Raw genomic sequence first — 72,089 nt, 5'->3', positions numbered from 1 at the left:
ATACTGTTTCTAACCCAACATGAAATAGTTTATTAGTACAGTGAATAAATACTGTTCCTAACCCAACATGAAATAGAAGTTTATTAGTACAGTGAATAAATACTGTTCCTAACCCAACATAAGTAACAGTTTATTAGTACAGTGAATAAATACTGTTCCTAACCCAACATAAAATAACAGTTTATTAGTACAATGAATAAATGCTGTTGCAACCCAACACAAAATAACAGTTTATTAGTACAGTGAATAAATACTGTTTTTAACCCAACATGAAATAAACGTTTATTAGTACAGTGCATAAATACTGTTCCTAACCCAACATGAAATAACAGTTTATTAGTACAGTGAATAAATACTGTTCCTAACCCAACATGAAAATAACAGTTTATTAGTACAGTGAATAAATACTGTTCCTAACCCAACATAAAATAACAGTTTATTAGTACAGTGAATAAATACTGTTCCAACACAACACGAAATAACAGTTTATTAGTACAGTGAATAAATACTGTTCGTAACCCAACATAAAATAACAGTTTATTAGTACAGTGAATAAAAACTGTTCGTAACCCAACATGAAATAAGTTTATTAGTATAGTGAATAAATATTGTTCCTAACCCAACATGAAATAAGTTTATTAGTACAGTGAATAAATATTGTTCCTAACCCAACATAAAATAACAGTTTATTAGTACAGTGAATAAATACTGTTCCTAACCCAACATGAAATAACAGTTTATTAGTACAGTGAATAAATACTGTTCCTAACCCAACATAAAATAACAGTTTATTAGTACAGTGAATAAATACTGTTCCTAACCCAACATAAAATAACAGTTTATTAGTACAGTGAATAAATACTGTTCCTAACCCAACATAAAATAACAGTTTATTAGTACAGTGAATAAATACTGTTCCTAACCCAACATGAAATGACAGTTTATTAGTACAGTGAATAAATACTGTTCATAACCCAACATGAAATAACAGTTTATTAGTACAGTGAATAAATACTGTTCCTAACCCAACATGAAATAACAGTTTATTAGTACAGTGACTAAATACTGTTCCTAACCCAACATAAAATAACAGTTTATTAGTACAGTGAATAAATACTGTTCCTAACCCAACATAAAATAACAGTTTATTAGTACAGTGAATAAATACTGTTCCTAACCCAACATGAAATAACAGTTTATTAGTACAGTGAATAAATACTGTTCCTAACCCAACATAAAATAACAGTTTATTAGTACAGTGAATAAATACTGTTCCTAACCCAACATAAAATAACAGTTTATTAGTACAGTGAATAAATACTGTTCCTAACCCAACATAAAATAACAGTTTATTAGTACAGTGAATAAATACTGTTCCTAACCCAACATGAAATAACAGTTTATTAGTACAGTGAATAAATACTGTTCCTAACCCAACATGAAATAAGTTTATTAGTACAGTGAATAAATATTGTTCCTAACCCAACATGAAATAACAGTTTATTAGTACAGTGAATAAATACTGTTCCTAACCCAACATAAATAACAGTTTATTAGTACAGTGAATAAATACTGTTCCTAACCCAACATAAAATAACAGTTTATTAGTACAGTGAATAAATACTGTTCCAACCCAACATAAAATAACAGTTTATTAGTACAGTGAATAAATACTGTTCCTAACCCAACATGAAATAAACGTTTATTAGTACAGTGAATAAATACTGTTCCTAACCCAACATGAAATAACAGTTTATTAGTACAGTGAATAAATACTGTTCCTAACCCAACATGAAATAACAGTTTATTAGTACAGTGAATAAATACTGTTCCTAACCCAACATAAAATAACAGTTTATTAGTACAGTGAATAAATACTGTTCCTAACCCAACATGAAATAACAGTTTATTAGTACAGTGAATAAATACTGTTCCTAACCCAACATAAAATAACAGTTTATTAGTACAGTGAATAAATACTGTTCCAACACAACACGAAATAACAGTTTATTAGTACAGTGAATAAATACTGTTCCTAACCCAACATAAAATAACAGTGGATTAGTACATTGAATAAATACTGTTCCTAACCCAACATAAAATAACAGTTTATTAGTACAGTGAATAAATACTGTTCCTAACCCAACATAAAATAACAGTTTATTAGTACAGTGAATAAATACTGTTCTTAACCCAACATAAAATAACAGTTTATTAGTACAGTGAATAAATACTGTTCCTAACCCAACTTGAAATAACAATTTATTAGTACAGTCATTAAATACTGTTCCAACCCAACATGAAATGACAGTTTATTAGTACAGTGAATAAATACTGTTCCTAACCCAACATAAAATAACAGTTTATTAGTACAGTGACTAAATACTGTTCCTAACCCAACATAAAATAATAGTTTATTAGTACAGTGAATAAATACTGTTCCTAACCCAACATGAAATAAACGTTTATTAGTACAGTGAATAAATACTGTTCCTAACCCAACATGAAATAACAGTTTATTAGTACAGTGAATAAATACTGTTCATAACCCAACATGAAGTAACAGTTTATTAGTACAGTGAATAAATACTGTTCCTAACCCAACATGAAATAACAGTTTATTAGTACAGTGAATAAATACTGTTCCTAACCCAACATAAAATAACAGTTTATTAGTACAGTGAATAAATACTGTTCCTAACCCAACATGAAATAACAGTTTATTAGTACAGTGAATAAAAACTGTTCGTAACCCAACATGAAATAACAGTTTATTAGTACAGTCATTAAATACTGTTCCAACCCAACATGAAATGACAGTTTATTAGTACAGTGAATAAATACTGTTCCTAACCCAACATAAAATAACAGTTTATTAGTACAGTGAATAAATACTGTTCCTAACCCAACATAAAATAACAGTTTATTAGTACAGTGAATAAATACTGTTCCTAACCCAACATGAAATAAACGTTTATTAGTACAGTGAATAAATACTGTTCCTAACCCAACATGAAATGACAGTTTATTAGTACAGTGAATAAATACTGTTCCTAACCCAACATGAAATAACAGTTTATTAGTACAGTGAATAAATACTGTTCCTAACCCAACATAAAATAACAGTGGATTAGTACAGTGAATAAATACTGTTCCTAACCCAACATGAAATAAACGTTTATTAGTACAGTGAATAAATACTGTTCCTAACCCAACATAAAATAACAGTTTATTAGTACAGTGAATAAATACTGTTCCTAACCCAACATAAAATAACAGTTTATTAGTACAGTGAATAAATACTGTTCCTAACCCAACATGAAATAACAGTTTATTAGTACAGTGAATAAATACTGTTCCTAACCCAACATAAAATAACAGTTTATTAGTACAGTGAATAAATACTGTTCCTAACCCAACATAAAATAACAGTTTATTAGTACAGTGAATAAATACTGTTAGTAACCCAACTTGAAATAACAGTTTATTAGTACAGTGAATAAATACTGTTCCAACCCAACATGAAATGACAGTTTATTAGTACAGTGAATAAATACTGTTGCTAACTCAACATAAAATAATAGTTTATTAGTACAGTGAATAAATACTGTTCCTAACCCAACATGAAATAACAGTTTATTAGTACAGTGAATAAATACTGTTCCAACCCAACATAAAATAACAGTTTATTAGTACAGTGAATAAATACTGTTCCTAACCCAACATAAAATAACAGTTTATTAGTACAGTGAATAAATACTGTTCCTAACCCAACATAAAATAACAGTTTATTAGTACAGTGAATAAATACTGTTCCTGACCCAACATAAAATAATAGTGGATTAGTACAGTGAAGATATACCGTTCCTAACCCAACATGAAATAACAGTTTATTAGTACAGTGAATAAATACTGTTCTAACCCAACATGAAATAACAGTTTATTAGTACAGTGAATAAATACTGTTCCTAACCCAACATAAAATAACAGTTTATTAGTACAGTGAATAAATACTGTTCCTAACCCAACATGAAATAACAGTTTATTAGTACAGTGAATAAATACTGTTCCTAACCCAACTTGAAATAACAATTTATTAGTACAGTGAATAAATACTGTTCGTAACCCAACATAAAATAACAGTTTATTAGTACAGTGAATAAATACTGTTCCTAACCCAACATGAAATAACAGTTTATTAGTACAGTGAAGAAATACTATTCCTAACCCAACATGACATAAACGTTTATTAGTACAGTGACTAAATACTGTTCCCAACATGAAATGACAGTTTATTAGTACAGTGAATAAATACTGTTCCTAACCCAACATAAAATAACAGTTTATTAGTACAGTGAATAAATACTGTTCCTAACCCAACATAAAATAACAGTTTATTAGTACAGTGAATAAATACTGTTCCTAACCCAACATGAAATAACAGTTTATTAGTACAGTGAATAAATACTGTTCCTAACCCAACATGAAATAACAGTTTATTAGTACAGTGAATAAATACTGTTCCTAACCCAACATGAAATAACAGTTTATTAGTACAGTGAATAAATACTGTTCCTAACCCAACATGAAATAACAGTTTGTTAGTACAATGAATAAATACTGTTCCTAACCCAACATGAAATAACAGTTTATTAGTACAGTGAATAAATACTGTTCCTAACCCAACATAAAATAGTTTATTAGTACAGTGAATAAATACTGTTCCTAACCCAACATAAAATAACAGTTTATTAGTACAGTGAATAAATACTGTTCCTAACCCAACATAAAATAACAGTTTATTAGTACAGTGAATAAATACTGTTCCAACCCAACATAAAATAACAGTTTATTAGTACAGTGAATAAATACTGTTCCTAACCCAACATAAAATAACAGTTTATTAGTACAGTGAATAAAAACTGTTCCTAACCCAACATGAAATAAGTTTATTAGTACAGTGAATAAATATTGTTCCTAACCCAACATAAAATGACAATTTATTTGTTCAGTGAATAAATACTGTTCCTAACCCAACTTGAAATAACAATTTATTAGTACAGTGAATAAATACTGTTCCTAACCCAACATAAAATAACAGTTTATTAGTACAGTGAATAAATACTGTTCCTAACCCAACATGAAATAACAGTTTATTAGTACAGTGAATAAATACTGTTCCTAACCCAACATAAAATAACAGTTTATTAGTACAGTGAATAAATACTGTTCCTAACCCAACATGAAATAACAGTTTATTAGTACAGTGAATAAATACTGTTCCTAACCCAACATAAAATAACAGTTTATTAGTACAGTGAATAAATACTGTTTCTAACCCAACATGAAATAACAGTTTATTAGTACAGTGAATAAATACTGTTCTAACCCAACATAAAATAACAGTTTATTAGTACAGTGAATAAATACTGTTCCTAACCCAACATGAAATAACAGTTTATTAGTACAGTGAATAAATACTGTTCCTATCCCAACATAAAATAACAGTTTATTAGTACAGTGACTAAATACTGTTCCCAACCCAACATAAAATAATAGTTTATTAGTACAGTGAATAAATACTGTTCCTAACCCAACATGAAATAACAGTTTATTAGTACAGTGAATAAATACTGTTCCTAACCCAACATGAAATAACAGTTTATTAGTACAGTGAATAAATACTGTTCCTAACCCAACATAAAATAACAGTTTATTAGTACAGTGAATAAATACTGTTCCTAACCCAACATAAAATAACAGTTTATTAGTACAGTGAATAAATACTGTTCCTAACCCAACATGAAATAACAGTTTATTAGTACAGTGAATAAATACTGTTCCTAACCCAACATGAAATAACGTTTATTAGTACAGTGAATAAATACTGTTCTCAACATGAATTGACAGTTTATTAGTACAGTGAATAAATACTGTTCCTAACCCAACATGAAATAACAGTTTATTAGTACAGTGAATAAATACTGTTCCTAACCCAACATAAAATAACAGTTTATTAGTACAGTGAATAAATACTGTTTCCAACCCAACATAAAATAACAGTTTATTAGTACAGTGAATAAATACTGTTCCTAACCCAACATGAAATAACAGTTTATTAGTACAGTGAATAAATACTGTTCCTAACCCAACATGAAATAACAGTTTATTAGTACAGTGAATAAATACTGTTCCTAACCCAACATGAAATAACAGTTTATTAGTACAGTGAATAAATACTGTTCCTAACCCAACATTAAATAACAGTTTATTAGTACAGTGAATAAATACTGTTCCTAACCCAACATAAAATAACAGTTTATTAGTACAGTGAATACTGTCCCTAACCCAACATGAAATGACAGTTTATTAGTACAGTGAATAAATACTGTTCCTAACCCAACATGAAATAACAGTTTATTAGTACAGTGAATAAATACTGTTCCTAACCCAACATAAAATAACAGTTTATTAGTACAGTGAATACTGTTCCTAACTCAACATAAAATAACAGTTTATTAGTACAGTGAATAAATACTGTTCCTAACCCAACATGAAATAACAGTTTATTAGTACAGTGAATAAATACTGTTCCTAACCCAACATGAAATAACAGTTTATTAGTACAGTGAATAAATACTGTTCCTAACCCAACATGAAATAACAGTTTATTAGTACAGTGAATAAATACTGTTCCTAACCCAACATAAAATAACAGTTTATTAGTACAGTGAATAAATACTGTTCATAACCCAACATAAAATAACAGTTTATTAGTACAGTGAATAAATACTGTTCCTAACCCAACATAAAATAACAGTTTATTAGTACAGTGAATAAATACTGTTCCTAACCCAACATGAAATAACAGTTTATTAGTACAGTGAATAAATACTGTTCCTAACCCAACATGAAATAACAGTTTATTAGTACAGTGAATAAATACTGTTCCTAACCCAACATGAAATAACAGTTTATTAGTACAGTGAATAAATACTGTTCCTAACCCAACATGAAATAACAGTTTATTAGTACAGTGAATAAATACTGTTCCTAACCCAACATGAAATAACAGTTTATTAGTACAGTGAATAAATACTGTTCCTTACCCAACATGAAATAAACGTTTATTAGTACAGTGCATAAATACTGTTCCTAACCCAACATGAAATAAACGTTTATTAGTACAGTGAATAAATACTGTTCCTAACCCAACATAAAATAACAGTTTATTAGTACAGTGAATAAATACTGTTCCTAACCCAACATAAAATAACAGTTTATTAGTACAGTGAATAAATACTGTTCCTAACCCAACATGAAATAACAGTTTATTAGTACAGTGAATAAATACTGTTCCTAACCCAACATAAAATAACAGTTTATTAGTACAGTGAATAAATACTGTTCCTAACCCAACATGAAATAAACGTTTATTAGTACAGTGAATAAATACTGTTCCTAACCCAACATGAAATAACAGTTTATTAGTACAGTGAATAAATACTGTTCCTAACCCAACATGAAATAACAGTTTATTAGTACAGTGAATAAATACTGTTCCTAACCCAACATAAAATAACAGTTTATTAGTACAGTGAATAAATACTGTTCCAACACAACACGAAATAACAGTTTATTAGTACAGTGAATAAATACTGTTCCTAACCCAACATAAAATAACAGTTTATTAGTACAGTGAATAAATACTGTTCCAACACAACACAAAATAACAGTTTATTAGTACAGTGAATAAATACTGTTCCTAACCCAACATAAAATAACAGTTTATTAGTACAGTGAATAAATACTGTTCCTAACCCAACATAAAATAACAGTTTATTAGTACAGTGAATACTGTTCCTAACCCAACATAAAATGACAGTTTATTAGTACAGTGAATAAATACTGTTCCTAACCCAACATAAAATAACAGTGGATTAGTACAGTGAATAAATACTGTTCCTAACCCAACATGAAATAACAATTTATTAGTACAGTGAATAAATACTGTTCCAACCCAACATGAAATCACAGTTTATTAGTACAGTGAATAAATACTGTTCCTAACCCAACATGAAATAACAGTTTATTAGTACAGTGAATAAATACTGTTCATAACCCAACATAAAATAACAGTTTATTAGTACAGTGAATAAATACTGTTCCTAACCCAACATGAAATAACAGTTTATTAGTACAGTGAATAAATACTGTTTCTAACCCAACATGAAATAACAGTTTATTAGTACAGTGAATAAATACTGTTCCTAACCCAACATGAAATAACAGTTTATTAGTACAGTGAATAAATACTGTTCCTAACCCAACATAAAATAACAGTTTATTAGTACAGTGAATAAATACTGTTCCTAACCCAACATGAAATGACAGTTTATTAGTACAGTGAATAAATACTGTTCCTAACCCAACATGAAATAACAGTTTATTAGTACAGTGAATAAATACTGTTCCTAACCCAACATAAAATAACAGTTTATTAGTACAGTGAATAAATACTGTTCCAACCCAACATGAAATAACAGTTTATTAGTACAGTGAATAAATACTGTTCCTAACCCAACATAAAATAACAGTTTATTAGTACAGTGAATATACTGTTCCTAACCCAACATAAAATGACAGTTTATTAGTACAGTGAATAAATACTGTTCTAACCCAACATAAAATAACAGTTTATTAGTACAGTGAATAAATACTGTTCCTAACCCAACATGAAATAACAGTTTATTAGTACAGTGAATAAATACTGTTCCAACCCAACATGAAATGACAGTTTATTAGTACAGTGAATAAATACTGTTCATAACCCAACATAACAGTTTATTAGTACAGTGAATAAATACTGTTCCCAACATAACCCAACATAACAGTTTATTAGTACAGTGAATAAATACTGTTCCTAACCCAACATGAAATAACAGTTTATTAGTACAGTGAATAAATACTGTTTCTAACCCAACATGAAATAAAGTTTATTAGTACAGTGAATAAATAATGTTCCTAACCCAACATAAAATGACAGTTTATTAGTACAGTGAATAAATACTGTTCCTAACCCAACATGAAATAACAGTTTATTAGTACAGTGAATAAATACTGTTCCTAACCCAACATGAAATAACAGTTTATTAGTACAGTGAATAAATACTGTTCCTAACCCAACATAAAATAACAGTTTATTAGTACAGTGAATAAATACTGTTCCTAACCCAACATAAAATAACAGTTTATTAGTACAGTGAATAAATACTGTTCCTAACCCAACATGAAATAAACGTTTATTAGTACAGTGAATAAATACTGTTCCTAACCCAACATGAAATAACAGTTTATTAGTACAGTGAATAAATACTGTTCCTAACCCAACATAACAGTTTATTAGTACAGTAAATAAATACTGTTCAGTGAATAAATACTGTTCATAACCCAACATTACAGTTTATTAGTACAGTAAATAAAAAATGTTCCTAACCCAACATAAAATAACAGTTTATTAGTACAGTGAATAAATACTGTTCCTAATCCAACATGAAATAACAATTTATTAGTACAGTCATTAAATACTGTTCCAACCCAACATAAAATAACAGTTTATTAGTACAGTGAATAAATACTGTCCTAACCCAACATAAAATAACAGTTTATTAGTACAGTGAATAAATACTGTTCCTAACCCAACATGAAATAAGTTTATTAGTACAGTGAATAAATACTGTTCCTAACCCAACATAAAATAACAGTTTATTAGTACAGTGAATAAATACTGTTCCTAACCCAACATGAAATAAACGTTTATTAGTACAGTGACTAAATACTGTTTCCAACATGAATTAACAGTTTATTAGTACAGTGAATAAATACTGTTCCTAACCCAACATGAAATAAAAGTTTATTAGTACAGTGAATAAATACTGTTCCTAACCCAACATGAAATAAACGTTTATTAGTACAGTGAATAAATACTGTTCCTAACCCAACATAAAATAACAGTTTATTAGTACAGTGAAGATATACCGTTCCTAACCCAACATGAAATAAAGTTTATTAGTACAGTGAATAAATACTGTTCCTAACCCAACATAAAATAAGTTTATTAGTACAGTGAATAAATACTGTTTCTAACCCAACATGAAATAAAGTTTATTAGTACAGTGAATAAATACTGTTCCTAACCCAACATAAAATAACAGTTTATTAGTACAGTGAATAAATACTGTTCATAACCCAACATGAAATAACAGTTTATTAGTACAGTGAATAAATACTGTTCCTAACCCAACATAAAATAACAGTTTATTAGTACAGTGAATAAATACTGTTCCTAACCCAACATAAAATAACAGTGGATTAGTACAGTGAAGATATACTGTTCCTAACCCAACATGAAATAAACGTTTATTAGTACAGTGACTAAATACTGTTTCCAACATGAATTCACAGTTTATTAGTACAGTGAATAAATACTGTTCCTAACCCAACATGAAATAACAGTTTATTAGTACAGTGAATAAATACTGTTCCTAACCCAACATGAAATAACAGTTTATTAGTACAATGAATAAATACTGTTCCTAACCCAACATAAAATAACAGTTTATTAGTACAGTGAATAAATACTGTTTCCTAACCCAACATGAAATAAAGTTTATTAGTACAGTGAATAAATACTGTTCCTAGCGTAATATAAAATAGAAGTTTATTAGTACAGTGAATAAATACTGTTTCTAACCCAACATGAAATAGAAGTTTATTAGTACAGTAAATAAGTACTGTTCCTAACCCAACATAAAATAACAGTTTATTAGTACAGTGAATAAATACTGTTCCTAACCCAACATAAAATAACAGTTTATTAGTACAGTGAATAAATACTGTTCCTAACCCAACATAAAATAACAGTGGATTAGTACAGTGAATAAATACTGTTCCTAACCCAACATGAAATAACAGTTTATTAGTACAGTGAATAAATACTGTTCTCCCAACATGAAATGACAGTTTATTAGTACAGTGAATAAATACTGTTCCTAACCCAACATGAAATAACAGTTTATTAGTACAGTGAATAAATACTGTTCCTAACCCAACATAAAATAACAGTTTATTAGTACAGTGAATAAATACTGTTCCTAACCCAACATAAAATAACAGTTTATTAGTACAGTGAATAAATACTGTTCCTAACCCAACATGAAATAACAGTTTATTAGTACAGTGAATAAATACTGTTCCTAACCCAACATGAAATAACAGTTTATTAGTACAGTGAATAAATACTGTTCCTAACCCAACATGAAATAACAGTTTATTAGTACAGTGAATAAATACTGTTCCTAACCCAACATGAAATAACAGTTTATTAGTACAGTGAATAAATACTGTTCCTAACCCAACATAAAATAACAGTTTATTAGTACAGTGAATAAATACTGTTCCTAACCCAACATGAAATAACAGTTTATTAGTACAGTGAATAAATACTGTTCCTAACCCAACATGAAATAACAGTTTATTAGTACAGTGAATAAATACTGTTCCTAACCCAACATGAAATAACAGTTTATTAGTACAGTGAATAAATACTGTTCCTAACCCAACATGAAATAAACGTTTATTAGTACAGAGATGAAATACTGTTCTCAACATGAATTGACAGTTTATTAGTACAGTGAATAAATACTGTTCCTAACCCAACATGAAATAACAGTTTATTAGTACAGTGAATAAATACTGTTCCTAACCCAACATAAAATAACAGTTTATTAGTACAGTGAATAAATACTGTTCCCAACCCAACATAAAATAACAGTTTATTAGTACAGTGAATAAATACTGTTCCTAACCCAACATGAAATAACAGTTTATTAGTACAGTGAATAAATACTGTTCCTAACCCAACATGAAATAACAGTTTATTAGTACAGTGAATATAACTGTTCCTAACCCAACATGAAATAACAGTTTATTAGTACAGTGAATAAATACTGTTCCTAACCCAACATTAAATAACAGTGGATTAGTACAGTGAATAAATACTGTTCCTAACCCAACATAAAATAACAGTTTATTAGTACAGTGAATACTGTTCCTAACCCAACATAAAATAACAGTTTATTAGTACAGTGAATAAATACTGTTCCTAACCCAACATGAAATAACAGTTTATTAGTACAGTGAATAAATACTGTTCCTAACCCAACATGAAATAAGTTTATTAGTACAGTGAATAAATATTGTTCCTAACCCAACATAAAATAAGTTTATTAGTACAGTGAATAAATACTGTTCCTAACCCAACATAAAATAACAGTTTATTAGTACAGTGAATAAATACTGTTCCTAACCCAACATGAAATAACAGTTTATTAGTACAGTGAATAAATACTGTTCCTAACCCAACATGAAATAACAGTTTATTAGTACAGTGAATAAATACTGTTCCTAACCCAACATGAAATAAACGTTTATTAGTACAGTGAATAAATACTGTTCCTAACCCAACATGAAATAACAGTTTATTAGTACAGTGAATAAATACTGTTCCTAACCCAACATGAAATAACAGTTTATTAGTACAGTGAATAAATACTGTTCCTAACCCAACATGAAATAAACGTTTATTAGTACAGTGAATAAATACTGTTCCTAACCCAACATGAAATAACAGTTTATTAGTACAGTGAATAAATACTGTTCCTAACCCAACATAAAATAACAGTTTATTAGTACAGTGAATAAATACTGTTCCTAACCCAACATAAAATAACAGTTTATTAGTACAGTGAATAAATACTGTTCCTAACCCAACATAAAATAACAGTTTATTAGTACAGTGAATAAATACTGTTCCCAACCCAACATAAAATAACAGTTTATTAGTACAGTGAATAAATACTGTTCCTAACCCAACATGAAATAACAGTTTATTAGTACAGTGAATAAATACTGTTCCCAACCCAACATAAAATAATAGTTTATTAGTCGAGTGAATAAATACTGTTCCTAACCCAACATGAAATAAACGTTTATTAGTACAGTGAATAAATACTGTTCCTAACCCAACATGAAATAACAGTTTATTAGTACAGTGAATAAATACTGTTCCTAACCCAACATGAAATAACAGTTTATTAGTACAGTGAATAAATACTGTTCCTAACCCAACATAAAATAACAGTTTATTAGTACAGTGAATAAATACTGTTCCTAACCCAACATGAAATAACAGTTTATTAGTACAGTGAATAAATACTGTTCCTAACCCAACATAAAATAACAGTTTATTAGTACAGTGAATAAATACTGTTCCAACCGAACATGAAATGACAGTTTATTAGTACAGTGAATAAATACTGTTCCTAACCCAACATAAAATAACAGTTTATTAGTACAGTGAATAAATACTGTTCCTAACCCAACATAAAATAACAGTTTATTAGTACAGTGAATAAATACTGTTCATAACCCAACATAACAGTTTATTAGTACAGTGAATAAATACTGTTCGTAACCCAACATGAAATAACAGTTTATTAGTACAGTGAATAAATACTGTTTCTAACCCAACATGAAATAAAGTTTATTAGTACAGTGAATAAATACTGTTCCTAACCCAACATGAAATAAAGTTTATTAGTACAGTGAATAAATACTGTTCCTAACCCAACATAAAATAACAGTTTATTAGTACAGTGAATAAATACTGTTCCTAACCCAACATGAAATAACAGTTTATTAGTACAGTGAATAAATACTGTTCCTAACCCAACATAAAATAACAGTTTATTAGTACAGTGAATAAATACTGTTCCTAACCCAACATAAAATAACAGTTTATTAGTACAGTGAATAAATACTGTTCCAACCCAACACGAAATAACAGTTTATTAGTACAGTGAATAAATACTGTTCCTAACCCAACATAAAATATAAAATAACAGTTTATTAGTACAGTGAATAAATACTGTTCCTAACCCAACATAAAATACAGTTTATTAGTACAGTGAATAAATACTGTTCTTAACCCAACATAAAATAACAGTGGATTAGTACAGTGAATAAATACTGTTCCTAACCCAACATGAAATAACAGTTTATTAGTACAGTCATTAAATACTGTTCCAACCCAACATGAAATGACAGTTTATTAGTACAGTGAATAAATACTGTTCATAACCCAACATAAGTTTATTAGTACAGTGAATAAATACTGTTCATAACCCAACATAAAAGTTTAGTAGTACAGTGAATAAATACTGTTCATAATCCAACATGAAATAACAGTTTATTAGTACAGTGAATAAATACTGTTCCTAACCCAACATGAAATAACAGTTTATTAGTACAGTGAATAAATACTGTTCCTAACCCAACATAAAATAACAGTGGATTAGTACAGTGAATAAATACTGTTCCTAACCCAACATGAAATAAACGTTTATTAGTACAGTGAATAAATACTGTTCCTAACCCAACATGAAATAACAGTTTATTAGTACAGTGAATAAATACTGTTCATAACCCAACATGAAATAACAGTTTATTAGTACAGTGAATAAATACTGTTCCTAACCCAACATGAAATAACAGTTTATTAGTACAGTGAATAAATACTGTTCCTAACCCAACATAAAATAACAGTTTATTAGTACAGTGAATAAATACTGTTCCTAACCCAACATGAAATAACAGTTTATTAGTACAGTGAATAAATACTGTTCCTAACCCAACATGAAATAACAGTTTATTAGTACAGTCATTAAATACTGTTCCAACCCAACATGAAATAACAGTTTATTAGTACAGTGAATAAATACTGTTCCTAACCCAACATAAAATAACAGTTTATTAGTACAGTGAATAAATACTGTTCCCAACCCAACATAAAATAATAGTTTATTAGTACAGTGAATAAATACTGTTCCTAACCCAACATGAAATAACAGTTTATTAGTACAGTGAATAAATACTGTTCGTAACCCAACATGAAATAAAGTTTATTAGTACAGTGAATAAATACTGTTCCTAACCCAACATGAAATAACAGTTTATTAGTACAGTGAATAAATACTGTTCCTAACCCAACATGAAATAACAGTTTATTAGTACAGTGAATAAATACTGTTCCTAACCCAACATAAAATAACAGTTTATTAGTACAGTGAATAAATACTGTTCCTAACCCAACATGAAATAAACGTTTATTAGTACAGTGAATAAATACTGTTCCTAACCCAACATAAAATAACAGTTTATTAGTACAGTGAATAAATACTGTTCCTAACCCAACATGAAATAACAGTTTATTAGTACAGTGAATAAATACTGTTCCTAACCCAACATGAAATAAACGTTTATTAGTACAGTGAATAAATACTGTTCCTAACCCAACATAAAATAACAGTTTATTAGTACAGTGAATAAATACTGTTCCTAACCCAACATAAAATAACAGTTTATTAGTACAGTGAATAAATACTGTTCCTAACCCAACATAAAATAACAGTTTATTAGTACAGTGAATAAATACTGTTCCAACCCAACATGAAATAACAGTTTATTAGTACAGTGAATAAATACTGTTCATAACCCAACATAACAGTTTATTAGTACAGTGAATAAAAACTGTTCATAACCCAACATGAAATAAGTTTAGTAGTACAGTGAATAAATACTGTTCCTAACCATAAACATAAAATAATAGTTTATTAGTACAGTGAATAAATACTGTTCCTAACCCAACATGAAATAACAGTTTATTAGTACAGTGAATAAATACTGTTCCTAACCCAACATAAAATAACAGTTTATTAGTACAGTGAATAAATACTGTTTCTAACCCAACATGAAATAGAAGTTTATTAGTACAGTGAATAAATACACCATTGCATCAGAGTGGAAGGTAAACACTAGACATTATTTTGTAGTGAAGTGAAATGTAATGAATGAAATAAAAGTGATTAGTTTTATCTAATTACAGAAATGATTAATAAAGGTTCAACCACAGCATAGCAACTCATGTAATAGTTCTAAGTTTTTCTCGTACAAACTAAGTTTATAGCACCATCGTTTATCGGACAATTTGAGATACAGTTTTGGGCTTGTGAGGTTAAACCCTTATGACTGATACATTTTACCATGTTCAAGGTCTCGTAAAATTAATTTACTGTAATCACTGCCTAAAATAATTTAAAGTTGAGGGTAGGTTGGTAGAGATCCTGGTGACGTATAAAATCAACTCAGATGTGTGCCTGACACTGGGTACACAAAACCATAGTAAAGAAAGGTCTCAGATTAATTTACTTTTCTCTTGTCTGAAAGCATTCCTAGTGCCACAGCTATTGAGAATTTCCTATTGTTTTTTACCTTAATTAATTTCATTTCAAAATCTTGAAGTATGTCCTTATGCAATCTTTGTAGAAATGGTTAAATAAAACATTTAAATTCAACAGGTAAACTCACTTACTTTACAAAGTTGACTTTGTAATATTTGTTCTTTCAGAATGGTAACTGGCTGTTACAATGCAACTCAGCAACAGATATTAATCCTTTCAACATGAATGTTGAATGTTACTACAATTTACTCTTGTGCACAATATTCAAGAAACAGAGCAACTACAACAAAGCAATCACAACTATGTTTTGGATTACATATTTCCACCACTACAGCACAAAACTAACTTATTAATCTGTTTTTTTAAATTTCTAAATAACTAAAAAAGTATAGAAAAACTGGTAATGCCTACATATCACACACATGATTACCTAGCTTGTTTTAAATAACACACTCATTATCTTACTGGAACAGATAGAATATATCACACACATGATTACCTAGCTTGTTTTAAATAACACACTCATTATCTTACTGGAACAGATAGAATATATCACACACATGATTACCTAGCTTGTTTTAAATAACACACTCATTATCTTACTGGAACAGATAGAATATATCACACTTGATTACCTAGCTTGTTTTAAATAACACACTCATTATCTTACTGGAACAGATAGAATATATCACACACATGATTACCTAGCTGTTTTAAATAACACACTCATTATCTTACTGGAACAGATAGAATATATCACACATGATTACCTAGCTTGTTTTAAATAACACACTCCTTATCTTACTGGAACAGATAGAATATATCACACATGATTACCTAGCTTGTTTTAAATAACACACTCATTATCTTACTGGAACAGATAGAATATATCACACACATGATAACCTAGCTTGTTTTAAATAACACACTCATTATCTCACTGGAACAGATAGAATATATCACACACATGATTACCTAGCTTGTTTTAAATAACACACTCATTATCTTACTGGAACAGATAGAATATATCACACATGATTACCTAGCTGATTACCTAGCTTGTTTTAAATAACACACTCATTATCTTACTGGAACAGATAGAATATATCACACACATGATTACCTAGCTTGTTTTAAATAACACACTCATTATCTTACTGGAACAGATAGAATATATCACACACATGATTACCTAGCTTGTTTTAAATAACACACTCATTATCTTACTGGAACAGATAGAATATATCACACACATGATTACCTAGCTTGTTTTAAATAACACACTCATTATCTTACTGGAACAGATAGAATATATCACACACATGATTACCTAGCTTGTTTTAAATAACACACTCATTATCTTACTGGAACAGATAGAATATATCACACACATGATTACCTAGCTTGTTTTAAATAACACACTCATTATCTTACTGGAACAGATAGAATATATCACACACATGATAACACACTCATTATCCTAGATAGAATATATCTTGCTTTTTAAATAACACACTCATTATCTTACTGGAACAGATAGAATATATCACACACATGATTACCTAGCTTGTTTTAAATAACACACTCATTATCTTACTGGAACAGATAGAATATATCACACACATGATTACCTAGCTGTTTGAAATAACACACTCATTATCTTACTGGAACAGATAGAATATATCACACACATGATTACCTAGCTTGTTTTAAATAACACACTCATTATCTTACTGGAACAGATAGAATATATCACACACATGATTACCTAGCTTGTTTTAAATAACACACTCATTATCTTACTGGAACAGATAGAATATATCACACACATGATTACCTAGCTTGTTTTAAATAACACACTCATTATCTTACTGGAACAGATAGAATATATCACACACTGGATGATTACCTAGCTGTTTTAAATAACACACTCATTATCTTACTGGAACAGATAGAATATATCACACACATGATTACCTAGCTTGTTTTAAATAACACACTCATTATCTTACTGGAACAGATAGAATATATCACACTTGATTACCTAGCTTGTTTTAAATAACACACTCATTATCTTACTGGAACAGATAGAATATATCACACACATGATTACCTAGCTTGTTTTAAATAACACACTCATTATCTTACTGGAACAGATAGAATATATCACACACATGATTACCTAGCTTGTTTTAAATAACACACTCATTATCTTACTGGAACAGATAGAATATATCACACTCGATTACCTAGCTTGTTTTAAATAACACACTCATTATCTTACTGGAACAGATAGAATATATCACACACATGATTACCTAGCTTGTTTTAAATAACACACTCCTTATCTTACTGGAACAGATAGAATATATCACACATGATTACCTAGCTTGTTTTAAATAACACACTCATTATCTTACTGGAACAGATAGAATATATCACACACATGATTACCTAGCTTGTTTTAAATAACACACTCATTATCTTACTGGAACAGATAGAATATATCACACTTGATTACCTAGCTTGTTTTAAATAACACACTCATTATCTCACTGGAACAGACAGAATATATCACACTTGATTACCTAGCTTGTTTTAAATAACACACTCATTATCTTACTGGAACAGATAGAATATATCACACACATGATTACCTAGCTGTTTTAAATAACACACTCATTATCTTACTGGAACAGATAGAATATATCACACACATGATTACCTAGCTGTTTTAAATAACACACTCATTATCTTACTGGAACAGATAGAATATATCACACACATGATTACCTAGCTTGTTTTAAATAACACACTCATTATCTTACTGGAACAGATAGAATATATCACACACATGATTACCTAGCTTGTTTTAAATAACACACTCATTATCTTACTGGAACAGATAGAATATATCACACACATGATTACCTAGCTTGTTTTAAATAACACACTCATTATCTTACTGGAACAGATAGAATATATCACACACATGATTACCTAGCTGTTTTAAATAACACACTCATTATCTTACTGGAACAGATAGAATATATCACACACATGATTACCTAGCTTTTTTTTAAATAACACACTCATTATCTTACTGGAACAGATAGAATATATCACACACATGATTACCTAGCTTGTTTTAAATAACACACTCATTATCTTACTGGAACAGATAGAATATATCACACACATGATTACCTAGCTGTTTGAAATAACACACTCATTATCTTACTGGAACAGATAGAATATATCACACTCGATTACCTAGCTTGTTTTAAATAACACACTCATTATCTTACTGGAACAGATAGAATATATCACACACATGATTACCTAGCTTGTTTTAAATAACACACTCATTATCTTACTGGAACAGATAGAATATATCACACACATGATTACCTAGCTTGTTTTAAATAACACACTCATTATCTTACTGGAACAGATAGAATATATCACACACATGATTACCTAGCTTGTTTTAAATAACACACTCATTATCTTACTGGAACAGACAGAATATATCACACATGATTACCTAGCTTGTTTTAAATAACACACTCATTATCTTACTGGAACAGATAGAATATATCACACTTGATTACCTAGCTTGTTTTAAATAACACACTCATTATCTTACTGGAACAGATAGAATATATCACACACATGATTACCTAGCTGTTTGAAATAACACACTCATTATCTTACTGGAACAGATAGAATATATCACACTTGATTACCTAGCTTGTTTTAAATAACACACTCATTATCTTACTGGAACAGATAGAATATATCACACACATGATTACCTAGCTTGTTTTAAATAACACACTCATTATCTTACTGGAACAGATAGAATATATCACACACATGATTACCTAGCTTGTTTTAAATAACACACTCATTATCTTACTGGAACAGATAGAATATATCACACACATGATTACCTAGCTTGTTTTAAATAACACACTCATTATCTTACTGGAACAGATAGAATATATCACACACATGATTACCTAGCTTGTTTTAAATAACACACTCATTATCTTACTGGAACAGATAGAATATATCACACACATGATTACCTAGCTTGTTTTAAATAACACACTCATTATCTTACTGGAACAGATAGAATATATCACACACATGATTACCTAGCTTGTTTTAAATAACACACTCATTATCTTACTGGAACAGATAGAATATATCACACACATGATTACCTAGCTTGTTTTAAATAACACACTCATTATCTTACTGGAACAGATAGAATATATCACACTTGATTACCTAGCTGTTTGAAATAACACACTCATTATCTTACTGGAACAGATAGAATATATCACACTTGATTACCTAGCTTGTTTTAAATAACACACTCATTATCTTACTGGAACAGATAGAATATATCACACACATGATTACCTAGCTTGTTTTAAATAACACACTCATTATCTTACTGGAACAGATAGAATATATCACACACATGATAACCTAGCTTGTTTTAAATAACACACTCATTATCTTACTGGAACAGATAGAATATATCACACACATGATTACCTAGCTTGTTTTAAATAACACACTCATTATCTTACTGGAACAGATAGAATATATCACACACATGATTACCTAGCTTGTTTTAAATAACACACTCATTATCTTACTGGAACAGATAGAATATATCACACACTCGATTACCTAGCTGTTTGAAATAACACACTCATTATCTTACTGGAACAGATAGAATATATCACACTTGATTACCTAGCTGTTTGAAATAACACACTCATTATCTTACTGGAACAGATAGAATATATCACACTTGATTACCTAGCTTGTTTTAAATAACACACTCATTATCTTACTGGAACAGATAGAATATATCACACACATGATTACCTAGCTGTTTGAAATAACACACTCATTATCTTACTGGAACAGATAGAATATATCACACACATGATAACCTAGCTGTTTGAAATAACACACTCATTATCTTACTGGAACAGATAGAATATATCACACACATGATTACCTAGCTGTTTGAAATAACACACTCATTATCTTACTGGAACAGATAGAATATATCACACACATGATTACCTAGCTTGTTTTAAATAACACACTCATTATCTTACAGGAACAGACAGAATATATCACACACTTGATTACCTAGCTTGTTTTAAATAACACACTCATTATCTTACTGGAACAGATAGAATATATCACACTTGATTACCTAGCTGTTTTAAATAACACACTCATTATCTTACTGGAACAGATAGAATATATCACACTTGATTACCTAGCTTGTTTTAAATAACACACTCATTATCTTACTGGAACAGATAGAATATATCACACTTGATTACCTAGCTTGTTTTAAATAACACACTCATTATCTTACTGGAACAGATAGAATATATCACACACTTGATTACCTAGCTGTTTGAAATAACACACTCATTATCTTACTGGAACAGATAGAATATGTCACACTTGATTACCTAGCTTGTTTTAAATAACACACTCATTATCTTACTGGAACAGATAGAATATATCACACTTGATTACCTAGCTTGTTTTAAATAACACACTCATTATCTTACTGGAACAGATAGAATATATCACACACATGATTACCTAGCTGTTTGAAATAACACACTCATTATCTTACTGGAACAGATAGAATATATCACACTTGATTACCTAGCTTGTTTTAAATAACACACTCATTATCTTACTGGAACAGATAGAATATATCACACACATGATTACCTAGCTTGTTTTAAATAACACACTCATTATCTTACTGGAACAGATAGAATATATCACACACATGATTACCTAGCTTGTTTTAAATAACACACTCATTATCTCACTGGAACAGATAGAATATATCACACACATGATTACCTAGCTTGTTTTAAATAACACACTCATTATCTCACTGGAACAGACAGAATATATCACACACATGATTACCTAGCTTGTTTTAAATAACACACCCATTATCTTACTGGAACAGACAGAATATATCACACACATGATTACCTAGCTGTTTTAAATAACACACTCATTATCTTACTGGAACAGATAGAATATATCACACACATGATTACCTAGCTTGTTTTAAATAACACACTCATTATCTTACTGGAACAGATAGAATATATCACACACATGATTACCTAGCTTGTTTTAAATAACACACTCATTATCTTACTGGAACAGATAGAATATATCACACACATGATTACCTAGCTTGTTTTAAATAACACACTCATTATCTTACTGGAACAGATAGAATATATCACACACATGATTACCTAGCTTGTTTTAAATAACACACTCATTATCTTACTGGAACAGATAGAATATATCACACACATGATTACCTAGCTTATTTTAAATAACACACTCATTATCTTACTGGAACAGGTAGAATATATCACACACATGATTACCTAGCTTGTTTTAAATAACACACTCATTATCTTACTGGAACAGATAGAATATATCACACACATGATTACCTAGCTTGTTTTAAATAACACACTCATTATCTTACTGGAACAGATAGAATATATCACACACATGATAACCTAGCTTATTTTAAATAACACACTCATTATCTTACTGGAACAGATAGAATATATCACACACATGATAACCTAGCTTTTTTTAAATAACACTTATTACCTCACTGGAACAGATGGACTTTTCTCATGCAGATTGGTTCACTGCAGTCTCGGAAGTAGCGTAATCACACTTTGCAATAATTACAGTAGTTTCTTTCACATGTAATTCTTTACTTTCTGTTTTCTAAATTTTTGTCTACTTCTTAATGTCAACTCACTTGTAGACTGATGTTCAAAACTGTATTGAACTACTATTTCATGAATATTTACCAACACGTTTTGCATGAAACTGTAGTTTAAAATAAGTTTTGGAATTATTCATTACTTAATTTTAAAGTGAATATCAAAATAAAAATCATAAATATTGATTTAGTTGTGCAACATAATAAGTTGTTTTCAAGGTTTTATGACACCCACAGAGCAACATTTGTATGTTTGTTATGGAATAGAAACTCAAATACCAATAAACTAACCAATTACAATATAAAATAATAGCTTCCTATCTTTTGTATTTCTATAATATTATTATATTTATCCAAATCCACCTCTTCCATTTTGGCAATACTTATTTAAATATGCCAACTTCACTTACTTATATAACTACTCAAAGGCATTTTTTTTATATGTTTACTCATTCCAGCATTTATAGCCTGGCATGGCTAGGTGGTTAGTATACTCAATGCAAAACTTGAGCGTTGCAGGTTCAAATCCACATCACACCAAACATGCTCACCTTTTCAGCTGTGGGAGCATTATAATGTGATGGTCAATCCCACTATTCTTTGGTAAAAGAGTAGCCCAAGCATTGGAAGTGATGATGAGCTGCCTTCCTTCTAGTCTTACACTGCTAAATTAAGAATGGCCCTCGGTGTAACTTTGCACAAAATTAAGAAAAAGCAACAAAGTTTAATGGCTAGTGACCTGGTGATCCAAAATGAAATTAGGTTTAGGAAGGCTAAAAAATTACAGTGGAACTTTGTGATACCAATATAGTTATTTATAATTTATTATAAAATTAACATGTAAAATTTACAAACATGATTTTTTTGTTTTACATTCTCCACATGTGAAATTAGATATATTTATTTTACAAAATTCTGGTGCACTGGTGCAAAGCTGAGGCCAGTTTGATGTTGTGACAAAGCAACTTCTGTACTTTACTTCTTCCTTCCTGAGTTAATCACTTTAGTTGTCCTAGACAACCATCTGTAGGAGTTGATATTTTTAAGTTATTTAATTTGACAGTCCCATAATTCCTGGGAACATAGAAATTTAATGGTTTTGAAGTTAACATTTTTTTTTACCTGAAAATGTATTTCTAACAGGTACTTTTAAACACCTGATTCTTTCATTCATTTGCCTGAGATCTGCATGCCACTGAGCTTGAACTAATTATCACCTTAAAACATGTTTAACATGAATTGTAATAGGACATGAAAGCACCATCACGCAATGAAGGCCCTCCATGAACAGGAGGTCAACACAACTTGTTTGCATAGTAGCTCCCTCTAAACACTTGCACTCAGAATAGCTTCAGTCTTAGATACAGCAAGATTGTTGTTGTTTTGAATTAAGCACAAAGCTACACAATAGGCTATTTGTGGTCTGCCCACCATGGTTATCAAAACCCGGTTTTTAGCATTGTAAGTCCGCATACATACCGCTGAGCCACTGGGGAGCAATACAGCAAGAAGAAAGTGCACTTAAAGTGGGGAATGTATAATGTAGTTCTCAATCATGTATAGATTTTAAGGTAAAGAAAACTTTAATTTCTGAGATAATACATCACATCTCATCATGTAATACAGCTAGAATCTCGCAATGAAATAGTGGAGAGATAGGGGTCAGTGCAAACATTAAACCAAGATGAACTCCCTTCAGAAAGTGCCAGAACAGAAAACCTATGGAGTGTGGAATCCAATGGCATGGACTCCGTAAGGGCAGAACCATGGAAGACCACAGATTATCTCTACCATGGTATACTCTTTGTCTTAAGTAAAGATAAGAAAAAAAAGCAAAAGAACCAAAGTATCACAGAACTGAGGAGAATATAAGTATGACAAACCAGCACCCACACACAAGTAGTTAGGAAGCCAAAAAGTGTTATTATAGTGTTATTAGGGCACAACCAAACTGTACAATGTGTATAATTCCACTCAACTGGATGAACAGAAACAAGGGTGACAAACCAATCCTTCTACAAGAGGAGAGCACATTCAGAGGTAACCCACACCACAAAGATGTTGACACCAATGCCTTATTTCCCACCATATTATGTTGTACACAATCAGTGAGGAAATATCCAAGGTTCACCAACCAAGCAGCCAGGAACTAATAAATGACAAGAGTCTCCTATGCTCCACTTGAAAAAGAGAGGGGGATTTACACTGGGGAAACCCACAGAAATGCCTATATCTCCATGAAATGCCTACCACAAATATCTTTTATTGGAGATAGTGCAAGGGTTAAACCCTGTATTCAAAAGCCAAAAAAGGGGTAATCACTTTCTTGATGCTAGCTTCTTCTATGACAGTTCATGGAAGGTATATTTGTGATCAGGCAATAGAGTAATTTTATTATCATGAGTATAGTCCTTGTGGTCTTGCATAATGTCCAATCTTCTTAACAGTAGATACTGGTAGAGAATAGCAAACAGGTTGAGCATTTCCTGCTGTTCCTGGCCTGATGTAAATTTTGAGAAATAAGCATATACTGGAAGGCAACACTAGTCTCCTGGCAGGACCATAATAAAAAAAAAAGAGGGTAAACAAAATAATGTAAAACTAAAATGCAATCACTATTCTAAAAACACAATGTGTAGATTGAAGAGCAGTGATTAGAGGACAATGAAATAAAACAGAAGATGAATCACGTAAATGATAAAGATGATGGGAAACAAATGTGTGCAGATTCTTCTACATGCTAGCCTGAAGAATTTTGTCTGAAGATCAATGAAAATAAGATGGAAAAGAGTGAGACAGTTGATTAATATGATGTAATGAAATGTAAAAAGAAAGATTACTTTTCTGAGCAAAGTCTTAAGAAAAAGGCCTGGTCTGGGTAGAAAAGTAAGTAAGTATGATAATGTAGAGTGTGGGAAGCATTAATGACATATTTACATCCACACGATGGTAACATTGGATGAGAAGGAAAAGAAAATGTGTATTCAGAGAAAGATGGTAAAAGGAAAATAAAGCTGACAGTTCAAACGGAGTAAATGTAACATTTAGGTCCAAGTCAAGCATGGGTGTAGGATGATGGAGTAGATGAAAAAGGATGTATATTGAGATAAAGTGGAGAGGACAGAGGAACAAAAAACCTGATGGAAATGGGAAAGGTAAAATGTAGTTGATACAGGCACTCGATAACCAGCAAAAGTGAAAACTGACAATCCATGGTTCAACATTAGGATGGCCTGGAGGAAGAGTGTCTGATGAATCAACATAACAAAACAACAGTCATTTCCATTGATAAATGGATAAAGTTACATGATGACAGAAACTGGATAAGAAGAAGGCTATACAACTGAAGGCAATGGACTAGACAAGTACCATATGTGAAGATGAAGGGATGACATACCTGAATAAAAGAGGAGAGGCTGAAGCAAAAGACAGCAGAAGCAACAATGAGGAAGAAAAGCAGAGAAAACCACAGCTGTGCCTGCCAAAGAGAGGTGTCATCAACAGGACCCAGCAATGAGTGTTGTGTATCAAAGCAAGGGCACAAGGGAGAAGACGGAAAGGAGGATAACATACAGAAAAGGTTAAACCAGTGCTGGCTGACAGTACTCACTGCCATGGCTGAAGAATAAAGAACTTGGAACCAGAACAGAAAACATCTGGTGTTGATGGAAGTAGCAAAGACATCAATGAAATGTGTGCCCAACTGGGAGCAAACCCACCAAAATGCTTGAAGGTGAAAATAGGCAATCCACTACCAAGTTCAGAACCTCTGGTACATAACAAGTCATGAGAATAACTCGATGGGAATAATCCCTAAATAACAGATTCAATGCATTGAAACAAAGAGTTCTGAAACAGGTAAACCCCTAATAACTGATATAAGAACTGAGCATGGAATTCTAAGAGGTGATCATGCTCAACTGATGCATGAGAAGATGGAGGAATGGGAACATCTCCAACAAATGACAAGAAGTTTGAGTACATAGATATGAAATACACTCCATCAGAGCCCAAATGCTCAAAGTCATGTTGGTGTTTAAAGATACACTCCAGCCAACAGAGAAACATATGTGAAGAGATGGTGATCTAATTAAAGGAATGATTACTTTGGTATTGACTTTGTGCAGCCACATCCTACAAAGAAGAGGGCATACAAGTGAAGACACTGGAGCCCTAGAAAGATTCCACTGGAAGAGTGAATATTTGTGTAGCTAAAGGGATAAGTGGTTCACTGAAAGCGAAATTCCCAAAAGTAAAACTTCACACACAAATGTGAAAGAGAAGCACAAATAATGGTGAGAAGACATTCTATTGTTTGAAGCTGGAGTAGTGAAGCCCAACTGAATGGGAGTTAAGGAACACACCCAGATGCACCAAATAGATGGTGAATGTGAGAAAAGACATGACAACTGTCCATGTAATAATGGAACCTCAGCCCTATTTAATGAACTAGATAGGCAAATGACTTGATTAAACACATAACTAGCAAACACAATGCCAAAAGGAAATTCTTAAAGAACTTAATCTCTCCTCATATGATATCCCTCCTTTCAAGTAGATACTATTTTAGTAACTCTTCTCTGAACCCTTTCCAACAATTAAACATCTTTCCTAAAGTAACAAGCTCAAGACTGAACACAATATTCCAAATGTGGCCTAACCAATGACCTATACAATGAAATTATATCCTCTTTATTCTTGTATTCAGTATCTCTGTATATACAGCCTAAAACCCTATCACTAGCAACAGCACCCGCTTGGTTGGCTTAAGAGATTTGATCAACCACTATGCCATGATCCTTTTCTTTCATGACACTGTTAAGGTTATTCCCATTCAAATTACACTTGTAATTCAAATTATTATTCACATGCAATACCTTGCATTTATCATAATTAAAATCCATCTGTAATTTATTTGCCAAACTCACTCAATGATCTAAATCCTTTTGTACATCAGTAGCATCCTCTTCACAGTTAGCAACACCTAAGACCTTGATATCTTCAAATTTAAGTAATTTATTGAATATTTGTTCATCTATGTCATTAATATAAATCAAAAGAGAAAAGGTCCTAGGACTGGGCCATGATGTACCTCACTTGTTACTTGAATCCACTTTGACTGAACTCCATCTATAACAACCCTCTGCTTTCTTCCATCCAGCCATTTTTCTATCCTCCACACCTACAGAAATAAGTTTCTTATAACTCATCATTTATAACATCTTCATAATCCTTGTCCTTCTCTGTTCCTTTTGCTTTTCCTTCCTCCAATAGTTCCTCATCTACATAAGACAAGGGTTGAAATATGTTGCTCAAAATAATACGCGTTTTACAATTAATTCACTGCTTTTAACCCTAATACTGCCCTTTCTAACTTCCTGAATGTCACTGTTAATCATAACTGATGCCTCCCTTATATGTAAAAGCTAAAGCTTCTATTAAAGTCCAGTCCTGCTGTCATTCATCAAAATTGTAATTCTCTTTATTTATCTCAGTTATGATGGCTTCCAACTTTTTCTGCAACCTACAAACTCTGTACATAAATTGAACATCCTTATTGCTAGCTTCCTTAAAAGTGTATAGAACTCCAGATTTTCCAAATAAAACCCATTAATTGTACACCTAACAAACTTGGAATACTTAACCCCCGAACTAGTCTTAACTACTGTATTATTTGCAAAATTAAACACTCAATATTATGATTAAATACCAGTAGCCTGTTGTTAACACTGTCAAGTTTAAGTCTTAACAAATAACTAATTTTTATATACTGTATTGTAAGATTGTATTTATTAAATTAAACAATGTATTTAATTTGCCTTACAATCTCACAGCAAGTTGAATTATAACTAAGTCTAAAGAACTGTTATGCACACTAAGCCTAATATAACATTATACTATGTATTACACAACTAAAATCTGAATGAAAAACATACCTATTATTTTAGTCCTCAATATTACTAAATCCAGGGATAATCCTCATGTCTGAAAGTGGGAGGCTGAGAACCTGGAATGGAAAACAGAGACATGGATTCAGCAGGCTTAAGTATAAAAACAGAATGGTGAGGTTGAGAATGACAAAAAACCTAAAGAGACAATGAGGACTGATGCTGAGCTATCTCAGCCTGAATCTCCAGTGAGTCACAACCACCACCAAAGACCTATAGATAAAGAAATGACACCTGATGAAGGTTATGGAGATATGCATGATGGAGGCATATATGAGCAAGACGAACATCCTCTCCAAACTAATCCCATGAACAGAGGAACCAAGGATGGAGGTATAGAGCAGAAGTACAGACCAGTGTGATGAAAAGAAGGGAAGAAGGCTTTCCAGAGCAAGGGGGTAAAGTGACAAGAGGTAACACAGGAAGGCAGTAAAAAAGACAAAAATGTCAAATATTTTGGCCTTAGGAAACAGAAGTTAATGTGTCTACCACTCAAGAAGGTAAAAGATATTTCAATAAGAGAAAATTAAGAAACATAAATGAATGGGTGCAGGTAAGGACAAAAGAGTCAAACAGACAAGGAGGACAAGGCTTGTCGGTAAGGGTGTGCAACTGTTCAATAAACGAGTCTGGATAGGCCCTAACATCAGGTGAAGAAGTGAAGGCAAAGTAATCTTGATAAGGGTTTCATGTAGTAAAATGCAAGAGAAATCATAATATGAAGTGGAAAAGGAAAGAACAAACCTGCAAAACTCAGGTCAAGGAAGATATTAGAAGGATGGGGATATTCTTCCACAGATAAAGCTATGCTTATAGCAAATCCTAGTGGGAAAAACAGCCATTCAAAATCAATAACATCCTGGCCATGTTCAACTAAAGGAAAATGAATATCAGACAAATGAACAGGATGAGTTAGCCCATCATAATGAAGAAACACACAAGACGTTGAACAATGGTTAATACAACCTTCAAAGATAAGAAGCCCCCACTACCATTAAGACCATCGTATCTATCAAGAGCTGAAGTGGATGTTACCATCATCTAAGAATTAATAAAGGCAGGAAACACCATAATGACAGTTTGTCTATTTAAAATAGTGAGTCACAAATATTAAACCTAAATAAATTTATCAGAAGATCACTGCCATTCTAAAGCACTTGATCAATAATTTTGAAACAAGTCCTTTCTAGACAGTGCCTCAACTAGAAAGTTCTTCACACAAAAGGTCTTAGGAAGAGAAACTGAACAAGGAGGTTGTGTTTCTTTCTTCTTAGGTGAAAGGCTATCATCACATGGTGAAGTCATCACGTTCTACCGTTGTTCACATTAAACACATTATTTAGGTAACAGGCAGCTTAAGGCTAGTGTCATACAGATCTCATAGACAAATGGATAAAGTAAGAAAACTGTTCTGTGTGAAGTGGTGAGGTATCATCTTGAATGAACTCTGAGTTTGTTAAAAGACAAACTTTTATTTAAATAGCAAGTGGATGAGAAGACTGGTCTGTTGATTCTCTAAAAGTCAGAACTTTTCTTTTATATTTGGTGTAAGCCATGTTTAACAGGATGTTTTCTAAGTCTACAACTGTTGGGTTACGACTTTCGGGGTCGTCGTTTGATGCACATATTTGTTTCATAGTCCACCCACACATGCAAGTTACATTCTTTGCAAATCAATTTGACCTGAAAAAAACCAAAAAACATTAGGTTTTTGTAAGATAATGTTGTATTTAAGTACAAATATTTTCAAAAATTTATGTTGTAAAATACACCTTAATAAAAGGTTTTCAAAAGAAATTAAGCTGCACTTAAAATTCCAACTTGCACATTTCATATAAATTTTTATATTAAAATCACAATCAAAGCTTATCTGGTACAATGACAGAACATAAAGAATATTTTAAATTAATCCACAAAAAAGCTTTAGACTATACAACTAGTATATATTCCTCTTAACTGATTTAACACATTCTACAATCCTTTATTAAATCTACAACACAAGATTCATTTGCTGATAAATTAGAATTTAACTTTACATTTTAGAGGGCTAAAATGTCTTCCTATATCTTGCTTGTTGTTTGAACTACATATTATTAACTTCTGAATTACATTGCCTTCATGTTCTTGGTCTAGATGTTTAAAGAATTACAAGAGCTAGGCTTCAGATGCTCTGAATAACGTCTCGATGATCCCACATAACTTTTCCCAATAAGAACAAACTTATCAATGAACAATGCAAGACCTTTGAAGTTAATAAATTACGTCCTCTAAACTCTGTGTTGGTTTTAAAGCCACACATATTGAGATTTAAAGACAGAACTCGGTGTCAATTTTAAAGCCACACAAATTGAGATTTAAAGACAGAACTCAGCATTTATTTAAAGCCACACATATTCACATTTACAAAAAGTTTGATATCATGATTTTTTTAATTTTATTCCATGAAAAATAATTATCTTTACTAATAAATAGGAAAATTAATAAGACATAGACAGTGTTAGAACATCATAACAAGGAGTACACGAGCAATTTAAAATACATTTCAAAACATTAAATAATGATAGGTGAAAATGACATTTAACTATACATTTTCACACTTTACATTTCTTTGTCAAAATAACGATGGCCACTAGTAATACCAAAGGTTCTATAAAATAAAGAATTTACCAAACACAAAACAGTCAGTATGACCACAATCTCACATACAGCAATTAAAAAACACATTCCTGTTTCTACATAATCACCAATTGTTTATATTAAGATATTAAAGTGCCAAATTTGATACATTTCCTTCAACTGTAAACTTCATAGAAGAATGTTATTGGTTTTAATATTTCATGAACAAATTCATTTGTTCTTAAACATTACAAAGGTATTATCAGCATCTCTATTTTTTCTAAATGTTGAAAACTTGCTGGACAGTTAGTCAATAATTGGTTTTCATAGCAATACCAATATTTATTAATACTGCTGTTAAAACTGAAATGACATTTCTTAGTAGCAAATATCTTACCTCAGCTAAGATAATCTAATTAATACTTGACTTTTACATTTCTAAACTTTATTCTTTATTCATCATCTATAACTGAGATTAATTTTCATTTTCAACCATTCTTTAAAAGGTTTATACTTTCAGTTTTTAAAAAGTCATCACATAATTCAATAAGTTATTACTGCATGTGAAAAGTTTTTGAAGATAATTTATGTGATAAAATTACATGTCTTACCAGTTTAACAGAAGAGAAGTCAACTTTTTTCAGAACCCACAAACTTATGTCCTTGTCACGCAACATGCTTCTCAAATGTTCCCACAAGTAATAAGCTGGACAAGCATCTACAACAGTCACTTTCACAGCTTTGGCACCCTAGAAACACAATTAAATTTCTCCATTTAAAACTAATAAACCTTTTGTTCTGTCCATGATAAATGTCTGTCATAACACACACATACACAAGTTTTCTCAGACATACAATAATTTTAGAATACCATTAAACACTGAAATGTTATAAAAACTGTTATCCAACATAAAAAAGTGTATTAAATATAAAATAAGCATGTAGTGGTTCTACAACAAAGTTGTTGAATAATACATAAACCAATGAACATATATATCCCCTAACTGCTTTACTGTCATGAATATTTATTAATTTTATCAACACTTTCAGACAAGTCTGTCCACGTGCTTATATTCAAACTATCCTAAACAAATGTTTGACAAGTACATTAGAAATGACCTTCTACATTTATGATAAATTCAAGCCTAATTTACTCATAATTCACTAAAGGAATTGCTTTAATGTGTAATCCAGTTGTAGGTATATTTAATATCTTCAAAATGTTACTTACCCTGTAGAATAAATAATAGTGGTATTTTTTTTCCATTGCCTGTAAAGTAAATGTCAAGTGAAATAGCAGATACCAAAAAATTTTGCTTTATTTATTACTGTTTCTACCAGTGACAATAAAAGAAAACATACAACATCTTGCAAACATCTTCACCCCCCTGTGCTGGTAATCAAACAGAGTTATTTTCTTGTGAAAGACATAACTCAAATGGACAAAAATATTTATTATTTTAATCTCAATTAAGATTCTAGAGATTAGAAGGAACACAAGGTTCACTGTTACCCAACTGAACAGCATAACACAAAAATATTGAAAACACACTTTACTAAATCTTCACCCTCTCAGCTTTTACCATCATTGACTTAACTTTACATCACTATCCAACTATAAAAAATACAGGTGGCTCTGTACAACTCCATCAGATACCAAAGTGTATTACAGAACCATGTGAAAAAATAATTAAGGTCATACAGCCATCAGTATTGATTTAATAAGAGTATTTTGAAAGATAAAATTATGTATATTGTTACATTTTTAGAATGATGAGAGCTCTAAAGATCTAAGGGAAAATATTGTTTAAAAAGACAGTTCTGGAAAAGGCTATAAATAATTTTCAAAGGTTATCACTTTGTCAATAAGAACTGTAAGATATGTTGTGAAGAAAGGTCAGGTCATTCTAAGAAAGTCTACATTTGAACAAGCAGAAAAATTATCAGAGAAGCAAATGTCAAGCCAGAAGTGACACTGAAGAAGCTGCAGACTTCAGTAGCAGCAACTGTACATACCTTAACATCATCACTTACCTTGCATGAAAACTGGAGTTACTGTACATACCTTAACATCATCACTTACCTTGCATGAAAACTGGAGTTACTGTACATACCTTAACATCATCACTTACCTTGCATGAAAAGGCTCGTATACCTTAACATCATCACTTACCTTGCATGAAAACTGGAGTTACTGTACATACCTTAACATCATCACTTACCTTGCATGAAAACTGGAGTTACTGTACATACCTTAACATCATCACTTACCTTGCATGAAAACTGGAGTTACTGTACATACCTTAACATCATCACTTACCTTGCATGAAAAGGCTCGTATACCTTAACATCATCACTTACCTTGCATGAAAACTGGAGTTACTGTACATACCTTAACATCATCACTTACCTTGCATGAAAACTGGAGTTACTGTACATACCTTAACATCATCACTTACCTTGCATGAAAACTGGGTTACTGTACATACCTTAACATCATCACTTACCTTGCATGAAAACTGGAGTTACTGTACATACCTTAACATCATCACTTACCTTGCATGAAAAGGCTCGGATACCTTAACATCATCACTTACCTTGCATGAAAACTGGGTTACTGTACATACCTTAACATCATCACTTACCTTGCATGAAAACTGGAGTTACTGTACATACCTTAACATCATCACTTACCTTGCATGAAAACTGGAGTTACTGTACATACCTTAACATCATCACTTACCTTGCATGAAAACTGGAGTTACTGTACATACCTTAACATCATCACTTACCTTGCATGAAAAGGCTCGTATACCTTAACATCATCACTTACCTTGCATGAAAACTGGAGTTACTGTACATACCTTAACATCATCACTTACCTTGCATGAAAAGGCTCGTATGGTAGGGTAAAAAAACAAACCCACTACTGACAAAGATGTATCTGAAATCACAAATGGACTATGCCAATAAACATTTCAATAATACAACAACAATGTAGCAGAAAGTTCTATGGTGAGATATAACCAAAATAGAACTTTTGGGGTTAAATGACAAACAATATGTACAGTGGAAACCCAACACTGCTCATGGCATGGCAAATACAGTCCCAACTGTCAAGTATTGTATTGGGTCCATAACACTATGGAGATGTATTTCACTGTAGCTGACATTGGAGAACTTGCACACATAGACAGTAGAAAATATACACAGATGTTGGTATTAAACCTGAAGACATCAGGTGAAAGACTAAAATTCAGTTGAGGGTTTACATTTAAACAGGACAATGATCCCAAACACAGAGTTAAACAAGAATGATTTCAGGGAAACAAAATTAAAGTCCTTGACTGTTTAAACCAAAGCCCAGACCTCAGTCAACTCAAAAATCTGTGGAAAGACTTGAAAATTGCTGTGCATCAAAGACAAGACATCACTTCCAATTTACAACTGGAAGGTATCTGCATGCAGAGGTGAACAAAAACATCTCCAGCATACAATGAAACATTTGTGGAGAGTTATCGAAAATGACTTTCAGCTGTCATTGCTGCCAAAGAAGCTTCAACCAGCTATTGACTACATAATGATGTTAGAGGTGAATATTTTTATGACATTTCAAGATTTTTAAGTGTTATATCACCAAATCGGGTAACAATGCACCTTTTATTCTTTGTAATCATTAGAAATTGATCTGAGATGAATATAATAAATATTTTTGGCCATTTGAGTTATGTATTTTTCCAAAAAAAATACTTTAAAAAAATAATCAATTTTGAATATCAACACAAGGTGGTGACCACTTTTGCAAAGCACTGTATCTGAAACCAAGGAGATAAGACTTACACAGATGGCCATTAGAACAAACTACCAACATTGTTTAAAGTAAAGAAGCTAGTGAAATATCATAAGATGTACATTCAATTATCATTATTGTTATTTATTAAATAAAAAATAACTTTCACCATGAACTTCTTTTTCCCAATTTGAGGTCTTGGATCAGGGAAGTTCTCCCACAAATCAAGAAAAGCATCAACATCTGGTGTTGTTATCACTTCTTCTATTTCAGTGCCAGATGAATATTTCACCTCGATAACAGGAACTTCTGGAGTCGAGCGACAGGCTGATGCATCTTTAAGTTGCAGTGGTTTACATGTGTTCTCAGAGAGAGTAAAATAACCTGCAGAGACCTCTTTACAATTACCACAGAATTTGTGTTCTTCAAGTTCTTCTTCACGTCTTTTTTGGCAAATCTAAAAGTTTCAAATTGGTTCTTGTTTCAAAGTTCAAATTTTCATTCCTGTTTTTAAGCTGTATACAGTGCCTCACAGATACGTGATTGGTAGATAACACAATCACCTTGGAAACATCTTGGGTCCTTTGAAGTTTCTGCTGACTGGAACATTTATCAACTGAAAATGAAAATGTGTTAATTTTAGATAAACAATCATGTGACGATGAATTGGAACTTTCACATTCAATTTGAAGAAGGTGTTTTTGTTCTCTGGTTGCTATTTTCCTTTTTGGTTTCCTGAAATGCTCACCTAGAAGAGATACAAGGTATATTCACCCTTTTTATTTAAATTGTTACAATATGGTAAATTTAAAAATGACAGAAACTTGACACTGGACTAAAAAATGCAAATAAAATTATGTCTAACTTGATATTATACTACAAATAACATTAAGTTTGCTTGCATATTTATTATTTTTGTGTTTCATTTATGCAATTCACCCATTTCAAGTTCTGACAAATAGATTAATAATGTTTCAAAACGAAAATAACATTATTAGGCTTAGAAGTGATAGTTATTCACCAGTTATCTTGTTATACATGTCATATTTAGAAGTACTACCTTGTAACATGATTACTTTTTATTTTCAGTGTATAATATCTAAACAGTACAAAACTACAATGTCACACACTTGTTTTGACCCTTTTCACACTTGTCAAACAATCTCCATGTATGCTATTTTTCAATCCTAAACTTGTGATTTATCAAGTTTCATATTGGTAGTAAATCTTGATTATGTAACATCCAGAAAGTTTTTAATTTACTACAGAACATCAGTATGGTTTAGGAAACTTCCATTCTAGCCTCACAAGCTATGGCAAAGTTTTCAACATGAAACTTGTTGTAGGCACTTCAAGAACTTGCTTACAGGCAAAACTGTTCCACCACAGCCAAGATAATTAATTAATAGAGATTGTCCTTTGTATTTATTTTAGCATATTAAACAGCTTATCTACTGAATAATTCACAATACTAAATTATTAGGTTAATGCTACACACTTTTAAAATCTCACACTAAACATGATATTAAAGAACATCAAGGCTGTCCCCTCAAACCCAGTCCTCATCACTTAAATATTTATTATGCTTTCCTTAACTTTACTTCATTTACCACATCTGAAGACAACCCATCACAAAGACTAAATACCACGTTAACAAACAAACAGTCTAAGCTGAATATAATCCACACTGTGCCAGTTTTTGTCCCTTCGTCTAAGTATTTTCACTCTTAAGAATGAAAAAAGGTGACATAAGTATTATAAATTCCATTAATAATCTTAAACACTTCAATGTGATATCCTCTAACTGTCATTTTTACAAGAGAAGACACTTTATAAGGTTTTACACTGTCACTGTATGGCAAGCCTTTGATTCCAAGTATCATCCTTGTATCCCTCTTTCATACTCTTTCCAACATATTAACAGTGTGATAACTACAACTCAAAACATACAATACACATTCCACCACTATATGAAACCTAGTTTTATTCTTTTGATTTGCCATTGCCCAACATAAAATTTTCTGAAACACACAGAACTCAGTGACAAGTGGTAAACTGAATGATAGAGTGAATTTGAAATCTAGTTTTATTCTTTTGATTTGCCATTGTCCAACATAAAATTTTCTGAAACACACAGAACTCAGTGACAAGTGGTAAACTGAATGATAGAGTGAATTTGAAATCTGAAACACACAGAACTCAGTGACAAGTGGTAAACTGAATGATAGAGTGAATTTGAAATCTGAAACACATAGAACTCAGTGACAAGTGGTAAACTGAATGATAGAGTGAATTTGAAATCTGAAACACACAGAACTCAGTGACAAGTGGTAAACTGAATGATAGAGTGAATTTGAAATCTGAAACACATAGAACTCAGTGACAAGTGGTAAACTGAATGATAGAGTGAATTTGAAATCTGAAACACACAGAACTCAGTGACAAGTGGTAAACTGAATGATAGAGTGAATTTGAAATCTGAAACACACAGAACTCAGTGACAAGTGGTAAACTGAATGATAGAGTGAATTTGAAATCTGAAACACACAGAACTCAGTGACAAGTGGTAAACTGAATGATAGAGTGAATTTGAAATCTGAAACACACAGAACTCAGTGACAAGTGGTAAACTGAATGATAGAATTTGAAATCTGAAACACACAGAACTCAGTGACAAGTGGTAAACTGAATGATAGAGTGAATTTGAAATCTGACACACAGAACTCAGTGACAAGTGGTAAACTGAATGATAGAGTGAATTTGAAATCTGAAACACATAGAACTCAGTGACAAGTGGTAAACTGAATGATAGAGAAACACACAGAACTTGACAAGTGAAATCTGAAACACACAGAACTCAGTGACAAGTGGTAAACTGAATGATAGAGTGAATTTGAAATCTGAAACACACAGAACTCAGTGACAAGTGGTAAACTGAATGATAGAGTGAATTTGAAATCTGAAACACACAGAACTCAGTGACAAGTGGTAAACTGAATGATAGAGTGAATTTGAAATCTGAAACACACAGAACTCAGTGACAAGTGGTAAACTGAATGATAGAGTGAATTTGAAATCTGAAACACACAGAACTCAGTGACAAGTGGTAAACTGAATGATAGAGTGAATTTGAAATCTGAAACACACAGAACTCAGTGACAAGTGGTAAACTGAATGATAGAGTGAATTTGAAATCTGAAACACACAGAACTCAGTGACAAGTGGTAAACTGAATGATAGAGTGAATTTGAAATCTGAAACACACAGAACTCAGTGACAAGTGGTAAACTGAATGATAGAGTGAATTTGAAATCTGAAACACAGTGACAAGTGGTAAACTGAATGAACTCAGTGACAAGTGGTAAACTGAATGATAGAGTGAATGAATTAGAAATCTCAGAAACACACAGAACTCAGTGACAAGTGGTAAACTGAATGATAGAGTGAATTTGAAATCTGAAACACATAGAACTCAGTGACAAGTGGTAAACTGAATGATAGAGTGAATTTGAAATCTGAAACACACAGAACTCAGTGACAAGTGGTAAACTGAATGATAGAGTGAATTTGAAATCTGAAACACACAGAACTCAGTGACAAGTGGTAAACTGAATGATAGAGTGAATTTGAAATCTGAAACACACAGAACTCAGTGACAAGTGGTAAACTGAATGATAGAGTGAATTTGAAATCTGAAACACACAGAACTCAGTGACAAGTGGTAAACTGAATGATAGAGTGAATTGAAATGAATTCAGTGACAAGTGGTAAACTGAATGATAGAGTGAATTTGAAATCTGAAACACAGAACTCAGTGACAAGTGGTAAACTGAATGATAGAGTGAATTTGAAATCTGAAACACATAGAACTCAGTGACAAGTGGTAAACTGAATGATAGAGTGAATTTGAAATCTGAAACACACAGAACTCAGTGACAAGTGGTAAACTGAATGATAGAGTGAATTTGAAATCTGAAACACAGAACTCAGTGACAAGTGGTAAACTGAATGATAGAGTGAATTTGAAATCTGAAACACATAGAACTCAGTGACAAGTGGTAAACTGAATGATAGAGTGAATTTGAAATCTGAAACACATAGAACTCAGTGACAAGTGGTAAACTGAATGATAGAGTGAATTTGAAATCTGAAACACATAGAACTCAGTGACAAGTGGTAAACTGAATGATAGAGTGAATTTGAAATCTGAAACACACAGAACTCAGTGACAAGTGGTAAACTGAATGATAGAGTGAATTTGAAATCTGAAACACACAGAACTCAGTGACAAGTGGTAAACTGAATGATAGAGTGAATTTGAAATCTGAAACACATAGAACTCAGTGACAAGTGGTAAACTGAATGATAGAGTGAATTTGAAATCTGAAACACACAGAACTCAGTGACAAGTGGTAAACTGAATGATAGAGTGAATTTGAAATCTGAAACACACAGAACTCAGTGACAAGTGGTAAACTGAATGATAGAGTGAATTTGAAATCTGAAACACATAGAACTCAGTGACAAGTGGTAAACTGAATGATAGAGTGAATTTGAAATCTGAAACACATAGAACTCAGTGACAAGTGGTAAACTGAATGATAGAGTGAAACTTTGAAATCTGAAACACACAGAACTCAGTGACAAGTGGTAAACTGAATGATAGAGTGAATTTGAAATCTGAAACACACAGAACTCAGTGACAAGTGGTAAACTGAATGATAGAGTGAATTTGAAATCTGAAACACACAGAACTCAGTGACAAGTGGTAAACTGAATGATAGAGTGAATTTGAAATCTGAAACACACAGAACTCAGTGACAAGTGGTAAACTGAATGATAGAGTGAATTTGAAATCTGAAACACACAGAACTCAGTGACAAGTGGTAAACTGAATGATAGAGTGAATTTGAAATCTGAAACACACAGAACTCAGTGACAAGTGGTAAACTGAATGATAGAGTGAATTTGAAATCTGAAACACACAGAACTCAGTGACAAGTGGTAAACTGAATGATAGAGTGAATTTGAAATCTGAAACACATAGAACTCAGTGACAAGTGGTAAACTGAATGATAGAGTGAATTTGAAATCTGAAACACATAGAACTCAGTGACAAGTGGTAAACTGAATGATAAATCTGAGTGAATTTGAAATCTGAAACACACAGAACTCAGTGACAAGTGGTAAACTGAATGATAGAGTGAATTTGAAATCTGAAACACATAGAACTCAGTGACAAGTGGTAAACTGAATGATAGAGTGAATTTGAAATCTGAAACACACAGAACTCAGTGACAAGTGGTAAACTGAATGATAGAGTGAATTTGAAATCTGAAACACACAGAACTCAGTGACAAGTGGTAAACTGAATGATAGAGTGAATTTGAAATCTGAAACACATAGAACTCAGTGACAAGTGGTAAACTGAATGATAGAGTGAATTTGAAATCTGAAACACATAGAACTCAGTGACAAGTGGTAAACTGAATGATAGAGTGAATTTGAAATCTGAAACACACAGAACTCAGTGACAAGTGGTAAACTGAATGATAGAGTGAATTTGAAATCTGAAACACACAGAACTCAGTGACAAGTGGTAAACTGAATGATAGAGTGAATTTGAAATCTGAAACACACAGAACTCAGTGACAAGTGGTAAACTGAATGATAGAGTGAATTTGAAATCTGAAACACACAGAACTCAGTGACAAGTGGTAAACTGAATGATAGAGTGAATTTGAAATCTGAAACACACAGAACTCAGTGACAAGTGGTAAACTGAATGATAGAGTGAATTTGAAATCTGAAACACACAGAACTCAGTGACAAGTGGTAAACTGAATGATAGAGTGAATTTGAAATCTGAAACACACAGAACTCAGTGACAAGTGGTAAACTGAATGATAGAGTGAATTTGAAATGAACACACAGAACTCAGTGACAAGTGGTAAACTGAATGATAGAGTGAATTTGAAATCTGAAACACACAGAACTCAGTGACAAGTGGTAAACTGAATGATAGAGTGAATTTGAAATCTGAAACACACAGAACTCAGTGACAAGTGGTAAACTGAATGATAGAGTGAATTTGAAATCTGAAACACACAGAACTCAGTGACAAGTGGTAAACTGAATGATAGAGTGAATTTGAAATCTGAAACACACAGAACTCAGTGACAAGTGGTAAACTGAATGATAGAGTGAATTTGAAATCTGAAACACACAGAACTCAGTGACAAGTGGTAAACTGAATGATAGAGTGAATTTGAAATCTGAAACACACAGAACTCAGTGACAAGTGGTAAACTGAATGATAGAGTGAATTTGAAATCTGAAACACACAGAACTCAGTGACAAGTGGTAAACTGAATGATAGAGTGAATTTGAAATCTGAAACACACAGAACTCAGTGACAAGTGGTAAACTGAATGATAGAGTGAATTTGAAATCTGAAACACACAGAACTCAGTGACAAGTGGTAAACTGAATGATAGAGTGAATTTGAAATCTGAAACACACAGAACTCAGTGACAAGTGGTAAACTGAATGATAGAGTGAATTTGAAATCTGAAACACACAGAACTCAGTGACAAGTGGTAAACTGAATGATAGAGTGAATTTGAAATCTGAAACACACAGAACTCAGTGACAAGTGGTAAACTGAATGATAGAGTGAATTTGAAATCTGAAACACACAGAACTCAGTGACAAGTGGTAAACTGAATGATAGAGTGAATTTGAAATCTGAAACACACAGAACTCAGTGACAAGTGGTAAACTGAATGATAGAGTGAATTTGAAATCTGAAACACACAGAACTCAGTGACAAGTGGTAAACTGAATGATAGAGTGAATTTGAAATCTGAAACACACAGAACTCAGTGACAAGTGGTAAACTGAATGATAGAGTGAATTTGAAATCTGAAACACACAGAACTCAGTGACAAGTGGTAAACTGAATGATAGAGTGAATTTGAAATCTGAAACACATAGAACTCAGTGACAAGTGGTAAACTGAATGATAGAGTTGAAACACACAGAACTCAGTGACAAGTGGTAAACTGAATGATAGAGTTGAAACACACAGAACTCAGTGACAAGTGGTAAACTGAATGATAGAGTGAATTTGAAATCTGAAACACATAGAACTCAGTGACAAGTGGTAAACTGAATGATAGAGTGAATTTGAAATCTGAAACACATAGAACTCAGTGACAAGTGGTAAACTGAATGATAGAGTGAATTTGAAATCTGAAACACATAGAACTCAGTGACAAGTGGTAAACTGAATGATAGAGTGAATTTGAAATCTGAAACACACAGAACTCAGTGACAAGTGGTAAACTGAATGATAGAGTGAATTTGAAATCTGAAACACACAGAACTCAGTGACAAGTGGTAAACTGAATGATAGAGTGAATTTGAAATCTGAAACACACAGAACTCAGTGACAAGTGGTAAACTGAATGATAGAGTTGAAACACACAGAACTCAGTGACAAGTGGTAAACTGAATGATAGAGTGAATTTGAAATCTGAAATCACACACAGAACTCAGTGACAAGTGGTAAACTGAATGATAGAGTGAATTTGAAATCTGAAACACATAGGGGAACTCAGTGACAAGTGGTAAACTGAATGATAGAGTGAATTTGAAATCTGAAACACATCAAGAACTCAGTGACAAGTGGTAAACTGAATGATAGAGTGAATTTGAAATCTGAAACACACATAGAACTCAGTGACAAGTGGTAAACTGAAGTGATAAGTGAATTTATAGAAATCTGAAACACACAGAACTCAGTGACAAGTGGTAAACTGAATGATAGAGTGAATTTGAAATCTGAAACACACAGAACTCAGTGACAAGTGGTAAACTGAATGATAGAAGTGAGATTTGAAATCTGAAACACACAGAACTCAGTGACAAGTTGGTAAACTGAATGATAAGAGTGAATTTGAAATCTGAAACACACACACAGAACTCAGTGACAAGTGGTAAACTAGAATGATAGAGTGAATTTGAAATCTGAAACACACACAGAACTCAGACAAGTGGCAAACTGAATGGATAGAGTGGAAATCTGAAACACACAGAACTCAAAGTGACAAGTGGTAAACTGAATGATAGAGTGAATGAAATCTGAAACACACAGAACTCAGTGGACAAGTGGTAAACTGAATGATAGAGTGAATTTGAAATCTGAAACACACAGAACTCAGTGACAAGTGGTAAACTGAATGATAGAGTGAATTTGAAATCTGAAACACACAGAACTCAGTGACAAGTGGTAAACTGAATGATAGAGTGAATTTGAAATCTGAAACACACAGAACTCAGTGACAAGTGGTAAACTGAATGATAGAGTGAATTTGAAATCTGAAACACACAGAACTCAGTGACAAGTGGTAAACTGAATGATAGAGTGAATTTGAAATCTACAGAAACACACAGAACTCAGTGACAAGTGGTAAACTGAATGATAGAGTGAATTTGAAATCTGAAACACACAGAACTCAGTGACAAGTGGTAAACTGAATGATAGAGTGAATTTGAAAACTGAAACACAGAACTCAGTGACAAGTGGTAAACTGAATGATAGAGTGAATTTGGAAATCTGAAACACATATAGAACTCAGTGACAAGTGGTAAACTGAATGATAGAGTGAATTTGGAAATCTGAAACACACAGAACTCAGTGACAAGTGGTAAACTGAATGATAGAGTGAATTTGAAATCTGAAACACACAGAACTCAGTGACAAGTGGTAAACTGAATGATAGAGTGAATTTGAAATCTGAAACACATAGAACTCAGTGACAAGTGGTAAACTGAATGATAGAGTGAATTTGAAATCAAGTGGACAAGTGGTAAACTGAATGATGAGAGTGAATTTGAAATCTGACAACACACAGAAGAGTACAAGTGGTAAACTGAATGATAGAGTGAATTTGAAATCTGAACACACAGAACTCAGTGACAAGTGGTAAACTGAATGATAGAGGACAAGTGAAATCTGAAACACACAGAACTCAGTGACAAGTGGTAAACTGAATGATAGAGTTGAAACACACAGAACTCAGTGACAAGTGGTAAACTGAATGATAGAGTGACAAGTGGTAAACTGAATGATAGAGTGACAAGTGGTAAACTGAATGATAGAGTGACAAGTGGTAAACTGAATGATAGAGTGACAAGTGGTAAACTGAATGATAGAGTGACAAGTGGTAAACTGAATGATAGAGTGACAAGTGGTAAACTGAATGATAGAGTGAAACACTGATAACTCAGTGACAAGTGGTAAACTGAATGATAGAGTTGAAACACACAGAACTCAGTGACAAGTGGTAAACTGAATGATAGAGTGAATTTGAAATCTAGTTTTAGGTTCTCATGACAAGACTCATTTTCCTTTAATAAATTCATACTGTCTTTCATTTTTCATATATTTCACTAAAGGGTATTTATAAAGGTTTTGACAAGATAGTCACTATTCCTATTACTGAAATGAGACCAAATAGCCTGTGGTTTCCACAGCAATATAAGGAGTTGTCTTGCTGGCCTCAAACACCTGACCATTTTATACTGACCTGTCAACAATGAAATAAAGTTCCATATATCTAATCTTTTACTTCATCTAAAACCCTTGTGAAACACTGTCTGGCTATGTTGCTTTATGTTTTTAATATGGATGAACAAGAGCACTGAACAAGCAGTTGATGTGTGGGTTACTTACAGCACACAACAAGCAGTCAAACGTGAATAAGCACTTGAGAACACCAAACAGGCAGAGTCATGTGTGAATTAACTGGAATACAGAGTAGGTTGCATGTAATAACGGATACCTGCAAACCATAACCTCATGTAAGGTTGGATGTACAGGCTAATAAACTCCACAAGGATGATTATCTGGTCATCATACCATCATCAAAGACTAGGTATAAGAATATGCTAGCATAAGTATGATATTTTTCCTATAGATGAAATAAACATTCCACTAAATAATTTACTATCATGAGCACAAGAATACTGACCATGTTATTCAACATTTTTCATAAGATGTAAAATAAGGTCATGAGAAATGAAAGTTATAGAATCAAATGGTTATCAACTTTCCTTGTACTCGACTACATACTGACAAGCAGTTAACCAGTTTCCATGATAATAAAGACAAAGAGAACCCAAAACATTCATTAATTCCAATCCTACTGCCTTCAACAGACAAACCTGTCATGTTTAAAATATGTTAGAATGGACATGATTAAGTAATGTTTAAAATGTCCTGCTATCACTGGCTGAATTTATCTGATTGTTCAGCCACTATAAATTGCGATATTTCTGTATGTTCAACCCATTATCAGGAAATATAAAAGGGTAATGACTCATTAAAATATCTAAAGTTTTGAAGAGAGGTGAAAATTATAACACTTAGCAGTGTAACAGCTGCTACTGTGTTAAAGTTTCAAATTAAACATATTAAACCTGAAAAAAAGCTAACCATTTATATCATATAGCAGAAATGCTGCCCTACAAGCAGCTGTTTGTACTGTTAATTATTAATCACAGTATTCATACCTAATTATAAAAAAAAACTGTAAAAAAACAGGAAACATTTTCTGAAAAAAGTATTTTTTTTAAATGCTACTGGATTTTGCTCTTTAATCATACATAACTTTTACCTTTTGATTCTGCAGCTCTCCGATCACGCATGTTTTGAGACATCCTCCACAGCCTCTCCAGTCTTTGCTCTTCTGATTCTGCAGCTCTCCGAGTTCGTTCATTCTGAGACATCTTCCTCAGCCTCTCAAATCTCTGCTCTTCTGATTCTGCAGCTCTTTTCATCTTCACATATTGTGACATTTTCCTCAGCCTGTCTTCTCTCTGCTCGAGAGATTCCTGAGCCCGACGTTCCTTTTCCCGTCTCGCTCTTGCTCTCCTTCTCTCATCATCGTCTTTATATTTTTTTGGTCTTCCCATCTTGAAAGGCTTTCATTGGACCCTCTTCTTAAAAGTTTAAAGCACATCCTAAGAATACAGAAAAGCCATTAAACAATTAACACATTGATAATATCTATGCAGAGAGGGGGATGAAGACTGCTTAAAGACTTTTCTGTAGTTTTGGTTATATACATAGATACTGACATACACACCAAGTCTCTGTTAGTAATCACAACTCATAATATTCATTCCTCATGGAAACAATTTAGAAAAAAAGTGAACATTTTCTAACAAAAAAATTTTGGGGGGAAGTATTAAACTGGAAAGGTGTTCTGATTGTGTTCTTTAGTGATAAACAAATCATTACATCAAAATGATTCAATATAAACTCAAAATTTTCATAACTTCTTTTGATACAAACTGTAATGTTATATACTAAAAGTGGTACCACTTATATAAAAAAATAATAGCTTTTAAGAAATTCAATTTTTTCAGTTCTACATTTTAAAATTTTATCAATAAAGATGTAACCAAACTGTTACATACAGTCCTAGTGAAAGTTTTTTGTTGTGTAGAGTATTTCTATTTAAAATTGTGTTATATTATAGTTATATTATACAGAAATGGTTGTTGCACATATCACAGTTATTTTTCTTGAATACCCACATGTACAAATGTTATGGATTTTTTGGATGTGGTGCCATTCAGTACATGGCACAGGAGTTTTGGTTACAATTTACATACAGAGACACTAAAATACACTTCATCCATTATACTCATAGTAAGATACAAATCTCACCGTAATATTCCAGTCTCGTCCTTTCTTCTGCATAACGTTGCCTCTTATAGTATATCATTCTCTCCCAATGTTTTAAATAGCAGGACCTCTTTTTTCCTTTTGTTTCCTGTACTTACAGACCATCTGTCTTAAATAAATATATACTTCATAAAATTAGTTATTTCTGTTGTGCATTTAAATGCCATACAAATTATACTTTTATAGTACCTTCGCTGTAAACTTCTCCACAAAATGGCTCAACTGGAAACAGCATCACAAATATCAAAATTACAGTACTACGATTATCAATCACAATAACATTAGTACCCTTGTTTTCTAAATATAATCTTTCTCTGTGTTGAAAAGTTAATTTTTTAGGTCAAATATTAAAATGATAAAATAAAACCTACGCTTCTCAATCATCTAAACTTTTAGGATGATTATTAATATTATTAGTTTGTGGACTTTAATGTTCTACTACCTTATATTGAATTAGTTTATCTACTACTAGCACATGTACCAGACCAGAGTAAACATTAGACTTCAAAGACATCAATGATGCAATTAGGATTATAATTTTCTACCACAACTTACAAGTGATGCTTAGTTAATAAAACGACAAAGTGAATCCTTAAAATTATGTACTCTCCATTTTTCTAATGCAATTTGGATGAATTTTACTTCGTAACTAATACAGGTTGAACTATGATAGATAATTTCACGAGTTATTTCGGTTTTCCACTTCAACCGCTAGGGCACCTGATACTGTTCACATGAAACAATTTTGAATATTAAAATTAAAATCAACAGGAAATGGACGATCTAAACAGAACCTTTAACAACTGGTAAATACAAAATATCAGTCAAAAATTGTAGACATTTTTATTCTTTATGTGTTTTTATAGTCACAATTTTCATACAACAACTTTAGAAAATTCATACTGGTTAAATAAAAGTAGTGTGCAAAAAATACAGCATGGCCAAGCGTTTTAAGGCGTGCGACTCGTAATCTGAGGGTCGCGGGTTCGCATCCCCGTCGCGCCAAACATGCTCGTCCTCCCAGCCGTGGGGGCGTTATAATGTGACGGTCAATCCCACTATTCGTTGGTAAAATAGTAGCCCAAGAGTTGGCGGTGATGACTAGCTGCCTTCCCTCTAGTCTTACACTGCTAAAAAAGGGACGGCTAGCACAGATAGCCCTCGAGTAGCTTTGTGCGAAATTCCAAAACAAACAAAAACACTTTAACTTAACTGTAGTAAACGAGTTAATATTATAAGAACAAACCATTTATAGTAATAAAGGTTAATTTATCACCCTAATGCGGAAATAAATATAGTATTTTATCGAACTATAACATCAGCAGTTGTAAAAGAGAGCGAAATGGGTCCTAAATATACCTGATTATCTCAAGTCCACATAATAATAGATCTAACTCCCAATAAAGATTACAAGCAACATTGTAAAACCCACAATGGACACATTTTGGAGCCAAGAGAAACAAATATCAGGTTTAGGGACAAATGAAAAAAATCAGGGGCAGTTGATGACCCTACTAGCCTCATCTAATTTTGAACTAACTGACTATGGGGATAAAAGCTAACCAACGGTAACATTATAAGATTGAACTAGAGTTATCATATCCCCAAAATGTCCTTCAATGTGTATAAAAATTATAACTGTATACCTCCTTTTGACATTTATAATGAATTATACGAAAACGTTCTGTTTAAATTTGAAGCCACAACCCATCAAATTTGGTAGAGTAAAGAAAAACCTTCAAGAAATAGATGAAACATTCACATCGGATACAAATCAAAATTCCAATTGTCCGTGAAAATTAAACTGAAAACTTAGAGTACATCTATTCTAATATTTTTATTTTGAATTACATGAAAGTCTTCCTTAGAATTATAGCACACCAAAATAGGCACACACACAATTAAAAGACACTTCTAAGGTTGGTTGTTTGGCGTTTCATGGCGCAAAGCAACTTGGCTATCTGCGCCAAACAATCGGTAAAAAAATAAAAATAAAGTAAAATTATTAAAATTTGTAAAAATTAATCATGTTAAAAACAAAATACAATTTTTGAATTAAAAACTTGAATAGCGTTAAAAAGGCCAATGGCAATGACACTGTCCAGCATCAGGGACAAAACATGTCTAAAATGATGCCGTCGTTTGGAGTCGTAACGACGGCATGACAGTAAAATATGGATTATTGTGACCTGAGTGTCACACATACAACACACTGGTCTCAGGTAAAAGAAAACAAAGAGTTAAAAACTGTGAACAATGCATAATCTAGTTAGGACAACTTCCTCCTTCCGATCCTTAGGGAAACAAGACAGACAAAGAACAATAGAAGGTTTTACCTGGAAAAGCTTGTTATCACGTTGCTTACTCCAAGTCGACCGCCAACTGGCGCAAAGCCGAGCCTTGAATACAGGACCATAGTCCATGTATGGAACAGGCACAGCAGTGATAGTGCCAGAGCAAACAGATTTAGCTGCAGTGTCAGCAAGCCCGTTCCCGCGAATACCAACGTGGCCTGGTATCCAGAAGAACTGGATAGAAATAGATGTTAAAGAGAAATGGGCCAGTCGGTTTTGAATGTCAGCGAGAACAGGGTGAGAACTGACGTAAAGCGATTCTAGGACCAGTAGAGAACTAAGTGAGTCAGTATAAATAGCTCAATTTAAGTACTGCTTAGCTTCTATGTGATCCAGGGCAAGAGAAATGGCGTACAATTCGGCATTGAACCCAGAAATTGTAGTGGGAATTCTGAGTGCAACGACAGAACTACAACAAGCCATAGCAGAGGCCACAGAGTCACCTGATTTCGAACCATCCATATAACACGTGGAAGGATGTTCAGATACCAGAGGAAGTAAACTGAAATAACAGAGCTTTCTCTGTGAGATTCCCTCACCACATACAGGAATCCACCTCAAGGAGAGAGTGGCTGGAAACTGGATTTGCAGATGGACAGTAGTTTGTATGCCAGGAGATAGGTAAGAAGAATTGCTACAACAAAACAGTCAAACAAATGACTTTCCAATATGAAAACATGATATAGCTGCAGCTCTTAAGCAGCTAGGCTCTTGTTGGACAGGTTCAGACCTAGAGTTATGACAAGATAATCCACTGATATGTGAGATAGAATATTCATATGACGTGTGTAAGCATGTTCAACACACGAATAAACTAAAATTAAATTATATATGAATCTCTCATGGTATGGCGTCACCAGGAAACAGAGTTTGAGATAGAATCAGAGGGAAATGAGAACACGATTATAGAGCATTGAAACTTATCTGATGAGAAAGAAGAGGTTTGGTGTATATGTCTGGATGAATTTGATAAGTCATCATAGAAAGCACATCAAGAGACATTGAAAAGCTGAATTCTGCCATTCTTCCCATTTGGAAATAGCTATACTTAACACATAATATTTCTAGATAATTCACTAAATATCCTGGTGAAATACAGTTATTAAAAAGAGCAACCATACATATCTCAAGATTATGGCCATAACCTTATAACGTTTAAATAAAAGTACTTGCCAGTACAAAGTTGAATCAAAGAGCAGTTCAGTAAGTAATGAAGCAGTGAGTAATAATACTGTAGGCAGTTATAGAAGCTTTAACAAGTTTACGCTACTTGGTGAGTCTGTAACAAACATTTCACAACAGGTATGTTTGTAGATTCATATAATTAGAAACCAGTTTTCGATACCCGTGATGGCCAAAGAACAGACAGCCCATTGTGTAGCTTTGTGTTTAATTCCAAACAGTTAATCAAACTTTGTGTAAAATTCAAAACAAACCAAATCACTTGTACACAGTTGTAAGTCTAAGTTCACAAAGAGTGTTTGAAGAGAAATTCCAAGAGTGGTATGCCTAACTTACAAATAAACTTTCAGTCATATAATTTCATTGCTAATCGGTTGATAGACGCTATAACTCTCACGACAAACACTGAATCATCCACTGAATGATCGTTATCTGAACAAACAAAACCATCACAGAGGGATTATTTTTATAATTTATTCATACAGGATTTTAGACATAGCACAATGCCTCTCGAGCTTTAACATTAACATTTGACCGACTATGTGATCTCTTTGTATTCGTCTAAACTCTTTACAGATTTGATACTTTTATACAGTGTGCATAATTTCATGAAATTTGGCAGTTTTTCACTAAACGTTATAAATCTTTCTAATGCAAAGAATTACATTTTAGTAAAGTATTTTAATAAACTAAAAAAAAAGAAAACAATTTGCCCGTGAGTATACCGTGTATTTCAATACTGCTTTGAATCGTCCGTATGCAGTCATTTTATGCTAAAATTAAAAATACTTTTCTTCGTCTTAAAAATATCAAATTTCATTTGCGTATTCTCTAAAATATATTAAAAATGTTTGTTCTCAGTAAAATTTATCTTTTATTTTCTCTACTTTGATTTTAAGGTTGATCAATTTGAACGACTAAAAAATCGAAATAAGTCTAAATTGTTTACTTTTTCTTCCTAAAATGACTTCATATTTTAATATGAAACTACATCCGTTTATAATAAGTAGCTATAAACTCGTAACAGTATACATTTATTTATCATTAAACTTTGTGGTTTAATTGCCCTTTGATGTTTGAACGCCTTCTAGCTACTATTTGTGATATTACAAGTTGAACATCACTTGGAAAACGTGTCGCATTCGTTCAGCTATCGAGTTGTTTGTGTGCGTATCTCATGAACTATTTTTATTCTTTATTTCACTTAATCTAACCTTAAATAACCAAAAAGATTCTTATTGTTATATTTTAATTATTTTTATTAAAAATAAACATGAAAACCAAGAACTAAAAACTTTTTAATGTCTCCTGTTTTCTTTTTGCTGTTGTCTGACGATGACAATTAACCCTACGAGTGATAGAAATGCAGATAATTTTTATTTAACTGAATAGTTCATCATAAATATAATAATAATACGAAAAAAAGCAGACAGTTTTTTCTAACTATCACAGTTTTGTTTGACTTTCTAACTATGTGACAAGAGCCGTTACAAATTTTTCCAAATTAGTCGTTATCTGTCCCGTTGGAACAAAGTTTGTACTAAAACAAAAATCACACTTACCTGTTCAGAGCACAACGCGGCCCTACATTAACCATTAAGCAAAATAAGTACAGTGGAGCGCCGTTAAGCCGCGGTATTTGGGGGGTCAACCTGCTTAACCGCGGCTTAAGTGGTCCACGGCTTAAACCTTTGTGACTGAAAAGCTGAAGTCGCCAACAGCTCCGCCGAGGAGCCTCATCCGGGCCATTGCGTAATCATTATATCGGATTATCGAATTAAAGATAATACTTTAATTATTGATCACTTTTTCACGGATTAACCGCGGATTAACTTTAATGTATGGAGAGGTGTGATTCGGTAACAATGGCGGCCTCCATAAAGCTGACATAGAGAGCCGATAAGGTAGATTAACGGTCGATTTCAATTGTAATATATTTTATTTATTTCCCAAATTAAAGCAAATCCTTTTTAAATATCCCCTTAAAGTTATAAAGCCAGGATTAAATTCGTAAGCCGCATTTTTACACGTTCTTAAATTAGCGGTGAGCCGCGATAATCCTCGCTCACAAGACTTGTTACAGCGGCTTAAGCGATTTCGCGGTTTACTGGTCCATGGCTTAAGGAAGGGAAGGGGGAGGCACATTAGAGTTTTACCCCCAGCTATTATTCCCTTAACTCCTTCACTGCCACACTCAACTTTAGTCGATTTTTTTGTAATTGCCCTTATCTGTCGTGTTCGACTTTACGCTGCATTGTCCAAAGAAAAACAAAACGTTTTTTTTGGCTTGGTGAGTAACTAAAGTTTCGAGAAACTACTAAACTTTGTATCTGAAGTAAGAAATCATTGATTTGTGAAAGATTACTGTAAAGAGCAGTACAAAATGTTAATAAAACTTCAGGTAAAAGACGATCGTATGTTATGATGTCTGACCTTGAAAATGAAATATTTTTTTCAATCATTCCTTCTGTTGTGGCTATTGATAAGCAATTATAGGCAGTGGAACTGTTATGTTTCATCTTTTACTGCTTTATTCAGTCACATCTATAGAAAAATAAGAGAATAATGCCATAGAAACATAAGTCAAACGAAATGGTAACTGTGTACAGAGACGTAGATGATTTTGTTTTTTTCGGCTTCTGTTTTTTCGTACGCTATATTTGGGTTATTGTCTTGTTTGTTTTAGTTTTATTTGCGTTAGTGTTACATTATTCATGCGTGTTTGGTAATATTTTTATAAGTGTTTCTCACTGAAGCTTTTCTGAGCCGTAATTTTTTGGCTTCAAACAACTTGCTGTAAAAAAACACAAACAAGCATCCTTCATGTGCGAGTACATGTTTTGAAATATTTTATACCAAGAAAAAAATTAGAAAGAAATACCAATGTAGCAATGCCACCGTTCATAGATTGCATGTAACCTGTATGAGAATTTGGGCATGTATGTATTTCCTTGAGATTATGTAATAATATAAACAGATCTGAAGCTGAGATTTACTTATGGGATAAAACAAGTGTGCTTGGTCTTAAATTTAAGACCGAGCTCCCTTGTATTTATCCCCATTCATAAATGACCAACAAAATTTTGTCAAATATGCCATTTCTAGATTCAGAAATGGAGATCACAATTATATCCTCCTAGGTTCTTCCTTGATCCTATCCTGACGTCATAATGCCCAACTCGGCCTGGCCCTCTGGTAATATTTTTATGAGACAAACGAACAGTCAGGGACAGAAACACAGAGACAACGACGACAAACTCTTAGGTGTAATTCAATTATTTTGCGACTCTAAATTCAGATCAATATGTGTTCTATTACATTTCTGAAAAGCTGGGAAAACAATTGCCTAATCAGGGCAGTCTAAAGGCGATAATTCGCCAAATTGCGTAAGACTTTGACATGTACAGCAACATGATCCTTAACGTTGTTATGTATATGCTATGCTAACAGTAGTAGTACAGTACTGTGGCACCGTGATTATACATATATACTGTAAAGAACCGACAAATCAACAAAACCAATTTAGGATTGTCTGAAAATGCATGAATTGAACAATTTCATGTGAGCAAGGTTAGCACTGAGTACTAGGCTTAACGTTAGAGTATTTAGGCCTAACGTTATTGTCACTCAGTTTTCAGATAACACTAACGTTAGGCTTAAATAGGCTAACTGGTTTAGTGTGAGTACACTGGAAACGCTGCTGAAGCCTGGGATAATGAAGTGGACTATTCCCAATTTAAGATAAATTAAAAGATAAAGTTTCAGACGTATATATACCTATTTTGTTGATGTGTGGTTTGTTGGCTCATCCAAAGTTCCGAGGTAAAAAGTTGAGGTTAAAACTCATTTTTGAGATATTTGTTTAGGATTAAGGTACTCTAGTCTAGACCTAGCCCAGTATTCAGTAGTTCAATGTGCAGTACAGTTTACGGTTGATTATATGTAATGTATGTGCACCACTACAGAATGATCACTGTGTATATAGGCTATTACAGTATGTGTTATTGATCACAAATTGTTTTGGAATACTTTTTTTGGCTCACAATGGATTTACATATTACCACTGACATTGCTTCTTGCATAGCTACCATAGCAACAACCTTAATGAAACTTTTGCAATGACTGTAAACTAATTCTCCTAAAATGGGTTGAGGCTAGTCTCGAATTGATTCGAGGCTAAACACGAATGGTTTTCAACCAATCAGAATGCAGCAAATCAATAAAGGTATTTATGAATTCATGTTTATGTGTTGATGGTCCTGGGGTAACTTTCTGACAATCTTCGTCTAAATGTAGACCCAGAGTTTAGTATGTTTGACTGTCTGACCAATGTTTTTCATTATGAATTTCAGTGTTTTTCTAATCATTATAACTATATATGATCTATATTCTTTTGTGTTTGTTTTTTTTATTTTTGTTTCGATATTTTTCACACTGAAAGATGAAATGTATTCAATTAAGAGAAAACTGGTAAAGAAGAACCAACAAAAGGCTTAGAATTTAGTGACCAAGATTGGAAAGCTAAGTTTTCTGTTCAACTTGCACAACGTGACCTTCCAAATCAAAACACATCTCTGCCATCAGAAATCACTTGTACTGCATCTGACTCTGACAAGATTGAAGTTGAACCAAGCACCACACCTACAAGTACCATTTTGTCCACTTCAAGGTCAGAACATGATGACAATGTCGAGGTGTCACATGCTGACTCAACTGATCTCACTTTACCTGTAAATTCTCCTGATATCTCTAGTGTTAATGTTATTGCACGTTGCTCTACAAGACAGTCTGAAGTTGAAATAACTACTGAAAATGAAAATCTATTAGACTATGGTAAAATGCTTCAGTCTACAAAAATGAAGAAACTAATGCAAAAGATCCAGTGTATTGGCTTGATTTCTCTGCTGGTGATTTGGCTTGTTGGATTGCTTGTGGACCCACTGACTCTCAACAACACAATGGGCCATTTGGCAAATCATTGTTGCACATTTAGATTGGTTTTATTATTTTGTGCTTTCACCCGTGTTGTCAATGGAAGTTAAACCTCTGGACATGTAATTACTGAAGAGAAACCAGACATTTTTGGTCGTGAAATGGGAAAATGAAGCAAGCCTAGCAGAAACTCTGTTTCCACACAATGTCAACTCTTAACAAGCATTCATATTTAATGATATCATATTTTGATTTATTAATAATGGTTGGTTATCCCAGTTTTAAAAGTAGTATCCATATATTACACATTTACAGTTGTTTAATTTTCTTATCATATCTAATTTATATTTCCTAGACTTTCATCTGTCCTTCGTGGTAATGTCATTAAAGTTCTGATTTGACACCTTCTGTTCTGTGGTTTACTTTCCCACCCTGCTGTTTTTTGTACTATCTGATCTAACATAAATCTTGGAACATAGATGAGCAGTTCCATGACTGGTATTCTGTTTTCTCATATACTAGAAAGTGGATTATAAATTCAAAGTTCTGTGAAACATCAAAAAGACATAACTGAGATTAAAAGTTCAATCACCTAGTACTTGGATGTGTGTTAGGTACTGCACTTTTTTCTTACTTCACATAAGGTAAAACAAAATATAATCCAAACTTTTAATCCAACAATGACATAATGATAAGAAAAAGCAAAATGGAGGTTTTGTGGAAAGTACTTTTTAAATAAAATATTTCCAGTATCTTAAACTGAAAGTATATGAATTGTGTATTATGTCAACAATGCCATATAGCTGCCAGGTCTGGTTGACCATGAAACAAATTAAAAATCAAAGATGACAAAGAAAAATCTTAACATCAACTTAAATGACAAATTGCCAATACAATCTCAGAAAACAACAACAAGGGGAAATAAATCACCTAGTTTATTGGTGTTATGAAATGGGAATGGGAATAACATACTGCAAGATTAACAGGAAGCAGATGAATAATACAAACATTTATACAACTAAAGTGAGTAAAGCTCCAGATGCCTGGCATAGCCAGGTGGTTAAGGAACTCGACTTGTAATCCGAAGGTCGTGGGTTCGAATCCTGTCACACCAAACATCCACACCCTTTCAGCCAAGGGGGTGTTATAATTTGATGGTCAATCACACTATTCGTTGGTAAAAGAGTAGCCCAAGAGTTGGCAGTGGGTGGTGATGGCTAGCTGCCTTCCTTCTAGTATTACACTGCAAAATTAGGGATGGCTAGTGCAGATAGCCCTCGTGTACCTTTCCACGAAATTCAAAACAAACCAAAGAATGCAGTGGAAAGATAACATCACAAGATGAATAGGGCTATCACAGATAAGACAAAATGGAACAATATATAACAGAGAACTACATCCTGCAGTGAATGGATGAAGGTTGGTTTGATTTGTTTTTGAATTTCACACAAAGCTACACAAGAGCTATCTGTGCTAGCTGTCACTAATTTAGCAGTGTAAGACTAGAGAGAAGGCAGTTAGTCATCATCACTGACTACTAACTCTTGTGGTACTCTTTTACCAATGAATAGTGGGATTGACCATCACATTTTTAATGCCTTCATGGTTGAAAGGGCTAGCATGTTTGGTATGACAGGGATTAGAACCCACGACCCTCGAATACGAAGTCGAAGTGCTTAATCACTTGGCCGCTGGGCCAAATGGATGAAGGTTAGGTGAAGAGTCTAATAAACACAAGTGCAAACACTTACCCGAGTAGGGCTATTTTCGTGATGAATGTCAGCTGGAAGTTTATATTGGGTTTTCTTGATAGCATACCAACCTCTACTATATAGTAACATATTAATTACACAGGCCTGTGATGTTTCTATTGTCTTGACATTTTTACATGTTGGACAGTAAATTGTGTACACTGATTCCAAAAATGACATCCATTGTTTTACATCATGTACAGACTTTTCACAGAATGTTATATGTATATTTAAATAAGAGAATCATTTTAACTGGAATTGTGTCACATTTTGTTGTGCTTAAAATGTTGACAACCAATGGATATAGATTTCTTTACACCAATTGCAACAATATAGTCTTATTGATTGCTCTAGAACCCATGAGTAATATAAATGGTAAACAGGCCACATGATGTGCCATTTCTGGATAGTATTTGTTTATGTGTGTATTTTGACATTGTAATTTTATTTTCAATATTATTTATTTGTCACTATGGTAACAAAAGGTTGTGTAACTGACCCAAATATATTGTTATACCTATGGTATATATTGTTATACCTATGGTAAATATTGTTATACCTATGGTAAATATTGTTATACCTATGGTAAATATTGTTATACCTATGGTATATATTGTTATACCTATGGTATATATTGTTATACCTATGGTAAATATATTGTTATACCTATGGTATATATTGTTATACCTATGGTATATATTGTTATACCTATGGTATATATTGTTATACCTATGGTATATATTGTTATACCTATGGTAAATATTGTTATACCTATGGTATATATTGTTATACCTATGGTATATATTGTTATACCTATGGTATATATTGTTATACCTATGGTATATATTGTTATACCTATGGTATATATTGTTATACCTATGGTAAATATATTGTTATACCTATGGTAAATATATTGTTATACCTATGGTAAATATATTGTTATACCTATGGTAAATATATTGTTATACCTATGGTATATATTGTTATACCTATGGTAAATATATTGTTATACCTATGGTAAATATATTGTTATACCTATGGTATATATTGTTATACCTATGGTATATATTGTTATACCTATGGTATATATTGTTATACCTATGGTATATATTGTTATACCTATGGTAAATATATTGTTATACCTATGGTAAATATATTGTTATACCTATGGTATATATTGTTATACCTATGGTAAATATATTGTTATACCTATGGTAAATATATTGTTATACCTATGGTAAATATATTGTTATACCTATGGTAAATATATTGTTATACCTATGGTAAATATATTGTTATACCTATGGTAAATATATTGTTATACCCATGGTAAATATATTGTTATACCCATGGTATATATATTGTTATACCTATGGTATATATTGTTATACCTATGGAATATATTGTTATACCTATGGTATATATTGTTATACCTATGGTATATATTGTTATACCTATGGTAAATATATTGTTATACCTATGGTATATATTGTTATACCTATGGTATATATTGTTATACCTATGGTATATATTGTTATACCTATGGTATATATTGTTATACCTATGGTAAATATATTGTTATACCTATGGTATATATTGTTATACCTATGGTAAATATATTGTTATACCTATGGTATATATTGTTATACCTATGGTATATATTGTTATACCTATGGTATATATTGTTATACCTATGGTAAATATATTGTTATACCTATGGTATATATTGTTATACCTATGGTATATATTGTTATACCTATGGTAAATATATTGTTATACCTATGGTAAATATATTGTTATACCTATGGTAAATATTGTTATACCTATGGTATATATTGTTATACCTATGGTAAATATTGTTATAACTATGGTAAATATTGTTATAACTATGGTAAATATTGTTATAACTATGGTAAATATTGTTATACCTATGGTATATATTGTTATAACTATGGTATATATTGTTATAACTATGGTATATATTGTTATAACTATGGTAAATATATTGTTATACCTATGGTAAATATATTGTTATACCTATGGTAAATATATTGTTATACCTATGGTAAATATATTGTTATACCTATGGTAAATATATTGTTATACCTATGGTAAATATATTGTTATACCTATGGTATATATTGTTATACCTATGGTATATATTGTTATACCTATGGTAAATATATTGTTATACCTATGGTATATATTGTTATACCTATGGTAAATATATTGTTATACCTATGGTAAATATATTGTTATACCTATGGTATATATTGTTATACCTATGGTATATATTGTTATACCCATGGTAAATATATTGTTATACCCATGGTATATATTGTTATACCCATGGTAAATATATTGTTATACCTATGGTAAATATATTGTTATACCTATGGTATATATTGTTATACCTATGGTATATATTGTTATACCTATGGTATATATTGTTATACCTATGGTATATATTGTTATACCTATGGTATATATTGTTATACCTATGGTAAATATATTGTTATACCTATGGTAAATATTGTTATACCTATGGTAAATATTGTTATACCTATGGTAAATATTGTTATACCTATGGTATATATTGTTATAACTATGGTAAATATTGTTATACCTATGGTATATATTGTTATAACTATGATATATATTGTTATACCTATGGTATATATTGTTATAACTATGGTATATATTGTTATAACTATGGTAAATATATTGTTATACCTATGGTATATATTGTTATAACTATGGTATATATTGTTATAACTATGGTATATATTGTTATACCTATGGTAAATATATTGTTATACCTATGGTATATATTGTTATACCTATGGTATATATTGTTATACCTATGGTATATATTGTTATACCTATGGTATATATTGTTATACCTATGGTAAATATATTGTTATACCTATGGTATATATTGTTATACCTATGGTATATATTGTTATACCCATGGTAAATATTGTTATACCCATGGTATATATTGTTATACCCATGGTAAATATTGTTATACCTATGGTATATATTGTTATACCCATGGTATATATTGTTATACCCATGGTATATATTGTTATACCTATGGTATATATTGTTATACCTATGGTATATATTGTTATACCTATGGTAAATATATTGTTATACCTATGGTAAATATATTGTTATACCCATGGTAAATATATTGTTATACCCATGGTAAATATATTGTTATACCCATGGTATATATTGTTATACCTATGGTAAATATATTGTTATACCCATGGTAAATATATTGTTATACCTATGGTATATATTGTTATACCTATGGTATATATTGTTATACCTATGGTATATATTGTTATACCCATGGTATATATTGTTATACCCATGGTAAATATATTGTTATACCCATGGTAAATATATTGTTATACCTATGGTAAATATATTGTTATACCCATGGTATATATTGTTATACCCATGGTAAATATTGTTATACCCATGGTAAATATATTGTTATACCCATGGTAAATATATTGTTATACCTATGGTAAATATATTGTTATACCTATGGTAAATATATTGTTATACCTATGGTAAATATATTGTTATACCTATGGTAAATATATTGTTATACCTATGGTATATATTGTTATACCTATGGTATATATTGTTATACCTATGGTAAATATATTGTTATACCTATGGTAAATATATTGTTATACCTATGGTATATATTGTTATACCTATGGTATATATTGTTATACCTATGGTATATATTGTTATACCTATGGTATATATTGTTATACCTATGGTAAATATATTGTTATACCCATGGTAAATATATTGTTATACCTATGGTATATATTGTTATACCTATGGTATATATTGTTATACCCATGGTAAATATATTGTTATACCCATGGTAAATATATTGTTATACCCATGGTATATATTGTTATACCTATGGTATATATTGTTATACCTATGGTATATATTGTTATACCTATGGTAAATATATTGTTATACCTATGGTAAATATATTGTTATACCTATGGTAAATATATTGTTATACCTATGGTAAATATATTGTTATACCCATGGTATATATTGTTATACCCATGGTATATATTGTTATACCTATGGTAAATATATTGTTATACCTATGGTATATATTGTTATACCTATGGTATATATTGTTATACCCATGGTATATATTGTTATACCCATGGTAAATATATTGTTATACCCATGGTATATATTGTTATACCTATGGTATATATTGTTATACCCATGGTATATATTGTTATACCCATGGTATATATTGTTATACCCATGGTAAATATATTGTTATACCCATGGTATATATTGTTATACCTATGGTATATATTGTTATACCCATGGTAAATATATTGTTATACCCATGGTATATATTGTTATACCCATGGTAAATATATTGTTATACCCATGGTAAATATATTGTTATACCTATGGTATATATTGTTATACCTATGGTATATATTGTTATACCTATGGTAAATATATTGTTATACCTATGGTATATATTGTTATACCTATGGTATATATTGTTATACCTATGGTATATATTGTTATACCTATGGTATATATTGTTATACCTATGGTAAATATATTGTTATACCTATGGTATATATTGTTATACCTATGGTAAATATTGTTATACCTATGGTATATATTGTTATACCTATGGTAAATATTGTTATACCTATGGTATATATTGTTATAACTATGGTAAATATTGTTATACCTATGGTATATATTGTTATACCTATGGTATATATTGTTATAACTATGATATATATTGTTATACCTATGGTATATATTGTTATACCTATGGTATATATTGTTATAACTATGGTATATATTGTTATAACTATGGTATATATTGTTATAACTATGGTATATATTGTTATACCTATGGTATATATTGTTATAACTATGGTATATATTGTTATAACTATGGTATATATTGTTATAACTATGGTATATATTGTTATACCTATGGTAAATATTGTTATAACTATGGTATATATTGTTATACCTATGGTATATATTGTTATACCTATGGTATATATTGTTATACCTATGGTAAATATATTGTTATACCTATGGTATATATTGTTATAACTATGGTATATATTGTTATAACTATGGTATATATTGTTATAACTATGGTATATATTGTTATACCTATGGTAAATATTGTTATAACTATGGTATATATTGTTATACCTATGGTATATATTGTTATACCTATGGTAAATATATTGTTATACCTATGGTATATATTGTTATACCTATGGTATATATTGTTATAACTATGGTATATATTGTTATAACTATGGTATATATTGTTATAACTATGGTATATATTGTTATACCTATGGTAAATATATTGTTATACCTATGGTATATATTGTTATACCTATGGTATATATTGTTATACCTATGGTAAATATATTGTTATACCTATGGTATATATTGTTATACCTATGGTAAATATATTGTTATACCTATGGTATATATTGTTATACCTATGGTATATATTGTTATACCTATGGTAAATATATTGTTATACCTATGGTATATATTGTTATACCTATGGTATATATTGTTATACCTATGGTATATATTGTTATACCTATGGTATATATTGTTATACCTATGGTAAATATATTGTTATACCTATGGTATATATTGTTATACCTATGGTAAATATATTGTTATACCTATGGTATATATTGTTATACCTATGGTAAATATTGTTATACCTATGGTATATATTGTTATACCTATGGTAAATATTGTTATACCTATGGTATATATTGTTATAACTATGGTAAATATTGTTATACCTATGGTATATATTGTTATAACTATGATATATATTGTTATACCTATGGTATATATTGTTATAACTATGGTATATATTGTTATAACTATGGTATATATTGTTATAACTATGGTATATATTGTTATAACTATGGTATATATTGTTATACCTATGGTAAATATTGTTATACCTATGGTAAATATTGTTATAACTATGGTATATATTGTTATACCTATGGTATATATTGTTATACCTATGGTATATATTGTTATACCTATGGTAAATATATTGTTATACCTATGGTATATATTGTTATAACTATGGTATATATTGTTATAACTATGGTATATATTGTTATAACTATGGTATATATTGTTATAACTATGGTATATATTGTTATACCTATGGTAAATATTGTTATAACTATGGTATATATTGTTATACCTATGGTATATATTGTTATACCTATGGTAAATATATTGTTATACCTATGGTATATATTGTTATACCTATGGTAAATATATTGTTATACCTATGGTAAATATATTGTTATACCTATGGTATATATTGTTATAACTATGGTATATATTGTTATACCTATGGTATATATTGTTATACCTATGGTATATATTGTTATACCTATGGTATATATTGTTATAACTATGGTATATATTGTTATACCTATGGTAAATATTGTTATAACTATGGTATATATTGTTATAACTATGGTATATATTGTTATACCTATGGTAAATATTGTTATAACTATGGTAAATATATTGTTATACCCATGGTATATATTGTTATACCCATGGTAAATATATTGTTATACCTATGGTATATATTGTTATACCTATGGTATATATTGTTATAACTATGGTATATATTGTTATACCTATGGTATATATTGTTATAACTATGGTATATATTGTTATACCTATGGTAAATATTGTTATAACTATGGTATATATTGTTATAACTATGGTATATATTGTTATACCTATGGTAAATATTGTTATAACTATGGTAAATATATTGTTATACCTATGGTATATATTGTTATACCTATGGTAAATATATTGTTATACCTATGGTATATATTGTTATACCTATGGTAAATATATTGTTATAACTATGGTATATATTGTTATACCTATGGTAAATATATTGTTATACCTATGGTATATATTGTTATACCTATGGTAAATATATTGTTATAACTATGGTATATATTGTTATACCTATGGTAAATATATTGTTATACCTATGGTATATATTGTTATACCTATGGTAAATATTGTTATAACTATGGTAAATATATTGTTATACCTATGGTATATATTGTTATACCTATGGTAAATATATTGTTATACCTATGGTATATATTGTTATAACTATGGTAAATATATTGTTATACCTATGGTATATATTGTTATACCTATGGTAAATATATTGTTATACCTATGGTATATATTGTTATACCTATGGTAAATATATTGTTATAACTATGGTAAATGTTTTGCAAATTTGATACAAGCAAGACTTCTTTTTCTTTGTGATTTGTAAAAATTCCTTAAATGATAGAAAAAAATGATTATTTGCATAGCTGAATTATGGAAAAATTTTTAATTAAAATTAAAACAAGTTTAAGGAAGTTTAAATTTGTGGGCCTGTGTTATTTGATTTGTGTGTTCCTTTGGGTTACGAATCGTGACAATCACTGATATCATACTTCCACAACTTTACAATAAGTACTTATTATTTAACCAATGACATGTTAATTGCCTCATGAGGCTGGTTAAAAGAATTTAAGAAAACATTAGCTTTTCTCATTTATTGCTTCCCTCTATACACAATCATTTTTGTCATGTATGCTACAAGCTTTCCACACACCCCTATTAGAATAAAATGATTTTAACATGTCTCTCATGTAAATTATTGTGTCACCTACCCACCACAGCATAGTACACTCCTGTAATGAATCTGACTCTGTCTATGCATTTCTATCCAACTATCACTTTGACGTTTGGCAGATGACGAAAGCTATGGAAGTGAGTGGATAGTGTCAGTTTTTCAGTATAGGAAAAGTACAGATTCCAACACAGTTCTTCCATCCTCTCACAATATTAGCTAGAATATGACATTGATGAGGAAGAAGGAAGAACAGACATATCTCTAAAAGCATTTAGAGGACACCTATGGAGAGGAGAGAGAGTTAGATCTGGAGAAGAGAACTGCACCACTTCTGAGATCCAGATATATTCTTTCCCCAGTGGAGAAATGTCTAAAAACCAGGACAGAAAATGAGAGGAGTATACCCTAGAGGGAAAGAATGTCATAGGAAAGTAATCCTAACCAGAAAAGATAGAGTAATTCAATCCTACAATAAGAAAGTGGGTGAATGAGAATGTGTCCCATGGTGTAGAGCAGCTAGGGTTAGGCAGAGTGTACTCAGTAAGTCTACTTCATCAAAAACCTCCATATAAGGTACTGACATACACTTGTGCGAGCATAAGATGAGGATAATGCCTTCTTCATCTCAAACCAAAAACCGGGGAATTCTAAATTCTAAACTACATTGATTCCCGAGTTGATTCCTTAGAACTTGACATCTGGTACCAAAAGCAAGACTAATGCATTCAAACAACTCCCATGCCCATGAAACAGGTTGAGATCATCTAAAGGACAATAACACCATATTATAATGAGGGACATGAGAGAATGAGGGACAGCCAAGGATAGAACTGAAATGGTCCCACCAAACTCTACTGTGATCCACAACACAAACAGAAATCAAGGGAGGAAGATATACAGCCCCAAATCTATATAAAGACTTATATAATTGGTTCCCTTGAAAATCAAAGCCAGCCCGTGGGGCACTGACATCCATGTGAGGGTAGGAAAAAGGCTCTCAATCAAAAGGTGAACTGCACTTTGACTTCTAATTCCATTATATGTTTAACTGCAAATTTGACAATATTAAGTCTTTCATATTGGCAGAACATTAATACTCTACTCTGAACTGAATAGTTATAGCCATCTTATGTGGAACTCATTCAGCAGAGTGCCTCCACGTTTAACCACCCTGGCAACTTGGAACTAGTATGCGATACAAACTCCCATACTTCACTAGAAGAAAAGAAGGCTGAAATGCATTGGAGAGCCTGGAGAAGCACTGACACCTGAGACAAGTACACCATACCGATTTATTCAATCACAACGTAGCAGGCATGGAAGCTATTCCCTTCTGCTTTACTTATGATGCCCATTGGTTGTATGGTCCAGGATAGGCAAATTTATGAAGCAAATATTGTGAGGTTATTCACCTACAAACAATCTTGTGAAACATCCCATCTCAAAGGTGAGCATGCAAAGCCATGGGAAAATAAAGTTCTAGTCAACACAGCATACTGTATAGATTTTGTTTTAAAGTATAACTGGTCAGGCGTAACATGCCACAGAGAGGGATCCTGTGTTAATGAGTTCCTAAAAAAAAAGAAAGTATCTATACAGACTAACTTAGAAAGGTGAGATGTATGAAGTGATTAGTGGTAACACAGAATTTAGCACAATGTAAAGGAGGTAAGGAGAAATAAGCCAACTGGATCAAAAGAGAAGCCCAATTGGTGAGGGTAAAAGGAAAGAGATCTCTGGATGAAGAGGTTTGCCACTGGATAGAGACAGGAACCGTGGAAGAAAGCTTTGTGGGCAATATAAAAACAAAGGGTACATCCAAAACATAGAAGTCTACCTGAAACAAAACAAAGGGTAGAGATGATAAACAGACAAAAAGAAGGAATTATCCTCACAAGCTGTTGAGGTCTGGAGAGGAAGGAACAATCTGGATAAAGGAGAAGATATAGATGGTGGTATAGTGGATGTAACATCAATGGTGAACAAGTTAGACCATCGATGCTCACAGGCCAAAGAGAGAAGGAAATACACTCCAAGGGAAAGATAAACAAAGAACATGAGGATATAGGGTCATTCCATGTCAAATCCAGATTTTGGAAAAAGTTCCAGGTGACCCCCTCAGAATGCCTTGAAAAAAATTCACATGTGCTCATCTACTAATATAATTAAAAACTACCAAAGATTAGATCAATATCTCTAATAGTTTCTGATTTACAGCCCTGTAAAATGTAGTTAATTTTTTGTTATTTTTGGCAAATTCATTTTCGGGCAACTTTGGCTGCTATAAAGCTGCAAGATTAATGGTGATAAAAGGCTGAAATTTGCTACACTGACTGCATTAGTCTCATAGAATTCAAAAATGGTCTCAAACCAAGTTTATCTCTCTTAGGATTTTCACAGTGAGGCTGTAAAATCACCTGAAAACCCAAAATCGTAAAAAAACTTTGGTTAATGTAATAAGCCATAGCTCTAAGACGTAATATGTTGCAAAGCTGAATTTTGTTTTCAAATTTCCTATAACATATCAGTTGATAAATCAGCAATTGTTGTAATTAAAAGTTTATTAGATCTCCTGTAAAAACATTTAGTTGTATGCAACTTTTTATGATTTAGCTAAAAATAGCCCTACTTCAGGCCACAGTTTGACCATGTCACTAGTTATTTAGCCTTTTCAGATTTTTACCATATATTCTTACATCTCTGAATATGATCTTAAAAAAAAATCAGGATGGTGTTCAACCTACTTTTTGAATTATAATTTTTTTAAGGTATCCTCTGACCATACTTTTACTTAAAAAAACACTTCAATTCAGGTGTGTTACTGTGTGCAAATATATCCATACAATTTTGAAATAATGTATGAATCCCATTGAAATATTCTAATCAGCCTTTACCATATATTCTTACATCTCTAAACATGATCTTAAAAAAAATCAAGGTTGTGAAAAGTAATAAATTATCAAATTTTAAGTGTCTCTAATAAGTACCATTGGGCAAAGGACCACATTCAGGGCATTCAGTTCTTTCTTGTCAATCAGGAATCAGTCCTGCAGAATTGTGTAAAGTTTGATCTACTTGAGCAGTATTAAAAACACAAAACTGTGACAGGTATTAGGTCACATCATATCTTTATTCTACCAACAAATTGTATATGAAAAGGCTATCAGATGATGATGTGTACACAGTAGTAACTGTTGGTAGTAACAGTGAATGTGATGCTGCAGCAGCTCAGATAGGGTCTAATGATAGCAATGACAATTATCAGCCAGGGAAATATGTGGCATGCTTATATGATCATGAATGGTATGTGAGAAACATAAACGATAGATCAGATGAACATTCCGATGTGTTGGTGTCATTTATGATGAAATCAAGAAACAAACTGTTCTCATGGCCTGCAAGGTCACGTAAAGATGAAAGCTGGATTCCTTTCCAACATATTCTTTGTCTGATAAGTGCACCTACCATGCAAGGCAGCAGTGCTCGCTACTATGTTCTAAGTCAAAGTGATCTCAAAATAATCAAACTCGAATTTCAGAAATTTATTCAAGCTGTCTGAACAAAGCAATGTTTATTTGATGTTGTTAAAGGTAATTTATCGCCAAAGCAGTTTTTGAAACATTTCATTGTCACGAATATTTCAGTTTGGTGTGACTATAATCTTTCTCAGTTGTCCCTTGTTATAGCACTGTGCTTTTTATGTCTGATTTACCTTTGTATTTATTATATTATGAATCTTGAACTCAGCCATATCTGCATAACTTTAATGCATACACAATATATTTGCATTGCCATGTGATCTAACTAGTTATGCCAATAAACATGTTCAGAAATGAATTAATTCTTTCTTGTTTCTTACAACTTCATTATTTAACACTGAAAGGCTGGATAGAATATTTTAGTGGGATTCATAAGATTCTGAGAGGTATTTTTCAAAATTGTATGGATATATTTGCACACAGTAACACACCTGAACTGAATTTTTTTAAAATAAAAAACGTATGGTCAGAGGATACTTTAAAATATTATAACTCAAAAAGTAGGTTGAACACCATCCTGATTTCTTTTTAAGATCATTCAGAGATGTAAGAATATATGGTAAAAATCTGAAAAGGCTGAATAACTAGTGACATGGTCAAACTGTGGCCAGAAGTAGGCTATTTTAGCTAAACATAAAAAGTTGCATACAACTAAATGTTTTTACAGGAGATCTAATAAACTTTTAATTACAACAATTGCTGATTTATCAACTGATATGTTATAGGAAATTTGAAAACAAAATTCAGCTTTGCAACGATACGCCTTAGAGCTATGGCTTATTACATTAACCAACGTTTTTTTACGATTTTGGGTTTTCAGGTGATTTTACAGCCTCACTGTGAAAATCCTAAGAGATTAACTTGGTTTGAGACCATTTTGGAATTCTGTGAGATTAATTCAGTCAGTGTAGCAAATTTCAGCCTTCTATCACCATTACTCTTGCAGCTTTAAGCAGCCAAAGTTGCCCGAAAATGAATTTGCCAAAAATAACAAAAAATTAACTACATTTTACAGGGCTGTAAATCAGAAACTATTAGAGATATTGATCTAATCTTTGGTAGTTTTTAATTATATTAGTAGATGAGCACATGTGAATTTTTTTCAAGGCATTCTGAGGGGGTCACCTGGAACTTTTTCCAAAATCTGGATTTGACATGGAATGACCCTATATACTTGAACAGAGGTAAAATAAACAGAAAACCACATTAATATCCCAATCCAGAAGGGCATGTTACAGAGGAGGTCCATGAATCCAGAAAGAATGAATCAACATGGTAAATCTCTTGTTGAATTGCCAGCACCTGAAGCCTGTGTTAAAGTACCTGTCGAACATGAGACACCTAAAGTGGTGACAGTAACATAAGAATCCACGTTGTTGTAGTCAAGAAAAGCATTTCATGTAAATAATAAATGTGATCAGAAGAAGGGTAAGTGAACCAAAATTATTTGAAAGTAAAACTAAGTATATTAAATTAAACATCTTTCAGAAATAATTCAATTTCAAACACTAATCCACATGAAAAAAGAAATGTTCGTAGTGCAAGTGCAGTCAAAAGAGATGCAATAGTTTGATATAGGCACACAGGGGGAGCCACATGTATGATGTGAGTGTACTACGTTCCTATTGATGGATAGGTGATGCATGAGAGACACATTAGAATCATCTGATACCAATAGGAGGGTGTGGAAGGTTTGTGGCATGCATAATAAAAAAGTTTGCACACAAAGGGCAGTAATAAAAAAGTACAGATAACTTTGTGAATGGAGTGAAGTACCACATTAAAATTCCAAGCTTGAGTTAAAAAAGGGATTCTGATGTTTTTTATGTTGATTTTTGCCCATAACCTTTCAGTTTTAACATCATGAAAGAACTATCACAGAAGGAATTTTGAAAAGTACAAAACTCACATCAAAGTTTGGTTGGTTTTGTATTTTGCGTAAAGCTACATGAGGGCTATATACGCTAGCCATCCCTAATTTAGCAGTGTAAGAGTAGAGGGAAGGCAGCTAGTCATCACCAACCACTGCCAACTCTTGGGCCACTCTTTTACCAGCGAAGTAGAATTAACTGTAACATTATAACATCCCCATGGCTGAAAGGGTGAGCACATTTGGTGTGATGGGGAACCAAACCCACAACCCTTGGATTACAAGTCGAGTGCCTTAACCACTCACACGTGTCGGGCCTCCTCACATCAAGGAATCAGGAGTTAAAAGTTTGTTGAAATGTGTTTATGTTTTCATATAGCAAAGCCACATTGAGTTATCTGCTTTGTACACCAAGGGGAATCGAATCACTGATTTTAGCGTTGTAAATCTGTAAACTTACCACTGTACCAATGGGGGATGTAGAAATGTGATTTTTCAACATTATGAACTCCATGGAGTTATTGTAATGACTTAGTGACTAAAATAAGTGTCAGAGAAAATCTTCTTTAATCTTACTCTGAATGGTTGTGATTAACATATTACACAGTTTATAGAAATGTAATGAAGACACAGATATTACAAATGCAAAACAAGACTGGTGCAAAAACCAGTAATATAACTGTATAAATAAGCTGTACAAATTATTTACATGGATGAATGAACTGGTACAATGAATATTACTGAATCCGGTTCTGGAGAACCCTGGCTTTGTTAACAAAACATCTTAGCTCTTAGTTATACAGCAAGTGATCAAGGAGAAATGGCTGTTGGTTGTCTAGAAGTCAGAAATTTTCTTTTATACCTTGTGTAAGCCATGTTTAACAAAAGGTTTTCTAGGTCTAGAGCTGTTGGGTTGTGACTTTCAGGTTGCCGTTTGATGCACAAAGTTGTTTCGTTGTCTACCCACACTTGCAAGTTACACGCTTTGCAAATCAATTTGACCTGAAAAAATCATTAGATATATATATATATATCTACAATCAAATATTTTGCACAAATTTATGTCACACACAATAAAAGAAATTAAGTTTCACTATAAATTTCATCTTGTATATTTTATACAAATTCTATTTGCAAGTCCTCAAAAGGAAAGCTAGTAATGGTTCAGTATTTCTTACAACTTTTCATAAAAATAAAACAAAAACATCACAATCAAAGCCTTTAGATATTTGAATTCAATATTCATTTGATACAATGACTAGACACAGAAATGTTCCAAGTTCATCTGAACAGTTCTTGATTATACAGCTAACACATCTTCTCCATTTGTTATATATACTCTTTAATCATTAATTAGATCATCATATGAAATTAATCTA

At 31.7% G+C, this 72,089-nt stretch overlaps 1 protein-coding gene and 2 long non-coding RNA genes across 5 annotated transcripts in view; all 3 read right to left on the bottom strand.

Annotated features, from left to right (window-relative positions):
* Positions 1-28,076: 28,076 nt before the first annotated feature.
* LOC143226783 (uncharacterized) lies at positions 28,077-35,983 on the bottom strand. Its single transcript, XR_013014736.1, has 5 exons — positions 35,717-35,983; positions 32,989-33,027; positions 32,369-32,506; positions 29,130-30,824; positions 28,077-28,475 (listed from the first exon to the last, which is right to left on the bottom strand). It is a non-coding gene; the product is annotated as an uncharacterized LOC143226783 (long non-coding RNA).
* LOC143226782 (uncharacterized) lies at positions 35,983-48,018 on the bottom strand. 3 transcript variants are annotated; one of them, XM_076458192.1, is made up of 4 exons: positions 47,861-48,018; positions 47,288-47,414; positions 46,230-46,575; positions 35,983-36,295 (listed from the first exon to the last, which is right to left on the bottom strand). In XM_076458192.1, exons 3-4 carry the CDS (start codon positions 46,525-46,527, stop codon positions 35,985-35,987), a joined length of 609 nt encoding a protein of 202 aa, XP_076314307.1. In that variant the 5' UTR covers positions 46,528-46,575; positions 47,288-47,414; positions 47,861-48,018; the 3' UTR covers positions 35,983-35,984. The 3 variants fall into 3 exon arrangements, with proteins under 3 accessions (XP_076314307.1, XP_076314309.1, XP_076314308.1); XM_076458194.1 differs by having other exon boundaries at positions 35,983-36,163; XM_076458193.1 differs by having other exon boundaries at positions 47,288-47,410; positions 47,861-48,012.
* A 23,240-nt stretch (positions 48,019-71,258) lies between these two features.
* Positions 71,259-72,089, bottom strand: part of LOC143227283 (uncharacterized) — a 1,190-nt gene continuing 359 nt past the window's right edge. The window contains exon 2 of the long non-coding RNA XR_013014982.1: positions 71,259-71,712. This is a non-coding gene — a long non-coding RNA (uncharacterized LOC143227283). The remainder of the gene's footprint in view (positions 71,713-72,089) is intronic.

Source organism: Tachypleus tridentatus, chromosome 9, assembly GCF_004210375.1.
Source record: "Tachypleus tridentatus isolate NWPU-2018 chromosome 9, ASM421037v1, whole genome shotgun sequence".
Taxonomy (NCBI): Eukaryota; Metazoa; Arthropoda; class Merostomata; order Xiphosura; family Limulidae; genus Tachypleus; species Tachypleus tridentatus.
Note: the sequence above shows the minus strand (reverse complement) of the source record. Positions and strands in the feature narration are given on the sequence as shown.

Bases quoted from the DNA above. Each gene is read 5' to 3' on its own strand.
- LOC143226782 (XM_076458192.1), bottom strand. From the start codon at position 46,527: ATGGGAAGACCAAAAAAATATAAAGACGATGATGAGAGAAGGAGAGCA. The intron at 36,296-46,229 runs GTAAAAGTTATG...TATCTCTTCTAG, and splicing joins GAGAGCTGCAGAATCAAAAG to GTGAGCATTTCAGGAAACCA.